At 42.6% G+C, this 70,356-nt stretch overlaps 6 protein-coding genes across 6 annotated transcripts; 3 read left to right on the forward strand and 3 right to left on the reverse strand.

Annotated features, from left to right (window-relative positions):
* Positions 1-322: 322 nt before the first annotated feature.
* On the forward strand, positions 323-13,817 carry LOC120065063 (host cell factor 1-like). Its single transcript, XM_039015745.1, has 28 exons — positions 323-444; positions 1,605-1,799; positions 2,559-2,707; positions 2,857-3,017; positions 3,159-3,367; positions 3,484-3,568; positions 3,706-3,812; positions 4,029-4,208; positions 4,346-4,582; positions 4,857-5,005; positions 5,110-5,289; positions 5,436-5,660; positions 6,072-6,179; positions 6,286-6,502; positions 6,590-6,720; positions 7,101-7,239; positions 7,378-7,589; positions 7,745-8,080; positions 8,228-8,555; positions 8,641-8,777; positions 9,009-9,270; positions 9,421-9,714; positions 9,818-9,906; positions 10,018-10,152; positions 10,235-10,420; positions 10,572-10,869; positions 10,994-11,057; positions 11,187-13,817. The coding sequence occupies exons 2-28, from the start codon at positions 1,610-1,612 to the stop codon at positions 11,224-11,226; spliced, it is 4,848 nt and encodes a 1,615-aa protein (XP_038871673.1). The 5' UTR covers positions 323-444; positions 1,605-1,609; the 3' UTR covers positions 11,227-13,817.
* Positions 13,818-20,126: 6,309 nt separating this feature from the next.
* Positions 20,127-24,908, forward strand: LOC120065690 (GATA-binding factor 2-like). Its single transcript, XM_039016767.1, has 6 exons — positions 20,127-20,288; positions 22,228-22,464; positions 22,614-23,111; positions 23,222-23,367; positions 23,723-23,848; positions 24,153-24,908. The coding sequence occupies exons 2-6, from the start codon at positions 22,251-22,253 to the stop codon at positions 24,438-24,440; spliced, it is 1,272 nt and encodes a 423-aa protein (XP_038872695.1). The 5' UTR covers positions 20,127-20,288; positions 22,228-22,250; the 3' UTR covers positions 24,441-24,908.
* An 8,801-nt stretch (positions 24,909-33,709) lies between these two features.
* On the reverse strand, positions 33,710-37,738 carry LOC120065691 (bcl-2-like protein 1). The gene is made up of 3 exons (XM_039016768.1): positions 37,602-37,738; positions 34,749-35,418; positions 33,710-34,500 (listed from the first exon to the last, which is right to left on the reverse strand). Exons 2-3 carry the CDS (start codon positions 35,262-35,264, stop codon positions 34,357-34,359), a joined length of 660 nt encoding a protein of 219 aa, XP_038872696.1. The 5' UTR covers positions 35,265-35,418; positions 37,602-37,738; the 3' UTR covers positions 33,710-34,356.
* Positions 37,739-38,077: 339 nt separating this feature from the next.
* Positions 38,078-44,946, reverse strand: LOC120065064 (activity-dependent neuroprotector homeobox protein-like). The gene is made up of 4 exons (XM_039015747.1): positions 44,598-44,946; positions 41,492-41,608; positions 41,185-41,277; positions 38,078-40,945 (listed from the first exon to the last, which is right to left on the reverse strand). The coding sequence occupies exons 2-4, from the start codon at positions 41,597-41,599 to the stop codon at positions 38,690-38,692; spliced, it is 2,457 nt and encodes an 818-aa protein (XP_038871675.1). The 5' UTR covers positions 41,600-41,608; positions 44,598-44,946; the 3' UTR covers positions 38,078-38,689.
* Positions 44,947-48,374: 3,428 nt separating this feature from the next.
* On the reverse strand, positions 48,375-51,840 carry si:dkeyp-97e7.9 (DEP domain-containing mTOR-interacting protein). Its single transcript, XM_039016769.1, has 9 exons — positions 51,676-51,840; positions 51,187-51,365; positions 50,807-50,930; positions 50,378-50,556; positions 50,016-50,228; positions 49,735-49,875; positions 49,383-49,453; positions 49,170-49,274; positions 48,375-49,074 (listed from the first exon to the last, which is right to left on the reverse strand). Exons 1-9 carry the CDS (start codon positions 51,759-51,761, stop codon positions 48,946-48,948), a joined length of 1,227 nt encoding a protein of 408 aa, XP_038872697.1. The 5' UTR covers positions 51,762-51,840; the 3' UTR covers positions 48,375-48,945.
* A 1,134-nt stretch (positions 51,841-52,974) lies between these two features.
* LOC120065065 (transcription factor MafB-like) lies at positions 52,975-55,062 on the forward strand. The gene has a single exon (XM_039015748.1). It carries the CDS (start codon positions 53,282-53,284, stop codon positions 54,272-54,274), a length of 993 nt encoding a protein of 330 aa, XP_038871676.1. The 5' UTR covers positions 52,975-53,281; the 3' UTR covers positions 54,275-55,062.
* The last annotated feature ends 15,294 nt before the right edge of the window (positions 55,063-70,356 follow it).

Here is a 70,356-nt window from a genome sequence, read left to right on the forward strand (position 1 = left end):
TAATTTAGATAACATAAATTGCACAACTCTTATATATGCTTAATCGTGTACTAAACTGAAATATGTGTGCATCGCCATCTTTATTAAGGGACAATGTAGCCCGTGCAATTATGATAACTTCCAACGAACTAAATTAAATATTTGATGTCCAAATGTAAATGCCCATTTCAAAGATATTACACTAAATTGTGTAGGTTGTTTTGAAGTCAAAACGCACGTTTAACTAAGTCCAATATGCATTAATTGATTGCGGTTCTATACCAGTCGCCATGTTTGTTTTGGGTGACGCCAAATCGCTGTTTTCCTCCCCTTTTGGTATCAAGAAGATGGCAGCTTCCAGGCAGGCATGAGAGGGAATACTTCTTCACAAATCGAATGAATTTGGGCTAGTGATTCATGAGTAGACACCCAAATCGTCTTATTGGAAATAGTACATCGAAAGAAGTAAGTAATATCTATTATGGACGTCAGATTTGGTAAATATATGTGTTTTGTTGTGGCGAACTGTACGGCCATTTTTCTTGAGGGAGCTTAAAAGTAGGCCGATTTTCGAAAAGATGGCTGATTCCAGAGACGGCATGATAAATAACAACACTTAATTTGAAATGTTACATATTGAATTACATTACACTGGCTATATAATGCATTTATATTTATCTAACTATTGTATGTACTTGGTAAATGACGCGGTGCTAATAAGCCTGCCATGCTAACGTTGAGTTTGCTGGCTACGATAGTCTATTAGCCATAACTCTGTAGTGCATGCGCTGGTTTCTAGTTGATGTGTTGTGAAAGTTTCAGATTTCACGTGGTATTGTGCATCTGAAAAATTACATTCGATCCCACTTGAAAGATGTATACAATTGTAATGGAAAGCAGAAGCGGCGATAGATTGAATGAATGTGACAAATATGGCGACTCCCAGAGAAGCGTGAAAATAGCAATCCACAAACGGGTCTAATTGCAAATGCTTTGCGTGTATTATTAGTGGTACACTTCATCCACATATTTAGTAATAGGACTGTAGTGGGATATGGCTAGTACACTTGAAGCAGTAGGTTAAAGCTTAATTTAACACACGTAAGTTATGTCTTTCATTTGTCTTCTCTTCCGCCATTTTTCAGACTGGCGGAGGTTTGTTTGGTTGTTATACAAGATGGCGGCTCCCATAGTGGCACTTTAGGGTTGCTTCAAAACTTTAACTGCAAGATGCAAACGTACAAAAAAATTCAAAGGACGCGCAATATAACTTTTATGCTTTGAGTTGTGATGTCGAATACATTTTATCTTTAGAGTGAGTAGCTATTAGGTGTATCATAATTCATTATTATAATTGCCGGCTTTTTTCCTTTTTGCGAAACGTCAGTAAAATGGCGACTTCCCTGGAGTTTACAAATACAATATTATTTTTTTCAAATGCACGCTCTCAATGCATCGGGTTTGGGCCCAACATTCGATTGCACCTGCAGTTTTCACTCTGCACAATTTGTCATAGTTTTATCCTCACTTCGCAAGTATCAATAGACTTGATCAGAACTTGTCATCAATCTTGCTTTGGAGCGCTCATTTTTTTGTTTAAACAACCCTTCTTTCTTTTTTTGAAGAGGACATGACTGGTTCCATGGTGTCTGGGACCACTGGTTCAACTTTACAGCCACGATGGAAGCGGGTACTGGGATGGTCTGGCCCTGTCCCTCGGCCCAGACATGGTCACAGAGCCGTTGCTATAAAGGAATTGATGGTTGTTTTTGGAGGAGGAAATGAAGGAATTGTGGATGAGTTGCATGTCTACAACACAGGTAAGATAACTTCACCATGCAGCCGAATCTGCATATTGCCAACTCTCCATACACGAATTTATTTGATATTAGCAATTACTGTAGGAGATGCGTCATTCTACTATACTTTTTGACTTCTAATCCGATGGCCCCTCTATATGGTGCATTCGCCCGCTGTTGTCACGATTAGCAGCCTGTTTTGTGTAGTGTGCTGGAGATCAGATTTAGAGAAATGTAGTCTGACATTACCTGACAAACTGTCGCCGCCTGGTGGCAAAGAACTGAAAGCGCACAAATGAAAATGGCGCGCTAAAATAAAATGGAAGACAGGAGCACTGTTTTGAACACTCAATTATTGGATGCACTCAATTTCTGTTCACTTTACTGTACTGATATTGTCCCGAGTTACAAATGTAGTTCTTTCAACATGTGGTCCTAAGAAAGACTTATGTAGTCAACATGCATAGTTATAAGTGTTAAATTATTATTATTTTATGTTACTTTTTTATGAGAGCGCAATGACGTTACAGTTGAAATTTCAGTTTATGTTTTTAAACTTTGGGTTATGCACATATAAGTACAATGCATAGAACATACACTTCTCATGTGACACTTTCAAACAAGAAGATGCAGGCTACATTTGTCAGATGCTTGGAACATGCTTGAGTAAATATTTACTCAAAAGAGCATTTGCTTCACATCATAGGCCTACCTAGCACTTGACCACCCAACAATGTCTACCTGTCTATACACAGACTAACCTCTATTTATTTAATCTAGCAACAAACCAATGGTTTATCCCTGCGGTTCGTGGTGATATTCCCCCTGGATGTGCTGCATATGGTTTTGTTTGTGATGGCACCCGGCTTCTGGTGTTTGGTGGAATGGTGGAATATGGAAAATACAGCAATGATCTCTATGAGCTACAGGTAATGGAATGCTCACACCACATTTTTGCTATAACATCGGTAGAGCTAAAGCCAGGGGTCAAATGGCAGTTTTTAAGTACTTATAAGTAGATTATGATTAATGGATTACAGCATGCTATCATCTTTTGCATATGCTTTTTTTTGTTCAGGCCAGTAGATGGGAATGGAAAAAGTTGAAAGCTAAGACTCCCAAAAACGGCCCACCTCCATGTCCTCGACTTGGTCACAGTTTCTCGCTGGTGGGTAACAAGTGCTACTTGTTTGGAGGACTGGCTAATGACAGCGAGGACCCCAAAAACAACATCCCCAGGTACAGATGCCTTAAGAAGGAGACGTGAAATGTGACCAGTGGGGTAACGGGATAAATGATGCTGTGGAATGGAAGCAAACAGATAGTTTGTCGTAAGCAATTAGAAATACTTTCTGACTGAAATCTCTATTTTGTAACTAGATACCTAAATGATCTGTACACCCTGGAGCTTCGTGCTGGCTCCAGTGTTGTGGGCTGGGATATACCAATTACTTATGGTGTTTTGCCGCCTCCTCGCGAGAGCCACACTGCCGTAGTGTACACAGAAAAGGACAGCAAGAAATCTCGCCTGATCATCTATGGAGGGATGAGTGGCTGTCGTCTGGGAGATCTATGGACCCTTGACATCGGTAGGCTCCTGAGTTAACAGTATTACCATATTATTGTATATAATCACTCTTTGTCTTTTATTCGCATAAATCAGTCTAGTCGGTCTATTATCTAAATTATCTTGCTTTGTCTGCAGACACCCTGACCTGGACTAAGCCATCAGTGAATGGCACAGCACCTCTGCCCAGGAGTCTTCACTCTGCCACCACCATCACAAACAAGTGAGATCTCCCTGAATACCTGTTAAAATTATATTATGATCATTTAGATCTCTGGAATAACAATCGGTTAAATCTCTTAGCAGTAGCCTATTTATGATGACTGCTTGATTCTCATCTCTTTGTCTACCTCATTGTAGGATGTTTGTGTTTGGGGGATGGGTTCCCCTGGTTATGGATGATGTGAAGGTGGCCACACATGAGAAGGAATGGAAGTGCACAAACACACTGGCCTGCCTAAATCTCGGTTCGTCTCTCCGTTTTCTGTTATTGGTGCTACTACTTGCATTAAACATTACACACTGATTGTTTCTCTAGATTTGATTTGTGTATTATGAATTGATCGACTCCAACAAACTCAGTCTGAGTGAACATTCATTGGTAAATGGCAGTGTCACCTGGTGGTCAAGTTATATTACTGTCAAAAAATAAAATGTAAACCTCATGTTTCTTTTTACCCCAGACTCCATGGCCTGGGAATCAGTGGTGATGGATACTCTGGAGGACAATATCCCAAGGGCCCGGGCAGGACATTGCTCTGTGGCCATCAACTCTAGATTGTATGTCTGGAGTGGCCGTGACGGTTACCGTAAAGCATGGAACAACCAAGTCTGCTGTAAAGACCTCTGGTACCTTGAAACAGGTGAGTCAACTCCTATTTGCTCATTTACTCTGGTAAAGCAAGCCCACCGTATTTGCTCAACTGTGCTCTTGGCGAGGCTTTCTCTGCTTCTGTTGATTGCTTATAAGAAATGTGACCATTTTATGTTTTGGTTACAGAGAGGCCACACGCTCCCTCGAGAGTGCAGCTAGTCCGTGCCAACACCAACTCCCTGGAGGTAAGCTGGGGCGCTGTGTCCACCGCAGACACCTATCTGCTGCAGCTACAAAAGTACGACATTCCAGCTGCCACTGCTGTGACCTCGCAGGCCCTCAATGCCGCCACCTCTCTGCAAGGGAACTTGCCTAAGAGCCCAGCCACAGCTGCTCCCTCTGCTCAGAACCTACCACACACAGGTATCACTATTGTGCCCCAGGCTTCCTCCCCTACTATCCTTCCCAACATGCCCAGAAGCCCGCTGGCTGCCTCCACAGCTTGTGGGCCAGGTAAAACCATGGATGTCCTACTTGTTCAGTGGAGGTTGTTTGTACCATTTTATGTACTATTGTCACAGTTTTCATTGTTCATTTTTACAGCCCTTTGTATTTCGATAACCGTATACCAAATGGTATGTAAAAAGCAGACCTCGAAGGCTCTATATACTGAGCAGGTTTTCTGTTGTTTTGACAGCTATCTTGAAGGTTGCAGCGCCTCCGTCTGGCACGGGTACCTCCCTTGTCACTGTGCGACCCAACCAGGCTGGGAAATCCCCTGTCACTGTGACATCACTTCTTCCAGGAGTTCGCATGGTTGTTCCTGCTCAGACCGCCCAAGGAACAGTATGGACAATTGTGAAATGGTTTTGTTATTTAAGGATAAAAAGTTGTCTCGAGAGTAATGCCAAGAGTATTGTCTCACTCAGGACTGTTTGTTTTCCTTTTAGCCAGTTGGCAGCAGCCCTCAGATGAGTGGCATGGCAGCTTTGGCTGCAGCTGCAGCAGCCACACAAAAGATCCCACCCTCTTCAAGCACTGTACTCAACATTCCAGCAGGTGCCACCCTTGTCAAAACCATGGCTGTCTCCCCTGGCTCCACCACAGTCAAAATGGCATCTCCTCTCATGGTAAGGCCCTCTCGTGGTACAATATCAGTCTGTAAAAAAAAAAAAATGAAACTCAATGGCAGAATGTATGGGTTTGTCAGGTAGTCGCTGTCATGGCCCAGTTTAGAATTTACACCCTTAACACATTTTGTATTTTCTACTTCCAGGTTAGTAACCCAGCCACTCGCATGCTGAAGACAGCTGCAGCTCAGTTGGGCATAGCGACCGTATCGTCACCCAACTCGCCCAACAGACCCATCATCACTGTGCACAAGTCGGGCACGGTTACCGTAGCCCAGCAACACCAGGTGGTTACCACCATGGTGGGAGGAGTCACCAAGACCATCACCCTGGTCAAGAGCCCCCTCACAATGGGAGGCAGCGGCACTTTGGTGAGAGAACTAGACAGTCTTACAGGACATGGAGGGGAGGGAATACAGGCAGAAGGTTGTGAGAAATGTCTCTCCTTATACAAGATCCCACTTAAGAATTTGATATGCATGCTGTGAACTGAGAAATAGTTTCCCACTTTGGGCAGTTTTTTTGTTTGTCCCCCACCCGTATCAGATGAATCTTATATGGCCTAGGCATGAACCCGTGATAGAAGATGTGGCTGTGGAAACCTCCAAGATAAGGAACAGCTTGAGTTCATAGATCTGCATGACTGTCAGGGTCAGTTAGATTGGCTGTACTCACAGTTCAGCCGTACTCAGTTCAGTTGTCCACATGACACTGATCTCCTGACGCCAAATACTGTGATGTTTTCTGATGACTCATAAACTTGAGTCTCTCTCCTATGTCAGCAGATCTCCAACCTTGGCAAGATGATGTCTGTGGTACAAACCAAGCCAGTGCAGACATCGGCTGTTACAGGCCAGGCTTCCACTAACCCTCTCACACAGCTCATACAGGTCAGCTATCTGCATGAGAGCAGGAAAAGGAGGTAGCTAAAACTCCACGGACAGGCTCAGCCTGCTTTCAGTTGATCATGTTCATAATCCACTTTGTCTCCCATAGACCAAGGGTTCTCTCCCTGCCGGCACCATACTGAAGCTGGTGACCTCAGCGGACGGCAAGCCCACCACCATCATCACCACATCCCAGGCGGGAGGAACAGGGAACAAACCGACCATCCTGAACATCAGCGGCATGTCGCCCACCACAACCAAACAGGGCACCACCATCATCAAGACCATCCCTATGTCTGCTATTATGACCCAGCCTGGAGCAACAGGTCAGAACCCACTGGCTTCATGTTTCAGGGACAATTCAGCACAATACAAGAGGACCATATGCTGACAGTTTGTTTTTTTGCTAACAGTGACCAGCAGCACAGGGAAGACGCCCTATACCATCATCACCACCAAGATGATGACCACTGGCACTCCAGGCAAAATCATCACTACCATGCCCAAGCTTGGCACTGCAACTGGCCAGCAAGGGCTGACACAGGTACCTAACAGAAATTATGACCCTTACAACCTCTTGTAGAAAATGCATATATGATATGTTTATGCATAATATTTATAGGCTATGTGAAACAATTTGTGATGTCTCAGTTTTGACATTGGTGCCTTTTTTAACTTTTAAATGTCACATGGCATTTTATATTTGGTTATATTTGATAAATATCATACGGCTAAGTACAGCAGTGTTTGGAGCAGTTGAAATGCATGCATACCTCTGGGGACTATATTTGAATCTTCTCTGTTGATTAGTGCTACTAATACTGTACATTTGGCTGTATCAAATGTCTTGCCCCAGTGGATGAGTGTAATAGTACCCCCTAGCTTCTCAATTATATTATTTTACCTCCCCCTTGGTTTTTGTAGGTGGTTTTGAAGGGAGCTCCGGGCCAACCTGGCACCATTCTGCGCACTGTACCCATGGGTGGAGTCCGACTCGTCACCCCGGTCACGATGTCTTCTGTCAAGCCCAATATAACTACACTGGTCGTCAAGGGAACAACTGGTATGGATAACATTTTCATAATTACAAGCAGGTGCCGTCTGTTCAATTCATAAGTATGCGGTTACATTTTTTTTTTTTTTTTTGCATAGTTCCAGCTGTCTGCCCCTTGTTGAGTTAGTGCTTTGTTCGTTCCCCTAGGTGTCACCACCCTGGGGACTGTCACAGGGACAGTCTCCTCCAGTCTGGCAGGGAGCATTGTAGCCAGTGCCAATGCTTCTCTGGCAACTCCAATCACCACCCTGGGAACCATCGCCACCCTGTCCAGTCAAGTTATCAACCCCACTGCCATCACTGTGTCAGCAGCCCAGACCAGTCTGACCACAGCTACTACCCTTTCCACTTCCACCATGGTAAGCCGACTGCTATTCTTAATACAGATATGTAGCTATAGCTCCGATTTATGTTCTTGAGAATTGGAACATGAAATGTCATGCTGCACAATGTGGAGAACTTTTTGATTGGGTTTTCTCCGTCATAATCAATACCGGATGTGCTCTCATTGCAGTCGGCAAACCAGCCAACCCAGGTGACTCTCATCACCACCCCCAGCGGGGTTGAGGCCCAGCCAGTGCAGGACCTGCCTGTGTCCTTCCTGGCCTCCCCCACCTCTGAGCAGCCCTCTTCCACTGAGGTTGGGGATGCCCCTGGCACTGTCACCATGGTCTGCTCCAACCCCCCCTGTGAGACCCACGAAACAGGAACCACCAACACCGCAACCACAGCCTCCTCCGATATAGGTGGGGTGCAGAGGGTCTGCTCCAACCCCCCTTGTGAGACCCACGAGACGGGCACCACCAACACTGCAACGACTGCCTCCACTGACATGGGCGGGGCAATGAGGGTGTGTACAAGCCCTCCATCAGAGACCCACGAGACGGGCACCACTAACACCTCAACCATCGCCCACTCCATCATGGGGTCTAACCAAGTGGGCACTGTCCAGAGTAGCTCATCCTCTCATCCCCCATCTCTGTCCTCTCCCCCTCAGACGTCCAACTCTTCTTCCTCCGGAACCGCCACAGGCAACCAGGGACCAGAGAACCTGAGCACCGGCACCACATTCACCCCCACCACGGCATGCTCCAACATGGGCTCAGCCCAGACCGGAACTGTGCAGAGTCCCAAGCCAGCCGTGGGCTCTACGGTGTGCTTAAACCCACCCTGCGAGACCCACGAAACTGGGACCACCAACACCCCGTCCCAGGCCAGCTCAAACATGGCCGGGAACCAGACAGGGACGGTGCAGAGGGTGTGTTCCAACCCCCCCTGTGAAACCCACGAGACTGGCACCACCAACACGGCAACAACTGCCACAGGTATAGCGTTAGAATACAAACTTTTTTTTTTAATGATTTTATTTTGATGTTTAGGGCTATATTTCATGCCATGTGTGTCCTACAGCAGATGGAGCAGACAGTGCCACCAGCAGTACAGAGACTCCTTCCACCACTGCATCAGAAACAACCCCAGCCACCATCCAGAGCAGAGCCATCACTACTGTGACCCAGTCCACACCAGCCCCGGGGCCCTCAGTACCTGTAAAGAAACCCCTAACTGAACTAACAATGCTTTGCCAGTCTATACTCTACTGATAGCATAACAATTGTGGAATTGCTAGTGTAAGAGTTTAGTTCAAAATGACTCACTGGCATGGTTAGGCAAATTATCAGCAACTAATGCCCAAAATCAATAGAATGTATATGGCAATAATTCATGCATCTTGTCCATTTTGAGAATTTGCACTCATTCATTTCTACCCTTATCTCCAGTCCATTTTGTCGATCACTGAGGGTGCAGCAGGTTCCACAGAAGAGCCCATGCAGACAGACGCGGCCACGGAGGGGGGAGAGACAGCTATGGAGACTGGGCTGTCCCCAGAGCTGGCAGAGGGACAGATGGGGACAGGTTTGTCTGCAGAGGAGCTAGCTGTGACCGCAGCGGTGGAGGCAGCGGCGCAGGCTGCAGCCACAGAGGAGGCCCAGGCCCTGGCCATTCAGGCAGTCCTCCAGGCAGCACAGCAGGCAGTCATGAGTAAGTTTGGCCCTCAGATTGGCAGTGTATTACCAGCCAATTGTTGGTAAATGATAATGGATTCATCTCAAGACTTTAAATGTGTGTGAAGACAACCGCTCCCCAACTGCAACAATCTCACAATCAAACTGCGTTTCCCTGCATGCATAGACGAGGGTGATTCTGGCTCGACCGGACAGCAGGCCATCACAATCCCCATCGTCCTGACCCAGCAGGAGTTGGCAGCCTTGGTCCAGCAGCAGCACCAACTCCAGGAAGCCCAGGCTCAGGCCCAGGCCCAGGCTCAGGCCCAGCAGCAAGGAAACGCCCAGGCCCTACCCACTGAGGGCCTTGCCCCCGCAGACAGCCTCAACGACCCTGCGTCTGAGAGCAACGGGCACCCCAAGATGGCTGCAGCTGTCTCCAGCGCTGTGGCATCACTGCTGCCGCGCACATCCACTGAGAGTAAGTATTTCTTTAAATTCTCTTTTAGGAGTATAATTCTTTGTTCTTACTAATAGTGTTTCACCAGGTCTTAAATTGACTTCTCCCTCTTGTCCCCTTGCAGCCCTGGCCCCCTCAAGCACATTGGCTGTTGCCAGTCCAGCCAAGCTGCAAGCTGCTGTAGCAGAGGTGGCCAATGGCATTGAGGGTGGGGTGAGTACCCATAATGTCCTGCTTGTATCCTGCCTGTTTGATCAGAATTTGAGAGGAATGTTAAAGCATGTTGTGCCATTCAACTCCCTTTTATGTCACGGTCATATACAGAAGCTAAACCCTCAACCAGCCCCTATCAAGACTCTTGTCAAAAAAGAGAACCAGTGGTTTGACGTTGGCATCGTCAAGGTGACAAACATGGTGGTTACGCACTTCTTCATCCCAGAGGACGATTCTCAAGTAGAGGTAAGCCTCAAAGCTGGATTCATGCCTTTTTATGGCTTCGAGATCAGAGTTCAGTGCAGCACTAACGCTGTGTGTGTTGTAGGATGACTCGGGCGCCATCCCAGACTATAACCAGATGAAGAAAATGGAGCTGCAGCCTGGCACAGCTTACAAGTTCCGTGTCGCTGGCATCAACGCTTGTGGTCGTGGTTCCTTCTCAGAGATATCTGCTTTTAAGACTTGTTTACCAGGCTTCCCTGGAGCACCTTGTGCCATCAAAATCAGCAAGGTAAAACTGCAAACTAGTCACAGAACAATTACTATTTTAGGGCACCCTTGACAAATAATCAGAGGTTGTAGTTTTTCTAGTCTTGATGGAATGTGGATTGTTTTTCTGCTGCTTTTGCGTTAAAACAACGGTTCTATCTTTTCCCTCTCAGAGCCCAGATGGTGCCCACCTCACCTGGGAGCCTCCCTCGGTGACATCAGGGAAGATCATTGAGTACTCTGTGTACCTGGCCATCCAGAGCACCCAGACAGCTGAGCCCAAGGCCTCCACCCCAGCCCAGCTGGCCTTCATGCGGGTGTACTGTGGGCCCAACCCCTCCTGCTTGGTGCAGTCCTCCAGCCTCTCCAATGCCCACATAGACTACACCACCAAGCCCGCCATCATTTTCCGCATAGCTGCGCGCAACGAGAAGGGCTACGGCCCTGCCACACAAGTCCGATGGCTGCAAGGTGGGTAAACTTTCATTTAAATTCTGCTGTTCAGCAAAATGCAGCAGCGTCTCTATAATTATGGTTGTACTTGTTTTTAAGTGTTTAAGTACGGTTTCTCTTTAATGGATTTTCCCCTTTTTAGAGTCCAGCAAAGATGGAGCCTCGGCAAAACCTGCCCCAAAAAGACCAGTTTCCTCGCCTGATGCGTAAGTACCTGGTTCCATCTAGCCTACATTCCACACACATTATCATCACTAACTGGTTGTGGATGAATATTTCCTCAACAATGGCAAGTTATCTTAAATAAATGTTTTGCTTTCTGTCTGCCCCTGCAGTAAGGTTGCTGGTCAAAAGAAAGCAAGAACGGACCAGTGAGATCACACAGATGACACCCCCCGCTGTCCTTTTTGACCAGGAAGACTGATCCCTCCATCCTCATCCTGACTTCACCCCATCCTCAAGTTAACCTACATCCAGCCAGCAACATAAACAAAATGGCAGCAGAAACCCTAGATGGAAGTCAATAAGAGATATGGTTCTGTAGGCAAGACCCCTTTTTCTATTTGTCCCACTATTTCTAGAGCAATACAAATTTAAAAAAGCACATTATAGCTTTTACTTCATAAATTTTTCCCCCCCTAGCTACTTTTATTCTACATCTTTTTGGCTACTTTCAGTAGTTGAGCAATTGTAGAGAAACATTAACAGCTTCGCAAGCTGTGAGCCTGCCTGAGCTTAATGTTATTTTTTTTGGTGGGGGAAGTGTATAGAGACTACATGATCTGATGTACAGTTTGAGGATGTGCTGAACAGGAGGCAGTGGTGGTGTTTGTTCCTCCCATCTAAACTATCAAAATGGGAAAACAAACAAAAGGGGTTATTTTTCCCTCAAGGAGAAATGTGCTTAATTTAAGAAACCAATCGATTCAGATATCATACTGGACTCCAGTCTCCTCGTAATCTCATCAGTGTGCTTTTCCCCTGAGATGAGAACTGAGGGCTGATGCTATGAAGAGGACAACGAATCGAATGACGAAGGAAAACATTTGTAGTGAGAGACCGACTTTTCTAGGACTGAAACTTGCAGCACACACACATCTTGCAAACATCTTCCCCAGAAATTAGCAAACACTGATGCAGAAGATATTTGTGTAGTTTATTTTTGTATTTTCTTAAGCTTTTCCTTGTCACTGTGCATTTTTAAAACGTCAACTACTTTTTTTGTTTTGTTTACTATTGTTCGTCTCCATTGTTTTCAAGTGTTGGTGGGAAGACGGGTGGCAGTGCTGAAGTAGCCACTATATTTTTAAATCCTGGTTCGATCAGTTGTATGCTGTATCAGAGGGTATGAAAAATAAAGACTTTTGTATTTGTTCTGACTAGGACCCCAGATGTAATAGGACTGAAGGGAATTTGAAACAGACCCAGGGAGAGGAGTGCTTTTACTTTGTTTACTACATCTTTCAATGCTTGTATCACTGTGTGTATGCCAAACATGGAAAAATAATGAAGAAAAATCTGAGCAGTTCTCATATTCCTTCCCTCTTTCCCCGCACATTTATTTTAGAACAGGTGTCCCTAACTGGCGGCCCACGTTTAGCCCCCCCCCCCCGCCAAAAAAAAGAGTATATTTTTGTTGTTGGACATAATGCTGTAAAAACATCAGGAAATCAGCTCTAAGTGACTTTTAATTTAGGGAATCTGTTCCAAAGTATTTCCATGCATAATAGAGACGTGATTGTATACACATGTAAGCAAGGTTTGAAATTATTGTTTTAGTCATATCTGGTTGGGCTTCTATCGGTCAATTTGCAGTCTACACATTTTTTTGTAATTATATTCCGGCCTCCCGACCATCCACTCAAGAAAAAGTCAGCCTGCGGCTTAATCGAGTTGGTGATCCCTGTGTTAGACAGAAAAATGATAGCGGTAGATTTTCTTTCCTTATACTGTTAAGGAACCACCAAATCCAATTAAAATTTCTTTTTTAGGCTCTTATTTTAACAACTATAGAGGTGAGGTGTGCAAGTTAATTGTGAAAAGTATACCTTTAAATTGGGATGTCTTGGTGGGAAGGAAGAAGCATAGCCAGAGTTTGGACTCGCTTGTTAATTAGTTCTTCCAGAGCAAGAATAAAATAACATCTGGGCATTTTTTTATAATTACCTGTACCAAAATGTTTTTACATGTTGGTCATCTCTCAATTGCCTTTTGTGTCTTGACTTGTAAAAAAAAAAAACTCCCTGATTCAATTGCTATGACTTGCATTTATTAAACAGATTTGCAAGTCTGAAACACAGCAAGGTTCATTACTGAAACATTTGTCTTCAGGATAAATCACAGAGTTTATAAAGAGGGAAATCTTGGAGTGGACATGACTGTATTCAGTAGTTGGTGAAATAAAGAGTTTTCAGAATGGAAATGACCAGAGAAGAAGTGAAGTCAAGGGAGAATGTGTTACCTCTTGAGATTGTAGTACTTGCACCTTGGTTTAATTTCTTCTCTGGGCATCACCTTAGTCTCCAGATAATCCTGATTTATTTCTATAGTGAAACCCCTGTTTCATATACATCCATGATTTTGTACGTGTCAGTGTCTGTTGAGCAAAACTAGAGATGCATGCAACCAGTGTATTTTAGTAGTAATGCCTTAAATTTGACCATAAGCTGAAGGATCTAAAAAAAACTAAAAAACATTTAATGAGTTTGTTCCTTTCCATGTGGTATACAAATGTGTCCTTTTCTTCCACCATACCTTCACCGGGTCACTATTTTTGCACAGTGCCGAGGTCTATCAGAACTTTACCTCCCACACTGGGGCAGGTGCTGGTCTTAGCACTGACACTTGTGTATTTCTTCCGGCTGTTTGCAGGTTATCTGGAATTGTCCTGTATTTTCCGATGTGTGTTTTTTGTACTGTAGGGAGTAATGTATCTTTTAACATCAAAATAAACATGTTAAACATCACATTATTTCCAGTCATTGTGGGATAGTTTGATACACTAGCACTATAATGCACAGTGATTCCAAGTTGGATACATTTTTTATGCCATAGTTTGGATAATAAACTACTGAATAAACATCAGTCTTTGTGGTTGCAGTCATCATCACTTTCACAACTACAAGCCCCAAAGAGACCTAACGCTGACTCGCTCACCTGTTGTAAAAGCTGTCCTGGCTGCATTTGAAAAGGGCTTTGCCACATCAATGTCCCCCTTGGCTCTTCCCTCACAGTACTGTGCACCTACAGTTGAAGTCGGAAGTTTACATACACCTTAGCCAAATACATTTAAACTCAGTTTTTCACAATTCCTGACATTTAATCCAAGTAAAAATTCCCTGTTTTAGGTCAGTTAGGATCACCACTTTATTTTAAGAATGTGAAATGTCAGAATAATAGTAGAGAGAATGATTTATTTCAGCTTTTATTTCTTTCATCACATTCCCAGTGGGTTAGAAGTTTACATACACTCAATTAGTATTTGGTAACATTGCCTTTAAATTGTTTAACTTGGGTCAAATGTTTTGGGTAGCCTTCCACAAGCTTCCCACAATAAGTTGGGTGAATTTTGGCCCATTCCTGCTGACAGAGCTGGTGTAACTGAGTCAGGTTTGTAGGCCTCCTTGCTCGCACACGCTTTTTCAGTTCTGCCCACAAATTTTCTATGGGATTGAGGTCAGGGCTTTGTGATGGCCACTCCAATACCTTGACTTTGTTGTCCTTAAGCCATTTTGCCACAACTTTGGAAGTATGCTTGGGGTCATTGTCCATTTGGAAGACCCATTTGCAACCAAGCTTTAACTTCCTGACTGATGTCTTGAGATGTTGCTTCAATATATCCACATAATTTTCACCCCCACAACATGATACTGCCACCTCCATGCTTCACGGTTGGGATGGTGTTCTTCAGCTTGCAAGCATCCCCCTTTTTCCTCCAAACATAACAATGGTTATTATGGCCAAACTGTTCTATTTTCGTTTCATCAGACCAGAGGACATTTCTCCAAAAAGTACGATCTTTGTCCCCATGTCCCAGTCTAGCTTTTTTATGGCGGTTTTGGAGCAGTGGCTTCTTCCTTGCTGAGCAGCCTTTCAGGTTATGTCGATATAGGACTCGTTTTAATGTGGATATAGCTTATTTTGTACCTGTTTCCTCCAGCATCTTTACAAGGTCCTTTGCTGTTGTTCTGGGATTGATTTGCACTTTTTGCACCAAAGTATGTTAATCTCTAGGAGACAGAAAGCGTTTCCTTCCTGAGCAGTATGACAGCTGCGTGGTCCCACGGTGTTTATACTTGTGTACTATTGTTTGTACAGATGAATGTGGTACCTTCAGGCATTTGGAAATTTCTCCCAAGGATGAACCAGACTTGTGGAGGTCTTGGCTGATTTCTTTTGATTTTCCCATGATGTCAAGCAAGGAGGCACAAAGTTCAAAGGTAGGCCTTGAAATACACCCACAGGTACACCTCCAATTTACTCAAATGATGTCAATTAGCCTATCAGAAGCTTCAAAAGCCATGACGTCATTTTCTGGAATTTTCCAAGCTGTTTAAAGGCACAGTCAACTTAGTGTATGTAAACTTCTGACCCACTGGAATTGTGATACAGTGAATTATAAATGAAATAATCTGTCTGTAAACAATTGTTGGAAAAATTACTTCTGTCATGCACAAAGTAGATGTCCTAACCGACTTGCGAAAACTATAGTTTGTTTACAAGAAATTTGTAGAGTAGTTGAAAAATTCGTTTTAATGACTCCAACCTAAGTGTATGTAAACTTCCGACTTCAACTGTATCTCTTCACAGCACAGCTTGCTTCCGGCACACCTGCAAGAAAGGAAAACCCAATTGGCTAGCTTGTTCTGGACAGATAGCTCTTTTTAATGGTTACAGAGATCAGGCTGAGGACATTTCCACTAACAATGCATTTCAGTAGCTTCCTCTCATCTTCCTTCATTTCCACTATTGTGAAATAACTCAAGTAATTTCTAGTGAAGTCAGACACGTTTCAGTGTCAACCTTCTTCAGTGTGTGTGTGTATAGTGAAGGCAAATATCTGGTAGGTTAGCCTTGGGTCAGGGCCTCCGCTACTATGTTTTCACCTATCTTGTGTTTTCAGATCAGTGTCGATACAGGAGTGGAGAAAATGAGGAAAAAACACTGAAAATCATTAAGATGTACCCTAATGTTTAGTGACTAACATCACGTTTGTTGCTCAGCTCAGTCTTGTTATGTATCACAATGAATGGAAAGTCAGTCAGGTCACTCTTTTCTCCAAACCTCCAGAGCAGAGAAAGAGGTCTCTGACGTGATGTTAAACATAGTTAGGCAACAGTGAAAGCCCCTATACAGGGGCATACCCAGAGACTGGAAACTCTCTGCCACAGCAGTGTCCCAGATCTGAATGAAGGGAGAGACTAATATGAGTCTGGTTATGAGCTGAGAAAAGACAGTAGCAGCCACTGTCGACAGTTGTTCAATTATTTAATGTGCTGGGACAGATTGGACATAATTAAGATAATAAGTCCCACAAAAAAGTACTCACCTGCAGAATGACTGCACTTCCCTCTAGGCTCACTTCTTTGGTGAGAAAGTCAAGCCCAATGGTTGCTAGGTACATGTCAGTGAAGCAATAATTTACATACTGTATCTGTTCATGAAGAAGGATTTCCCCACCCTGAGCACACACTGAGTTCCCCTTTCATCTCATTTTGGGACTGTGTCACACACAAAATTGTATGACAGTTCACTTTACACAACAGTGATATGGATGCAATTATCATTGATTAATTACATTTATGATATGAACGTTATTTGATACTTTGCTATCACAAACAATACCTTGTAGAATAACTATGAACTTTATAGTAATTTGACACCGTTTTTTTTACAGTAGCATAATTTGACCCAATGTTGCGTCTCAGAAAAAAGGAAGGGATTCCCAAAGAGAAAGTGATCTACCCTTTCCAAGCTCCTTTCCAGAGAAAAATAGCATTAAATTAAGGGGCACATATGACAACTATAAATAATGACAAACGTACATTGGCCAGCATTGTCTAATTTTATTTTTCGGCCTTATACAGAATTGCCGAGGTTTAGGTTTGCCCAATTCCGTCATGAGTTCAGACGTGTCGTAGCCGATCTGATATGAAAACAGACTGTCTGCGTGCACCCTTTCCCTGTCTTCAATTTACCTGCTATGTTATGTCCCATCAATTTCTGTAAACATATTCAACAATGGCAACAACTTTGGTTAAAGGACTTTAAAAAATCGAATATCTGAGGTAATTATAGATTTATGTTATAGATTTTATCTCACGTTTGTCTTTGGTTCTTATCAGAGGGCAACGCCGTTTGTCTTTGGTTCTTATCAGAGGGCAACGCGAAGTAAAACCTATTCCTGCCAGTGCGCACAACCCCAATTCGAAACAATTTTCCTCCTTTTTTGCCCACATTTATTCAGCTGGTTATTGACTTGAACAATTTGTACTGAAGTTTCTTTCAATGGACGTTACATTTTTGGGGGGAAATTCCAGAGATTTAAATCTTGCATTCACTGCGGTGCACACAATCCCATCCCAGTGCAGAAAGCTGCTAGAAGCCTGGCGCCTTGGCAAGTGCTTCAACGACGGCGCCAATTACATCAAGGTGAATGAAGCCAATTAACCATTGATTGAAGACGACTTGAAATGAAAGACCCGCAGCCACTGAAACAGTTCCTCCACCAGAGGGTGGTCAGTCATATGATGTTATATATGGGCCGACACAATGATTTCTGGAATCCTGCTAGAGTTCTATCAGTTCTCACTGTTCCAAGGTGTGGTGATTGTCACCATCACCATCGTCACCATGCTATGATTAATCAAGATTGTATATCATATCATAGATTTGATCTTACTTTGATAAATACATTCATCATTTGATATCATTATCACAATATCTATAAAAGAAGGGGCTATCAGAGTATCAAATAGGAAAGATCTTATCTTTTCCAATAGGAAAGATAAAATAAGACAGCAACGGTATGTTATGGTGTTTCAAGCACTTGCAACAGTAGAACAAATATTTGTTGTTCTGTTTCTTATATTTAGAATAACAATGACAAATTGGAGAACTACAACAAAAAATCAAAGATGGCAGTGAAACATTTTAATCACATATTTATGTTATTTTTTGTATCGCAATAAAATATCTTAAAAACAAAGCTCTGTGAATATGGCTGTTGCTAAAATGTGCCCTTCTCTTCCAGGGCCTGTGTAAGACGCATATCTTGTATTTATCAGATGAAGCGCTGACATTAGCCTTGCTTAAGAGTTCTTTACACACAAATGGCAGTTGGGGTGTGGTACCAGCCTATAATTTGTGATTGACCATTATTGAGTAAATATTTCATTAGTAATCATTTAAATGATTTGTGTAATAATCCCAGTTTTTACTGTTATAACAGTGTAGATGCCCTAGACAATTTTTCTCTGACAGCGCACACTTCATGTACACAGAGACACAGCATGTCTGAGAGTTAGCAAGAGAGAAGGGGGGGGGGGGGGGGGGGGGGGGCACAGTAGTCCCGGGTGTATACCAGTGTCTGAGAATGGCTCAGCAGCCTCTGTGTGGTAAAGATAAGACTACTGCATACAAAGAAGACTGTTTCTTAGGAATTGGAGGTTTGACCTCAATGGCCACCCGCTGTGTCCCCTGCACCCCCCATCATCATGGTATAACCAATTCTATTATGATAAAATTGCTGAACTGTATAATTTAGGTTATACTTTTTCAGTTTCAGATATATTTATGTGTGTGTGTGTGTGTGTGTGTGTGTGTGTGTGTGTGTGTGTGTGTGTGTGTGTGTGTGTGTGTGTGTGTGTGTGTGTTTTACTGCACATGCCAGTGCAAAGACAGAGATGTATATTTGTGTGTGTAAATGTTTTTTGTTGTTTTTTTGCTCATACACATGTGTATTAGGAGTGGCATGGCTTTGCAGGGTGCTTTTATTCCTCTGTGTTTGCTGGGTGACAGTGTAATTCCTGGCCTCCCCCTTTCATCTTGATAACCTCTTATCAGAGACAAGCAGCTCGCTGACAGATTGCCACCAGCCACATCCCTCGCCACCGCTCTCCACCACTCTCCTTTCCTCACACAAACCCAGCTGTACAGAGTCAGGAGGACCTCAGCCTCTCTCTCTCATCTTCATTGTTTCTCTCTTTCTTTGAGTGAGCCATAAGGCTGAAAATGATCTCTATGACTTTGGATGTAATGCTTCATTCATCAATCAATACTGTATATTTCCTCAGTATTGTTCGAATTTGAATATTGTGCATTTGAATGCTCTCTTTCACCATTATAGGAACAGGGACTATACAGCAGTTGTTCAGGTAAAGTCTGTTCTACTTCAAAAAAACAGTTACAGGCAGTGAGCTACAGTAGGACGTGTTTCTTGTGCAATTAAAAGGTTCACTTCTCTCTAACTCTCTCCTAATTTCCCTGAAAACTGTAAATGAACAAAGGAGGAGGAAAGTGGGGGATGCTTTGACTACCAAATGACTGTGACAGAGTGAGGCCTGTCTGAAGCCTACCTGTGTCCAGACCATATCTCTCTCCATGATTGCAGCACCTCTCCCGATTTGCATTACTGTCCTCCACTCTAAGCTGTGCAGAACCACAGAGAAATGTATTCTTTGCATTTTTCATTTGCTTTGTTTAAATGCCCGTCTCTCCTTTTTCCATGTGTGTCTGGTCTTATCAGCGTTGTATGCATATCCATCAACAGACAAAAACAGTCCCTGCTGTAAGCTGGCTGCATGACTCAATAAAGATTGTAATTCAGGAGCAAATACTGAGAAGAGATTCCAAAGCGCAAAAGTCTAATGGAGGCAGTGAAATTCTGACTTGGACATCTTAGTAGTCTAAGATATTGGTCTTGATATAACTGAAACAAGTCACATTAATACACACCTGTCATTTTAATACCCGTCAACTCCCCCATTTTTATACAACAGTTCCATCACATAAATCGTATACAAATAATGTTAAAAAGTTCATGTTTACCATTCCTGTCAATAACATAGAGGTAAATAATGATTGTAAGGAGTTTCTGGGTATATATTTACTGACAATTTGTAGTTGTGACTGACTATAGTGAGTCTACCCAAGCAGACAAATTAGATGTCTCTTGGTATAGCAGGACCAGGAGGTGTGTCATTCAAAAGAGTTCTTCCTAACCCCTCCCATCGCTCCCTTTCTAACGTTAACCTCAGTCATTTTTTCGAGGGGTACAAGACCTCAGTTATTCTTCTGGCGATTTGCCCACACAGACATAGATCCAGACACTGGAACCTCAGGGCAGTGTGTTCTCTCAATCTCTCACCTAGCTGGGTATCCTGTACTGCGGCCATACTCTACTCTCCTTTGACATCCACTCCTCACAAGGACCTCAGGTAGGTGCAGCGTTTCTGTCACATTACAGTGCCACTGTACACTCTTACAAAGAAGGGTTCTAAAAGGGTTCTTCGCCTGTCCCCATAGGTGAACCCCTTTTGATTCCATGTAGAACCCTTTTGGGTTCCATATATAACCCTTTTGGGTTCCATGTAGAACCACGTGTAGGAAGGGGTTATTCAAAGGGTTCTCCTCTGGGGACAGCTGAAGAACCCTTAAAGGTTCTAGATAGCACCTTTTTTTTCTAATAGTGTTCACAATATCAGCCTGAATGATAGTGGATGATCACAAGTGTAATGGTGTCTACCTGAAACCTGTGGAAGTTAGCCTTCTGTATTACTCCAGACCATTAGTTGTTTGATTGGCTGCAACCATATGTGAGATAGTAGTGGTGAATGACCTCTTTAGATAATTTTACATTTTGGTAACTACAACTGTAATCCTACAGTTATAGTCAATGACTAGATGGTTGAATTATTTCTACACAGAAAAGTGTATACTTATCAACATGTGTTGTGGAGTAATGGTGCATGGATGTTAATGGATGTGAATTTATCAAGCATTATCATTTAATGAATTGACTTTTTAATTAGAAAAATGTTACTTTACAACTTTGACGTTATTAAGGAAATAGTTATGTTGTTGTTGCAGTGATAGCATTGATTTATTCTGCACTGTTTGTTATTAAGAGAAGTTCCATGACGGTGGTTTTCTATGGTCCGCTGGGTAGTAGTCAGCAGTAATTGTGCGACAACATATTTCTATTAATCAGATGAGATTAGGGTTGGTGTTCCGTCGTATCACTGGTGCTGGGTATATTTAGTATGACAATAATGTGCTCTATCTGATTTTCTCAGACTCTATCAGACCCTATCAGGCCCCATCTTTCCTCTTATCACAAGTTAATAAAGATATGGGTCAACATTGTCTCTACTACTAACAACATGCACTGTGTGTTCCAGAGCAGACACTACTTCTGTTATTTCCAGAGATGTATCATTTGTTTTGGTTAGAAGCACTCTCTGTTACATTATATAATCAATTAGCCACGACAGTGAATGTGATAATGATGTAGAAATAGGTGGGCAAACAACTGTGCGGTCATGGTGAAAAAAGTAACGCTTCCAATACTTTAAATGTATTTTTCTGCAAAAAGTGTGGAAACTGTGTTTATTTGCGTTTACCCTCCACTACACAATAAACTCATTTATACTAGGCACTTTATATTATGCTAAATTGTCACTGAACTACATCAAATTATCTAGATGCTGAACATCTAGATTATTGCCATCTAATGAACTGTTTCCAATTTCATTATTACATTTGTATTTGCTTTCCTTAGAACTCACATTCTGTTTTGACATTTAACCTTTATTTAACTAGGAAAGTCAGTTAAGAACAAATTCTTATTTACAATGATGGCCTACACCGGCCAAACCCGGACGACGCTGGGCCAATTGTGCGCCGCCCTATGGGACTCCCAATCACGGCCGGTTGTGATACAGCCTGGATTCAAACAAGGGTGTCTGTAGTGACAACTCTAGCACAGAGATGCAGTGCCTTAGGCCGCTGCGCCACTTGTGAGCCCTAAATAGGAATTCCTATAAAGGTCATTGGTTGTAAGCAAACGTTTGTTCACTGTTTGTAGTTACAGATAGGCCTATTTATTTTTAGGGTCTACTTTCAGCCACAGTCAAATGAGGATCCTTGAAAGGGAAGTTTGAAAACCTGCTGCTGTTGAGTGACCTTCATGTCTTGAAGTTACATGTGTTTCTTGAAAATGGCAGCCTCACAAAAAACAGTATTTGTAAACACTTCACATCAGCCTACTGAGATGCTGGTACTGTCTGGTTGTTGCTATAGCTCCTAATCAGGTTCCAACTAGGATCTATTCACTGTGACTCCCTAGGTTTCTCCTAATCCTTTCTGTTGTTTCAGAGTTAGTGGTTATCTCTGTAAGCATGGAGGATTCCTCTGAACAGTCTCACTGGGTGTCTCCGGCTCTGCTCAGCTCTGATCCCCTGGCCAGCTTCTCCTCAGAGCCTGGCTTACTATCTCCAGGAGAGGAGGGAGAGCCCTTCTTCTCCAACCCTGAGACTGACTTCACCAGCCTTCCCTCCTACTTCTCCAACCCCAGCCACAGCAGGGCTCCATCAGTCTACAGACAGAGCTCAGGTCAGAAGCGAGGAACATAACATAACTTTAAAACATTTATGTTGACCTTTCATAGTGTAAATTAATATTGAATTTAAAATAATGCACAGTTTCTGTAATCAGGGACTCCCCTGACAACTGTTCCCTTCTACTGTTTCTCTCTCATACAGTTCGCCAGGTGTACTCCTCGCCCTCTCTCCTGAGCAACCTTCAATGGCTGGATGGCCCTGGCAGCCACTCTCTGACCTCTCCATACAACCCATCATCCTCTACCTGGACCAGCAACCCTTTCACTAAGACTCCTCTGCACCCATACACCCCAACCTCCCTTTATGCATCCAGCGCCACATCCTCGTTCACCTCCAGAGATGGGTACTCCTCTCCAGGTAGGGATGGCAAGGAGAGTCCCAGGCTTCAGGAGGCCCTGAAGGCCGAGCGCTTGAGTCCTTTGGGTGGAGGTGGTGGAAGCAGTTTTCTAAATCTGACTTCTGCTGCTGGGAGTGTGCCATCTCCCCACTCCCATTCACACATGCTGGGCCCCTACAGCTCGTACATGACCTCTCCACAGGACTACACAATGGCAGGCCTCTACTCCTCCCCAGGGGCATGGATGAGCCCCTCCTCCTACTCCCCCAAACTACGTAATAAGATGAGGCTGTCTCCACCAGGTGAGCATCATGCATCATATCCATGCTATCCCATCTAAGTAATTTTACTCTGTCCTCTGAACGTCCTGTGGGATTCCAGATAATTATTTGTGTGTCTGTGTTTGTGGCAGAGGCCAGAGAGTGTGTCAACTGTGGAGCCACTGCCACTCCTCTATGGCGTCGAGATGGAACAGGACACTACCTGTGTAACGCCTGTGGGCTTTACCACAAGATGAATGGCCAAAATCGTCCCCTGATCCGACCAAAGAAAAGACTGGTATGATATGGTCCCGTGTGGCTCAGTTGGTAGAGCATGGTGCTTGCAACGCCAGGGTTGTGGGTTCAATTCCCACGGGGGGACCAGGGTTCAATTCCCACGGGGGGACCAGGATGAATATGTATGAACTTTCCAATTTGTAAGTCGCTCTGGATAAGAGCGTCTGCTAAAATGACTTAAATGTAAAATGTAAAATATGGCATAAGGACCGGATAAGATATGATAATAATCAGTTGTAAATTCCATGGTGTTGACATGCCAATCAATTGATCGAAAAACACAATGAATCCAAATAAACATTGGAGCTCATCTTTAATCTACAGAATTTACTTATCTTTCTCTCTCTCTATTTCAGATTGTCAGCAAGCGGGCCGGGACTCAATGTGCCAACTGTCACACCAGCACCACCACGCTGTGGAGACGGAACGCCAGGGGCGAGCCTGTGTGCAACGCCTGTGGACTCTACTTCAAGCTGCACAACGTGAGTCAATGAACAAGATACATTGACTGTTCTCAATTAGCTAGAGAACTACTATTACCATTTGTAGCTAGCACTTCCTCGGTGATTGAAACAGTAAAACGCCACACAACCCCAAGCTACTGATTCTGAACCCAAGTCATTGAACATAAACTTGAACTGAAACTCTACATTTTAACCTCAATAGAGATGTTTTTTTTTTTTTTTAAATCTACCTCCTGTCGTATAGTAGTATCAGGTTAATACTGGAGAAAGAGAATGTACTAATTTATGTATGTGAAATTAAGGCACACTTCTCTTTTGACAGGTCAACAGACCCCTTACTATGAAGAAAGATGGTATCCAAACACGAAACCGTAAAGCGTCCAACAAGAACAAGAAGGGCAAGAAGAGCGCCATGTTGGAGCAATACCCTGACCTTTCACAGGGTCCCCCCCTCGATGACCACGGGGGCCCCTACTCCCTGGGTCCAGGGTCACAGCTCTCCTACAGCCACACCCCTCACTTCCTCTCCCCACCCTCCGGCCTGCACCCGTCTGCCAGCCTGTCTTACACCCATCACCCAAACACTGGCATGGTGCCCACACTGGTGTGAAACAGACCTAGGCATATGCAGACCCATAAAGGCAACATACAGCACATACAGCACATACAGTACAGACACAAACTCGCCTACTGAGGAATAGCTTCTTTGTAGCAATGGATGCCTTGTACATAAATGCATTTATACTTTTTTCCTTCCAATTTTATGTGTGAAGTTGATCTTGTCTTAACACTGGACATAATACTGCACATTTTACAAGATCAAAAAAGAAAAACTTTTATGGAAGGATTTGATTGTATTTTGTTAAAGGCATATTCTATTTTTATGAAAACTAAAACTTTAAAAGTAAAGTTTAAACTTCCCACTGTAATCATTGATACGGGTAACACTGGTATGAACTTGTATCTGTATTTCGTAAATACGTACCGAATTGTGTGGACTAAAGTTACCATATCCCTTTTCAAATGTTTATGATTTTAGTTGAAGGTGAATGGGCATTAAAATGTGAATTGTTTTGTATTTGCTACATTTCTATATTTGTAATTTCTTACAAGCTCCTCATAAACAATAAAACATGAATGGTAAAATTAAGAAAACTGTTTCTGATTATTTACTATACAAATACCTGGGTTTGAGACACACGTTTATCGTTTTCAATGTGTAAATGGTATTTAAATTTTCTGCACTCTTTCAGGTGCTGTGGTGAGTCACTATAGTGGCATTGTACTTTCACTCACTGAGGTATAATGGTGTCTTTGTCCAGGCTCTGTTGGAGGTAAGGACTGACAGTGGAATTGTATTGGGAGCACCGGACATGCAAATCCTCAGTTTTCCATTAAGCAGCGGTAAAGTGACAAAACATTCAACTCAAGTGAGAAAGGTGTGCCAGGTTCTACATTTAGATTGATGTGGCATTACCTACCGTTAGGTCAACAAAAATCGACACACAAGCTGGTACACACACACACACAACTAAAAAAAACTATATGAAGAAGTGTAATATTCTATATTTTACGGAGTCGTGGCTGAACAAGGACATGGATAATATACATATCGCTGGCTTTTCCATGCATCGTCAAGACTGGTCGGCAGCCTCGGGTAAGATGAGGGGGAGGGGTGTGTCTCTTTGTTAAGAAAAGCTGGTGCGTGATCTCTAATGTTAAGGAAGTCTCGAGTGGATGCTAAACTACAGGACTGTTTCGATACCACAGACTGGAATATGTTCCGGGATTCATCCAATAACATTGAGGAGTTTACCACATCAGTTACCGGCTTCATTGATAAGTGCTTCGACAACATTGTACGTACATATCCCACCCAGAAGCCATGGATTACAGGCAACATCCGCACTGAGCTAACGGCTAGAGCTGCCGCTTTCATGCAAGACACTAATCCAGAAGATTATAAGAAATCCTGCAACGACCTCCGACGAGCCATCAAACAGGCAAAGCATAAATACAGGACTAAGATCGAATCCTACTATGCCGGCTCTAATGCTCATCGGATGTTGCAGGGCTTGCAAACTATCTCGGATTACAAAGGGAAACCCAGTCGCGAACTGCCCACTGACGAGCTTAATGCCTTCTATGCTCGCTCTGAGGCAAGCAACACTGAACCATGCATGAGAAAGCACCAGCTGTTCCAGACGACTTTGTGATCTTGCTCTCCGTTGCCAATGTGAGTAAGACCTTAAACAGGTTAACATTCACAAAGCCGCAGGGACAGATTACCAGGACGCATACTCAGAACACGCGCTGACCAGCTGGCAAGTGTCTTCACTAACATTTTGTAAAACCTACATGTTTCAAGCAGACCACCATAGTCCCTGTGCCCCAGAACGCCAAGGTAACCTGTCTAAATGACTATCGCCCCGTAGCACTTACATCTGTTGCCATGAAATGCTTTGAAAGGCTGGTCATGGCTCACATCAACACCATCATCCCAGACACCCTAGACCCACACCAATTTGCATATCGCCCCACAAATCCACAGGCGACGCAATCTTTATTGCACTCCACACTGCCCTCTCCCACATGGACAAGAGGAACACATATGTGAGAATGCTGTTCATCGACTACAGCTTAGCGTTCAACACTATAGTGCCCTCAAAGATCATCACTAATCTCAGGACCCTGGGACTGAACACCTCCCTTTGTAACTCGATACCGGACCCCCTCACGGGCCGCCTCTAGGTTATGAGAGTAGGCATCAACACATCTGCCATGCTGACCCTCAACATGGGGGCCCCTCAGGGTTAATGTGCTTAGTCCCCTAATGTTCTCCATCTTCAACACCATCATTAAGTTTTCTGACGACTTGACGGTGGTAGGCCTGATCACCGATGACGAAGAGACAGTCAGTGACCTGGCAATGTGGTACCAGGGGCTGTAGTGGAGCAGGTTGAGAGCTTCAAGTTCCTCAGTGTCCACATCACTAAGGAATTAACATGGTCCACAAACACCAACACAGTCGTGAAGAAGGCATAACAACGCCTCTTCCCCCACAGGAGGCTGGAAAGATTTGCCACGGGCCTCAGATTCTCAAAACGTTATACAGCTGCACCACTGAGAGCATCTTGACTGGCTGCATCACCGCTTGATATGGAAACTGCTTGGCATTTGACTGCAAGACGCTACAGAGGGTAGTGCATAATGCCAAGTACATCACTGGGGCCGAGCTCCCTGCCATCCAGGACCTCTATACCAGGTGGTGTCATAGGAAGGCCTTAAAAATGGTTAACCACTCCAGCCACCCAAGTCATAGACTATTCTCTCTGCTACCGCACAGCAAGCCGTACCGATGCACCAACATTGGAACCAACAGCACCCTGAACAGCTTCTATCCCTATGCCATGAGACTGCTAAATAGTTAACCAAATAGCTACCCGGACTATCTGCATTGACACTTTTTGCACTCTTTTGACTCATCACATAAGTTGCTGATACTGTTTATTATCTATCCTATTGCCTAGTCATTTTACCCCTACCTATATGTACAGTGCATACAGACCCCTTGACTTTTTCCACTTTGTTATGTTATTATTATTTTAATTTTTTTACCTCATCAATCTACACACAATACCCCATAATGACAAAGCAAAAACAGGTTTTAAGAAATGTTTGCTAATTTATATATTTTTGAAAATATGATATTTCAGTTACATAAGTACTCAGACCCTTTACTCAGTACTTTGTTGAAGCACTTTTGGCAGCGATTACAGCCTTGAGTATTCTTGGGTATGAAGCTACAAGTTTGGCACACCTGTATTTGGGGAGTTTCTCCCATTCTTCTCTGCAGATCCGCTCAAGCTCTGTCAGGTTGGATGGGGAGTGCCGCTGCACAGCTATTTTCAGGTCTCTCCAGAGATGTTCGATCGGGTTCAAGTCCAGGCTCTGGCTGGGCCACTCAAGGACATTCAGAGACTTTTCCTGATCCACTCCTGTGTTTTCTTGGCTGTGTGCTTAGGGTCGTTGTCCTGTTGGAAGGTGAACCTTCGCCCCAGCCTGAGGTGAACATTTCGCCCCAGTCTGGAGTAGGTTTTCATCAAGGATCTCTCTGTACATTGCTCCGTTCATCTTTGCCTCAATCCTGATTAGTCTCCCAGTCCCTGCCGCTGAAAAACATCCCAAAGCATGATGCTGCCACCACCATGCTTCACCGTAGGGATGATGCCAGGTTTCCTCCAGACGAGACGCTAGGGCATTCAGGCCAAAGACATCAATCTTGGTTTCATCAGACCAGAGAATCTTGTTTCTCATGGTCAGAGTCCTTTAGGTGCCTTTTGGCAAACTCCAAGTAGGCTGTCGTGCCTTTTACTGAGGAGTGTCTTGGTGGAGTGCTGCAGAGATGGTTCTCCTTCTTGAAGGTTCTCCCATCTCCACAGAGGAATTCTGGAGCTCTGTCAGAGTGACCATCGGGTTCTTGGTCACCTCCCTGACCAAGGCCCTTCTCCCCTGATTGCTCAGTTTGGCTTGATTGATGGAGTGCTGACCGGGCGGTCAGGTCTAGGAAGAGTCTTGGTGATTCCAAACTTCTTCCATTTAAGAATGATGTACACTTCCTAAGATCTGTGCCTCGACACAATCCTGTCTCGGAGCTCTACGGAAAATTCCTTTGACCTCATGGCTTGGTTTTTGCTCTGATATGCACTGTCAACTGTGGGACCTTAAATAGACAGGTGTGTGCCTTTCCAAATCATGTCCAATCAATTGAATTTACCACAGGGGGACTCCAGTCAAGTTGTAGAAACATCTCAAGGATGATCAATGGAAACAGGATGCACCTGAGCTCAATTTTGAGTCTCATAGAAAAGGGTCTGAATACTTGTGAAAATAAGGTATTTTTGTTTTTTATTTTTAATACATTTTCAAAAAATTGAATGCAAAAAGGTAATGTATAAACAACAATCATAATGTGCTTTGTAATGAATCAGGGACAAATATGATATTAAAGTTGTATATACTGATTAAAATTTGCTTACAGATGTAGCCAAAGGCAAAATCAATATCATGTGCTAATATCTAACTCTAAGTTGCTCTGGATAAAAGTGTCTGCTAAATGACTCAAATGTAAAACCTTTTTTTTTGTAATATAGCTGAACTAGACTAAATTATACATATTGGTATGGACAAGTATAGCCCAATATAATGTAGAAGTTGTGACCTCGAAAGTGTATTTTTCAGTCCGTGGTGGGGAGTAGGGTTGGGGTTGTTCAGTACAGTGGCTGTCTGACTACTGATACCTTATCATTGAAGCCACACACTGTAAACCACCCACCTGCTGCCAAAAGCCACTCATACACCCCCCCCCCCGCAGTTACTCACTCAGAGGCTCTGCAGAGCACACAGGTACTAAGCCCAATGCCCATCCATGCTGAGGACTGATCTAACAATAAACAGACTAATCAATCTAAACAGACCAATCAATTGAGCAATAATGATTATTACAGTAATAATGATCTAATGATAATATAAAGCTAATAAATGGTAGTATGATAGCAGTCACTTTTAAATCAAAAACTAAATCAAGCTATTCATGAGGCATGACCATAAAGAAGGCTACAGTTGTGAGCACCTCTCTGCATAGAAGTTTTCTTACTTCACTATTGCTGTATATTTCTTGCACTTCACACTACATGTCATGCTTTCAACCTACACAAGCTGTGGACACAAATCCACACAAATAGATTCAATGGACCAGATCTAGATGTAAACATTAATTTGCATAGTTGTGTCTTTATTTATGCAACATCCTGTTTCAGCCTTGTCAGCACACCACCCTGTTGCAAGAAGAACCAGTGAACATCTGGACATGCCACCTAGGCTCAAGCTTACATCCACTTTCATTATGAGAGGGGTCATAATCATCTTTAGCCTGCTTTTACATATCCAAAAAACGAACTTCATACATTATGACTTCCAGGACTCTGATGTCCTGGGCTCTCTGACCATAGTGTCAAGATCATGTATAGCAGCGTTGGGCTCAATTCAGAATTGAATTGAGAATGCCTCATAAATTCTAATTAAATGATTGAATTTGAATTGAAGTAGTCAACAGGATACAGAATTGCAATTTTAATTTGAATAAAAGGAAATTGAATTTAATTCAGTGAAATTCAATTCAATTCAAATGCCTCTTCTAGGTGTAGTCTATACAAATATACATATTGTACATAAAACATCAAACATGTCGTTATATACAGCACCAGTCAAAGGTTTGGACACACCTACACATTCAAGAGTTTTTCTTAATTCTCACTATTTTCTAGAATAATGTAGAATAATACTGAAGACATCAAAACTATTAAATAACATATATGGAATCATGTAGTATGCAAAAAAGTGTTAAACAAATCAAAATAGAATTTATATTTGAGATTCTTCAAAGTAGTCACCCTTTGCATGTAACGTCTGCTTCCAACTCACACTCTCAAACACTTAGATCCCCTGAACGCAGCTCACTTTCCAGCTCACACTCTCAAACACATAGATCCCCTGAACGCAGCTCACTCTCCAGATCCCAATCACCTGAATTCTGATCACCTGTTCACACACCTGTATGTCATTTTCACACACTATTTAGTTCAGTCTTTTTGCACCCCATCATTGTGAGGTATTGTTTGTTTTGTGACACACTTCTATTTGGAGCGCTGGACTTCCTGTAAGTTATCCTCCCGTGTATGATCGTTTTTGCCTGCCTCACTAACGACGCCTGTACCTTAGCCTATCGGATTTCCTGTTATCAACCTATTGCCTCATCTCCCCAACGATGTTACTTGCATTTTCTCTGCCTATACTGTTGCCTTTTTGGACCCCCTGTGTATGACCTTCTGCCTGCCCCTGGACCCAGCTACCTGCCTCCTCCAGTGGTCCTTTACAATAAACACCTGCTGCACCCTGTGCTTGAAAACAGCTCCCTGTCTTCCATCGTGTTCATTACATTGCCTTGATGACAGCTTTGCACACTCTTGGCATTCTCTCAACCAGCTTCATGAAGTAGTCACCTGGAATGCATTTAAATTAACAGGTGTGCCTTGAATTTCTTTCCTTAATGCATTTGAACCAATAAGTTGTGTTGTGACAAGGTAGGGGTGGTATACAGAAGATAGCCCTATTAGGTAAAATACTAAGTCCATATTATGGCAAGAACAGCTCAAATAAGCAAAGAGAAATGACAGTCCATCATTACTTTAAGACATGAAGGTCAGTCAATCTGGAAAATTTCAAGAACTTTGAAAGTTTCTTCAAGTGCAGCTGCAAAAACCATCAAGCACTATGATAAAACTGGCTTTCATGAGGACTGCCACAGGAAAGGAAGACCCAGGGTTACCTCTGCTGCAGAGGATAAGTTCATTAGAGTTAACTGCTTCAAATTGCAGCCCAAATAAACGCTTCAGAGTTCAAGTAACAGACACATCTCAACATCAACTGTTCAGAGGAGAATGCGTGAATCAGGCCTTCATGGTCGAATTGCTGCAAAGAAACCACCCCTAAAGGACACCAATAAGAAGAGACTTGCCTGGGCCAAGAAACACGAGCAATGAACATCAGACCGATGGAAATCTGTCCTTTGGTCTGATGAGTCCGAACTTGAGATTTTGGTTCCAACCGCCATGTCTTGTGAGACGCAGAGTAGATGAACGGATGATCTCTGCATGTGTGGTTCCCAATGTGAAGCATGGAGGAGGAGGTGTGATGGTGCTTTGCTAGTGACTCTGTGATTTATTTAGAAATTAAGGCACACTTAACTAGCATGGCTACCACTGCATTCTGCAGCGATATGCCATCCCATCTGGTTTGCACTTAGTGGGACTATCGTTTGTTTTTCAACAGGACAATGACCCAACCCACCTCCAGGCTGTGTAAGAGCTATTTGACCAAGAAGGAGGAGAGTGATAGAGTGCTACATCAGATGACCTGGCCTCCACAATCCCCCAACCTCAACCCAAATGAGATGGTTTGGGATGAGTTTGACCGCAGAGAGAAGGAAAAGAAGCCAACAAGTACTCAGCATATGTGGGAATTCCTTCAAGACTTTTGGAAAAGCATTCCAGGTGAAGCCGGTTGAGAGAATACTAAGCGTGTGCAAGGTGTCATCAAGGCAAAGGGGGTCTACTTTGAATTATCTCAAATATAAAATATATTTTGATTTAACACTTTTTTGGTTACTGATTCCATGTTATTTCATAGTTTTGATGTTTTCACTGTTATTCCACAATGTAGAAAAGAGTAAAAATAAAGAAAAACCCTTAATGAGTAGGTGTGTCTAAACTTTTGACTGGTACTGTATATGCATATAAATATTGCTGAAACAATTGATTTTCAGGACAAACTCTTAATGAATGATCAAGGAAATAAAAACCTGTATGTGACTATTCTTAGTTATATTTCATTAATCACATTTTTTTCAACATGGGAAAAATACTAAATTTACCAGAATGCATTAGTTTCACCCTCAGGTTGACCCTGAGGACTTAAACAATAAGCCAAACAAATGAAAGGGTTGGTGGAAATATAATGGTCCATTCTAAGCACTAAGGTTAAAAGAGTATATCAACATTGTTTCCAGAGAAAAGTGATATATTCTTTGGTGTATGGAAGTGTGACCTGTCAGATTCAATGAAACTCATGTGCTATGACTGAATTTCTTTGAACTTCACCGAATTAAATGATTCTTCCTGTTACTAAAACTCAAATTGTACATCCTGTGGGGTGTGACTAATTAAATTCAAATTTCAACTCATGAGTTGAATGGGAGTCAATTCCAAAATTCTGAATTGAGGCCAAGCCTGATGTATAGAGAAGAGGCCTTTATTTCCCATAAATATCACTCATTATATACAGTATATTCCCGACACATATTCTCTATAATAATATAGTTTTGAATACAAAACTCTGCTTCGGGCTAATTCCGTTCACAGTTTTGTGAGCTTTCAAAAAGAAGCAAGATGCAGAGGATGAGAATATGACAAGTAAGAGTTAGATTCTCTGAGAAGCTGGTGAGTTTCCATAATTTATTTCCTTAACTGGCTTTATCCGCTGGTGTGCCTAGCTATGGTTTGCGGAAAAGGCAACAAATGACAGGGAGAGATTAGCAACCACAGGCTCGGTCCAGCCTGCTCGATATAGTCCTTCCATATCTGCCATGTCTATTCCATTCAGACTTTCAGCCTTCTTCTATGAGAAGTCATCTCTTCGTGTATTTTGAATATCGTAGGCGCCAATGAATAGATCCAGTAGTATGTTATTATCTGGAAATACCTACAAGTTTATCAACCTATGTGATTCTTCTTCAGATTAATACATCAAACTATTCTGTATGTGCTCTTGAATAAAAATGTTGAAATTTAAAAAAAAAAGTCAACTACATTGTGTAGGATGAGAACATGAAATATACATTATTTACAACTACATACTATATATTCAAAATGAAATTCAAAGGGATTACAATGGCTTCTTTTAATTGTGCAAAGGTAGCAGAAATTTGATTCCAAGCCAAGTTGGATGTTTCACTGCCATCAGTGTTGTAAGCCATTTCCAAACTCTCCTAGCGAAGAGCTTCGAGAGACAATGTGACATTAGCAGTATATTAGAGATACACTCTTCAGATCAACACTCTCTGGGAAACAGGACAAGGTATTCCTGATATGTTGCACAGAGTTGAGGCTGAAAAATAGTCACTCCAGAAACTGTATTTGTTGAGCACATGCACCCCCTAATGGCATATGAGAATGCAGAGTGGCCAATCTGAATTGATTACTTACTCAGTGTTCTCACTCTCTGTGTTGTACTATTGTCAGTAAATCACATAAAACAAAAACACTTAAAACATGAATATGTTTTATTATTTAGTGCATGCCTGAAACTTCAGCACAGCAAGGAAGGAACGGAACACTTAAAGAAAATGTCAAATGAAAACAGGTTTGGTTTAACTTCTTGGAGCAAACTAAATAAAAACAATATTTTAGAATCTTCAATGGTATCGGTCAAATGTTCATTTGGAAAGAATGTCTGTAGTTGGTCCTAAGGTATACAGGGTAACACACAAACCTAAAAACACGAAAACAATCTATCACACAAGCTGTATTTTTCCCATTCACTCTTAGCTTATCAGGTCCATTTAAAGCATCTCTAGTCTTGAATGCAACACCCTTAAAAACTTAAAATAAAATAAAAATAAAACCAATAATATGAAAAATATCATAAAATGATATGATACGTATCACTTTTAAAATGTAAAAAGAAGGGCGCAGGACAGGAGACGTGAGTAGTAAAACAGCTCACCAAGCTACATATTGATTGCCCAAAAACTGCAATATCCAGGGCTACTAATCAGGTTTCTGTCAGTGCACAAGCAGACTGGGCTTATGTAAACAAACTATTAAGTTCTATTTTCATTGATTTTGCGTTTATATGTGCTGGGTTTATATGTGCTGGGGGTAAAGTAGATGTAGCTTCTATTCCACCACTCACTGGCATTTCTTCATGATGAGAGTGCCGACCAGTACTCCTGAAAGCAGCATCACCCCAACTAGCAGCCATTTTCTTAAGCTCTCCTGGGACCGTCGGACATCTGCAGCTGCATCTCTGCCGAAGATCTCCGCAAAACGGTCCTTTCAGGGAACAGAGAGAGGAAGATAAATACAGTGAACTATGTGTTAGCAACCCATCAGTGTACCTCAATACCCCTCTGTAGCTTCTCCTTTTAGGGTAGTCGATCATAGTATCCTCAATTTCTCAGAGAGAGTGGGTGCAGCAAACGAGGCACACACACACCATAGTGTTGACAATGAGAATGTATTTCTAAATTCCATAACAAGGATATAGAATGTGTGGATGTATAGTATCAGCTCTAACCTACCCATCCTCCTTGGCTCTGGATCCAGGGCTGGATATGGTTGTCCAGGTAGGTGGCCATCCAGTCTGCGATGCGCGTCACCAGGTGGCTCATATCCTTCTCAACACACTCAACGCACAGGGCCCCGCCGAAAGCAAACAGGCCCACCACACGACCCCAGTTGACCCCGTCCCTGAACACTTCGTCCATCACGCTCTCAAAGCTGTGGTAGGCTGTGGCAGGTGTGATGTGGAGCTGGGAGGAGAGGTCACTGAAGGCGCGGGTGTAACGCAGCTCAAACTCATCCACTGAGTCCCGTAGTGCTGCTTTCACTGCCTCAATTCCCCCCTGTGGAGAGGAAGGCTTACCCAAATTGCTTCTGCCGTTCCTGTTGTTCCCCAAAGACCCATTTGCAATGGCTTCATCCCCCTCGGTCCGCCCACTTGCACCCTCCAGCACCAACTGACAACATGGATAATTTCTCTGGGACAGTTTATAGCTTATAAAAAACACCACCAGTTCCCTGTTACTGTAAGACATATTTTCCACCTTCTATGCACCCTCTTTATCCATTGACTCTACACTATTTGGATTCGCAGGGCTCTCCTGCCATACCTAACACTGTAACTGGGATGTCTAGAATGAAGGCTTGCCGTCTGGCAGTTTCCTCTGGGCTGCAACAAGTAATCACACCCTGGAAGAAAAAAACACACACAGACACACACACAAATTCTCAGATGCAGAACACATGAAAACACTGTGGATTCTATTGGTCATTGTCATTAAGAATGAAACTCTGCCCCAGCAGCATCACGATCACCTAGAAATAATGTAATTCAATGTTATGATCTACTAGTCCTTACATAAACCAATATAGAAAGTCTTGCTAAATCCAGATCTGTTGGGTAAGGTAGAAAAAAAAATCATGCATCGCCAAATAAGCCGCTGACACATGTATGAAACTAATTACGCAATTAATACCATTGACGTCAGGTAGCAAGCTAGCTGTCTTTGCTAACTAAATGCAGTGGAGGCTCCTTAGAGGAAGAAGGGGAGAATCAGCCTCCTCAGTGTTTAAAATCAAAATCTACATTTTTTTGACAAAACTATACTAAATATATTTACATGTCACCAAATAATTGAATAAAACACACTGTTTCACTATGATGGACTACAGTAGCCTCAAAAGCACTCTGTAGGGTAGCACCATGGTGTACACAGAGGACAGCTAGTTTCCATCATCCTCTGGCTCCACTGACTTCAATACAAACCCTAGGAGGCTCATGGTTCTCACCCTCTTCCATAATTACTTTGTAAGTTTATGAGACCTTACGGAGGACGTCCTCCAACCTATCAGAGCTCTTGCAGCATGACCTGACATCTTGTCCAACCAATCAAAGAATAAGATAATGAATCTAATACTGAAAGCATAAGCTACAGCTAGCTAGCACTGCAGTGCATGAAATGTGGTGAGTAGTTGACTGAAATAGCGAGAAAGACAATAGTTTAAAAGTTAAATTAATTTCTTCAAAACTGAATGAGAAGTAAGAGAGAGAGCGCGCTATACATTTTGTTATATTTTTTTCACTTTAACTTACTTAGCTAGCAAATGCAGCTAGATAGCATCCCTCTGTTTGGGTAGGCTAAACTATGTTTGCTAGCTGTGTCTATCCAACACTGGAACTCTTTCAAGTCATGGTAAACTTTGGGTTTTGTTTATTTATTGCTACCGGTGCCCACTGGTGTAACTGCTAGCTAAACTGCTTCCTGACTTTACACTCACTGTACTGCATGATTGTAGTGGGTTTACTAACATGTTAGTTCTATTAGCTATGTTGACTATGACATTCGCTAATATGGTGACAACAATGTAGGCTGTGTGTAGCGGTTTGCAGTTATGATATGAAGTTTTTTTCGAGTGGTCACAGGCAGCTGATGTGCACTGAAGTCCACACATTAAGAGAAAATGTGAGAGGAGGGTGTGGCTGCTATTAAAGTGAACTGTGTTTGATCAGAGGTGTATTAATTTAGCCGATTCTGTTGAAAAACGTTTCTTAAACGGAAGCAAACGGAACAAAACGGTAATAAACATCACTGCATTTGTCGAATAGAAACTCTCGTTTGCAACTGGACTAATGATTACACCCTAGATCAGCTAAATGCAGGCACGTGTGCAAGACGGTATTGAACATGTCACTGTCACCTTGATTACTCACATTTTTCTCTCAACCTGTTGTTGCGTTGTAAACTTTCGTTAATAGGCTAGGTTGTAGCAACCTCATGATGGGTATAGGGAAAATTCGAGTATCATGTAGTAGCCGAAACCTATCGATGTTACATTGAGCTGGGTGAATGGAATACGAATGGCAGTCGTCCAATATGCTGTAATAGTAATAAGGCCATACTCATTTTAAAACGGCACCGACCGCCACAGATCTAAAGCGTTTAATTTCCACCAAACAATGCGCTTTCTTCGCTAGATAAAATGAAACGGCTAATATAGCTATTGTTTACATTATGGCACGTTTGACAAGAGTGCATAACCTAGCTCCTAGTAACAAATTGTCAAAATGTGTTTGCTTTCCTGCTGCGCAATAGCCATATAAATGGATTTCACAGCTCAAAAACAAACGTATTGAGATAAAGTTAATATCACCTGGAGTAAAAGTGACAACCAAGCAATAATTTCTCAATACGGTATGCATAAAATAAGTGGATGTATGTAGCTGAGTTATACGTATCAAATTAGCATCGTTGCTAGCAAGCTAGAAATGACAGCTTCATATATTGCTTAGCTACACACTGTACAAGCTTCCGATCTCCATAGTAATATTTTATAACCCAATCATTAAAAATACCATGGTCTGTCATACTTACAATTGCAACTAAGACTGAAGTACCTTTCAAGGGAGAGGTATCGATTTTTTCAAAGGTGGATTCCTTTTTGTGCATAAAAGCATATAGAATATCGACATATTTGCAGCAGCGAAAAGGCCATTAATGCACGTTGGCCATTGGCCAGTTCTCTCAAGTAGATCGGATGTTCCGCCTTTTCACTAAATTAACAACCAATCAGACTAGGCACAACGGAAGTTGAGACCTGTGTTGAAAATGTCACAGGGCAGATATTCCGTGTTCTGATATATCAATGTATTCCCTCAGATTTTGGACAAATATTTATCTTTATAAATAATTTACTTACCCTTTCATTGAGGGTATATTACTCTGAGTTGACCTTTTCAATTTACCAAACATTTAAAGAAAATGTAACAAACATTTTTATTTTAATAAATGAATTGTGCAATGGAATATATTTGCATAAGAGGGGCACAATGACATGATACTAGTGTTGGTCAAATGAGAAGGTTAATTGCAAACAGCTTTATTAAACAAAAGTGAACATAGGCATACATATTACCCTGCTATCTCTAAAATGTAAATGACAATAATACATCATATGGGTGGACAATCCATATGCCTATATGAAGAGTGAATGTTTTTTTATTACACTTAAAATTGTGACATTAGTCTGGATGTATGCATAATCTAATGTAGGCCTACTAAATATGTACAATGTTACAGCCAATATTAGTTACAGACGCCATACATTTTATTTTGCACCATTGTTTAGCTCACTTCAGCAAACCTTTATCTGGAGCCAGAAGTTAAGTTTGTTTCTATACTTGTGTAGTTCCTAATTCATAAGTCATTGTTCTTTACTTAAACTGCACATCCCACTGACTTTATGAAGTCTTCATTTGTCCTGTCAGTCTCTCATACTTTCCTATAACCGAATAATTGTAGTGTGCAATGATTACCTGCACAAAACCCTCGTTATACTTTGTGTACCGCAGGTCTTTTAAACTGCTCTCATTTTGATGTCTCATGTTATCAAACCAAGGCACCTTCTCTCTTGAAGGCCCATCAATGCTTGGAGTTCTCTCTTCTGGCAGGTTTGATTTCTCTTAAGATGTGACATCCACAGATTTGTGTGTGTCAACTTCCCCATTCTTAACAGAACAGTCCTCTTGTTCTGACTCACTATCAGACGAGTCAATTGATATGGGTTCTGTCACTTCTGTGTAAGTACTTAGCTTGAGGGTACAGTTAATTGTTTCGCATCGTTTGCTTTGGTCTGTGTTAAGTGTCGGCCTAGACTTAAAGGCTTTCTCCACTGAGGTGACAGGGAGCTTGGTTTTCTCCTCAAAGTCCATGTCATGCTTCAGTCCCTTGAGTGCCTGCATGTCAAAGCCAAGTAGCACTTTCAATTTCCTGGTCTCACAGTCCCTCTCACATGACCTCCTTCGGTGAGCGAAGTGACTGGCAATGTCAGACTTCCAGAGCCACAGGCTTGCAGACAGCTTCTCTTCTTCCTGTGAGGTTAGATAGGGGCGACGATTGAAATAGGCTGAGAGGAAGGCTTTTCGTGCCTCATAGGTCTTGTGCTCATAGCTTCTGGGGTCCAACACTAGATCCACAGCCTCCCCTGGCTTGTCCATGGGGTAATACCCAACATCATTGTTAATCTTCATCCTCTTGGAGTCAGACATGGTTTGGGTGGGTAGCTGACGCTTTAAGAACCCTGCACCAGAAGAGTTGAGTGTTAAGGCAGACTTTGGTCCCGGGCCCTTCTGGGCCCTGCCCACAGCTCGGCACTGCACAAGATGCAGAGTGATCGTGGAGGCCACCATGTTGCTGGTGTAGACACCCAAACAGTGGATGCACTTGTACGTCAACTTCTTCTCCACAGGGTGCATCGTCTGAAGCACTTGGTGTCGTTCCCTCAGATGCTGTGCCAATGCATCAGAGATGGGACCCTTGAGGATGGTGAAACACAGTGGGCATAGGGTCTTGCCAACCTCATTGCTGCCAGATACAGTGGCTTGACTTCTGGCAAGCATGTCATTCTTTCTTTCTGGCATCTTTGAATGCAGACTCTTCACTGGAGCATGGAAGCTGTTCTGAGCATGGGAAGCCATAGACTGCTCCTGGGCAGCTACAGGTTCCTTCATGTTATAGGTTATAACAATAAGCTGTATGATCTTGTTCTTAGCCTGCCCAATTGTGAGGTCAAAGGTAAGCGGGGAGGCAGCTGGAGGACCAACAAAGTCATCTGGGTGAGCCTGACCCACATGATCCAGCATTTTCTCCACATTATTGAAGCTGGCATGACACTGTGGGCAGGTGAGCCCATGGATCAGCATGTGGTTAAGCAACGTGTCACTTGGCAGATAACGGTTGCAAAGCAAACACTTACTGGTAAAGTTGTGGATCTTCATGATGAACTTCGCAATTGCCCATACCTTCTTAGCCTTGTGTGCCTTCTCAAAATGAGCACTGTAGAGGTTTTCAGGGAAGAGCTCATTGCAGACAGTGCATATCTTCCACTTCTGTGTTTGGGATGTAAGACTAGCGTTAGCACCAGAAACCTGCTTTCCTGAGGGTGACGTTAAGTTATTGGATAAGGAGGCTCTGCCTTCTCCCAACCCACTATGGCCAGGAATGGTCAAACGCTGGCCAGCAATAGAGGACTGACTGGTCATATTCTTCAGTCCAGAAGGCCCCTGCTTTTGATGGGCCCCCACCATATGGCTAACCTGTTCAGACGTCAGAGTACGACCCCCAGTCACAACAGAACCCTTCTGGGTCATCCCATAGCTTTGGGGTCTAGACACCACAACATTAGCATGTCCAATCATGGTTGTCACCTGAGAGCCAATGCGCTCATGATATTCAATGACATGCTGCACTAACGCCTCATAGCTACGGGTGGAGAACTGACAGCGCTTACAGAGGATGTTGTTACCATTGACAGCATTGGCTCCATTTTTGACTGATGTTTCTGAGACCATGGCAACATAGGGTGAGACCACATGCTGGAAGTGCTCCCTGTAGATGTGCCTTCGCACAACATTGTACAGAGGGTCCCGGTAGGTACACTTCTTGCAATAGTACATTGCCCTCTCCACCTTGTTATTTGCACCCACAGCAGCCCCCTGGTAGGCGCCCAGACCCTGACGCACCGCACTGGATATGTGGAAGACCTTGACATGCGTTTCCATAGTCTTCTTGCTTGCAGTGAATGTGCAGTAAGGGCAGTTGAGCAGGATGCGGCTCTCAAAGTTGTTCCTGTGAACATTTCGAAAGTGGTTCTTGTAGCCTGAGTAGTACTTGGAAGAGAAATGGCACTCTGTGCAGCAGAAAGGCTTTGACCGGTACTCCTGTAAGACACAAATACCCAGGAGAGTTTAAGAATGGGACACTGCACTAACATTTTTTTATTGTTTTTATTGTTTTACTTTATCACAACATTTTGAAAATGTTAATGATTGCTCCTTCATCCAAAACTAGTTTTAGTTATGATTGTGACAAACAAAGAAGCACTATAATCATTACAAACCCCAAAATAAGTGGTAATTGAATAACCAATCTTTTAAATTGACTAATGCGAGTGATTTACCTGTGTTTTGGAGAATGACGGATCCCATGAACAAAGTTCCAGGCAGACAGTATTCTTCACATAGTTCTCATCTGGGCAAAATTCTTTGAGGTCCTATGTGAGAGGGAAGAGCATTTTGATCAGAAATCACAGAACTGTATGCTGGATCTTGTCAAATTGGAATATATGCCTATTCATTTCTACCACCACAATGTTTGAGAGCACAAGTGACTACAACATTATGAATGAAACTCACAGAAGTCAGACACACTTCAACCAAAACCCTAGTGATAGGTAAAAGCTATGAAAAATAAACATTTAAGCTCACCTCCGCTTGCTCCTTGCAGTACTCCAGTCCAATGTCACTAAGTGCCTTCTTCACCTGTTTCCTTGCTCTCCGTATGCTAGTGAGGTTGTTCACAGGGAGTTGATACATCTTTCCAGTCTGCAAGAAGAATAAATCAGGGAGAATTCTATTAGTACTCATGTCAAACCTATATGGCCTACATCGTTACAGTTGATGTTAGCTAGCTAGCGAATTTTAGCCATTTTCGCATAGACATGACATCAGTCAAAACAAGACATGGTATCAAGAATAAGATAAAAATAGCTGAAATGAGCTACCTACGATTCCCCGCATGGCAGCTTCTTGTCATTGTTGCTAGCTATCTGGCCACCCAGAATCACAACACACAGACTTTTGCCACATTGAATAGCACGCATCGTTTGTGACGTTGTCAGATAACCAATCTATAACAGTTTTCTTACATTAATTTATTAATATTTTGTTTGTTGATTTGGCACATTTTTCTATAAATTGTTGAACATAATAGACTCAAGTCTACGGGCATATCAAAGTTGCAGAGTGGGATCTCAGCTAGTTAAATTTTATAACTTATGGCACACATAGTAGGCAATCCAAGTTTTAGATTGGTTAGTCTAGCGAGTTATCTAAACTTGTAGTAATCATGGGCGAATACCAACCAGGCACGTGTCCATGGGCTCTGACCTCCTGGGGGCACCCATTGATTTTGATAGTCACCCTCTCTTAGATATCATTAACATAGCATAAGTCATGGCAAAATGTGTAGTCCCGTGACACTTGACTTGCTAGGTGGGAAGGGGGGGGGGGGGGGGGGGGTTGTAGAGCAAAACAGATAACACCATTGTGATTGTCAGCGTCTCCCCTTTCCATAGAGTGGTCAAAAAAGTTTGTCGGCCAAACCGTTCGGACGCTACAGACATTTTTGTGAGAAGAAGCTTGGCCACCTTCGACTGGGTACCTGCTTCTATAAACCAACGAGGAGATGGGAGAGGCAGGACTTGCAGTGCGATCTGCGTCAGAAATAAAACTGACTTCTATTTTAGTCCTTGGCAACGCAGGCGCTCGTTGGGACGCGCGAGCAGTGTGGATGCAATAATTGAATAATATAGATTTCTAAATGTACTTTGCAACGCTCGCGGTGTAGTCAGCTTGTTAAGGATTAAAGTTGAGTAGAATTGCTTGAAATTTGTTATAACATGTAAAAATGATCCACCCCATTACGAAATGTGTTAAATTGCAGGAAATGAACGTTAAAATGTACATTTCTGTCTCCGCTGTCAAGAGGGGGGCCACTGTTTTAAAAAAAATTAAGGGCCCACTTAGGGCACCCAAAAAGCTAGAACCGGCCCTGCCTACAGATTAAACATGGAGTTTTTAAAACCTCTTAGATGTAAGGTCCCCTTTTTAGCCTGTGAAACCTGAAACCACTTGAAGCTGGGATGTCCCTCCTACCATTTCATTTTCTTTTCAACTCCTGGCTGAATCCTACATCACCAACAAAGCATATGCCTGCAAATCCTTACATCGTAGCGCAGCAGGAGAGTGTGATTTCATCGCAGTAGCACATTCAGAAATTAATTTATAGCCATTACTCTAAAATAATTCATACATGTTAAACAAAAAAACATTGTCATAGACGGACAAGATTAATATGAGATGAAAGTCGAGTTCCTAAAGAGTTCAGGAAGACAAGTTAGAGCTCTTTGAATCGTTCACAACTATCGGGGGAAGACATTTTGATTAAGAGACCTTTAGAAAATATGCACATTTTGTTTAACACTAAACATACAAATATGCATTTTACGGTGAAATCTTTTTAGTCATTTTAGAATTTGAATATACATTATTTAGAAAGCATACAGGTCATTTCAAGCCTTACTCCTACAGTTTTGTTGAATAGGAATTAAATATATCATACTTGTACTGGATACTTGAGCTTTTGTCCTCAAAAGTGACTACACCTCAGTAAATGTATACCGTAACTATTTTTTACCAGAAAGGTGAGATTTTAACCTTTGAGTATGCAGCATTACTAGTTATTGTTTCTGGCACTCTCATGATAAAGAATTGGTTTTGGGGATATTGTAGTGGACATTTCGATTACATTTAGTTACCTTTAACTGGTTTAAAGGAGGCCTGGGTAAGGCCAAAATGTCAAACATACCAACTAATTAATTCGCAATTAAGCTTTTAGATCCAATGTCAAATATATGTCAACAATCGTTCCTCCAAAAAGGACCATTCTATGGATTACATTTCGTGAAAATCCTCAAAAAAAATGTATGCCCATGTTTCGTATAAAATCACTCTGATGCCTTAGCTAGGAAGTTAGTTATGATTCTTTGCGGTTGAAAATCATAGCTAAATCACAGGCCGCATGAATGGCACAGAAGTGATGGGACTTCAGTTCTGGCACAACCTGATTTATTTTCAACAGATCTTTTGGCCTAGTTAGCTAGGTTGTGATGTCGTGACTACAGCAAGCTAAACGTGGTAATAATGGTAGCGTTCAGTCAACGATTTTGAGACGAATATCTAGCTAACTTTAAATTAGCTAGCTAACTTGGCTTAGTTGTGCCTGCAAGTTAGGCTTTTGAACTTACGGTACCTAAACTAGCTACTTAGATACATTGTTAACAGTAAAGCTATAGACTATTTCCAAATGTCAGTGCCCTGAAAAGCCTGGGTAGTATATAGCTAACGTTAGCTATTGTTACCGTGAAAGGGCATCGTTTTTAGCAAGCATAGAAGCCAGCTAACTATCGCGCGTTAAAGAACTCAGCTAACGTTAGATCTGATGTTGGTAAGCTTGATAACCACAACGTTGGTTATTTAGAAAACGTTGTTAAATACAAGAAAATAAGAAATACACATAATGGATGCTAGTTACTATTTAACTTAATTGCTAGCTGACGTCTGGGGTTAAGCTTAGTATAACGCGAGCTGGCTAGCATGCAGTAGTTAGCCAACGTCCAGCCGACCAGTTAGCTAGCGTAGCCATGCATGTTTGTCAGCTAGTTAACGACAGTTGCCTCACATAACGTAGCTAGCTAATGTTAGCTAGCTAATTATAAAACAAATGGTGCGTCTTTCCTCCAACCAATCTTACCTGGTATGTCTCCGAACCCGACCACAAAAAAACTGGGAGCCCAAATCTGGTTTACTGAGATAGTATGCTAGTTTACAAGTAACGTTAGCTCGCTAGCTGGCCAACGATTGAATCCAACTCAATGATGCAGTTGTTGTTCGTCTTCGCCGAGCCGGTGTTGCTGCTTAGCTAGCTAGCCGAATCTCTGTGCCATCTGCAATATGTTAGATTAATTTCTAACAGGCAAAATATTTGTGATACATGCTAGTGCATATTAGATAAGATACATTGGACTGTTACAATAGACTCTGATAATCATCAATCAATCCTTCTCTCCTGAATGTTCCCAACTAACCCCCAACCAAATCAACAATACAATCCAAAATGGCGAGGAGAAAAAGACGGAAGTGAATGTTTGGGGATGAGAAGTTTTAAATTACGATTTTTTTCTGAGATACGTGCTTTCTTTAGCACTGAGTATGTAATTGTTTCAAAAGTCACAACAATGATTCTTGCGTGTATAATTAAGGAAAGTTTCATTACAAGTATGTTTTACTTGATCTGGACCCACCCACATAATTCAGGATATGTGGGCCCATGGAATACTACTGCCTTTTTTATATATACTGAACAAAAATATAAACTCAACATGCAACAATTTCAAAGATTTTACTGAGTTACAGTTCATATAAGGAAATCAGTCAATTGAAATAAATCCATTAGGCCCCAATCTAAGGATTTCACATGACTGGGAATACAGATATGCATCTGTTGGTCACAGATGTATAAAAAAAAAAGTAGGGGCGACGCGTGGATCAGAAAACCAGTCAGTATCTGGTGTGACCACCATTTGCCTCATGCAGTGCCACACATCTCCTTTGCATAGAGTTGATCTGGCTGTTGATTGTGACCTGTGGAACGTTGTCCCACTCCTCTTCAATGGCTGTGCGAAGTTGCTGGATATTGTCATGAACTGGAACACGCTGTCATACACGTTGATCCAGAGCATCCACATCAAATCAAAATGTATTGGTCACATACACATGGTTAGCAGATGTTAATGCAAGTGTAGCGAAATGCTTGTGCTTCTAGTTCCGACAGTACGGTAATATCTAACAAGTAATCTAACAATTCCCCAACAACTACCTAATACACACAAATCTAAAGAGGTGAATGAGACTATGTACATATAAATATATGGATGAGCGATGGCCGAGCTGTCCTTGATGATCTTTTTGGCCTTCCTGTGACATCTGGTGCTGTAGGTGTCATGGAGGGCAGGTAGTTTGCCCCCGGTGATGTGTTGTGCAGACTCTCTGGAGAGCCTTGCGGTTGAGGGCGGTGCAGTTGCCGTACCAGGCAGTGATACAGCCGACAGGATGCTCTCGATTGTGCATCCGTAAAAGTTTGTCAGGATTTTGGGTGACAAGCCACATTTCTTCAGCCTCTTGAGGGTAAAGAGGTGCTGTTGCGCCTTCTTCACCACACTCTCTGTGTGGGTGGACCATTTCAGTTTGTCCGTGATGTGTACACCGAAGAACTTAAAACTTTCCACGTTCTCCACTGCTGTCCCTTCGATGTAAATAGGGGGGTGCTCCCTCTACTGTTTCCTTTGTTTTGTTGACGTTGAGTGAGTGGTTGTTTTCCTGACACCACACTCCGAGTGCCCTCACCTCCTCCCTGTAGGCTGTCTCGTCGTTGTTGGTAATCATGCCCACTACTGTTGTGTCACCTGCAAACTTGATGATTGAGTTGGAGGCGTGCATAGCCACGCAGTCGTGGGTGAACAGGGAGTACATTAGGGGGCTGAGCACGCACCCTTGTGGGGCCCTAGTGTTGAGGGTCAGCGAAGTGAAGATGTTGTTTCCTACCTTCACCACCTGGGGGCGGCCCGTCAGAAAGTCCAGGACCCAATTGCACAGGGCGGGGATGAGACCCAGGACCTCCAGCCTGATGATGAGCTTGGAGGGTACTATGGTGTTGAATGCTGAGCTGTTGTCAATGAACAGCATTCTTACATAGGTATTCCTCTTGTCCAGATGGGATAGGGCAGTGTGCAGTGTGATGGCGATTGCATCGTCTGTTGACCTGTTGGGGGCGGTATGCAAACTGAAGTGGGTCTAGGGTGACCGGTAAGGTGGAGGTGATATGATCCTAGACTCTCAAAGCACTTCATGATGACAGAAGTGATTGCTACGGGGCGGTAGTCATTTAGTTCAGTTATCTTTGCCTTCTTGGGTACAGGAACAATGGTGGCCATCTTGAAGCATGTGGGGACAGCAGACTGGGAATTGAATATGTCCGTAAACACACCAACCAGCTAACATCCCAAACATGTCTGGCCATGTCAGCTTCCAGGAATTGTGTACAGATCCTTACGACATGGTGCCGTGCATTATCATGCTGAGACAGCCTATAGGGATGAGGTCAGAGACCTGGTAGTGTGGTGCCAGGACAACAACCTCTCCCTCAATGTGAGCAAGACAAAGGAGCTGATCATGGACGACAGGAAAAGGCGGGCCGAACAGGCCCCCATTAACATTGACAGGGCTGTAGTGGAGCGGGTCGAGAGCTTCAAGTTCCTTGGTGTACACATCACCAACAAACTATCATGGTCCAAACACACCAAGACAGTTGTGAAGAGGGCATGACAACACCTTTTCCCCCTCAAGAGACTGAAAAGATTTGGCATGTGTCCCCTGATCCTCAAAAAGTTCTACAGCTGCACCATCGAGAGCATCCTGACCAGTTGCATCACCGCTTAGTATGGCAACTGCTCGGAATTTGACCTTAAGGCGCTACAGAGGGTAGTGTGTACGGCCTAGTACATCACTGGGGCCAAGCTTCCTGCCATCCAGGACCTATATACTAGGCGGTGTCAGAGGAAAGCCAAAAAAATTGTCAGAGACTCCAGTCACCCAAGTCATAGACTGTTTTAAGTCTAGGACCAAAAGGCTCCTTAACAGCTTCTACCCCCAAGCCATAACACTGCTGAACAATTAATCAAATGGCCACGGACTATTTACACTCCCCCCTCCATTTGTTTTGTACACTGCTGCTACTTGCTGTTTATTATCTATGCATTGTCACTTCACCCCTACCGCCATGTACAAATTACCTCGACTAACCTGTACCCCCTCACATTGACTCGGTACCGGTACCCCCTGTATATAGCCTCGTTATTGTTATTTTATTGCGTTACTTTTTATAATTTTTTTACTTTAGTTTATTTGCTAAATATTTTCTTAACTCTTTATTGAACTGCACTGTTGGTTAAGGGCTTGTAAGTAAGTATTTTACGGTAAGGTCTACACTTGTTGTATTCGGCGCTTGTGACAAATAAAGTTTGATTTGATTTGAAACATGAGGTGATGGAGGTGGATGAATGGCACGACAATGGGCCTCAGGATCTTGTCATGGTTCTCTGTGCATTCAAATTGCTATTGATAAAATGCAATTGTATTTGTTGTCCGTAGCATATGCCTGCCCATACCATAACCCCACCGCACCATGGGGAACTCTGTTTCCAGCAGACGGCTTGCTCACAAGACGCCATACACATGGTCTGTGGATGTGAGGCCAGTTGGACGTCCTGCCAAATTCTCTAAAACAACGTTGTTGGTGGCTTATGGTAGAGAAATGAACATTCAATTGCACATTTTAGTTTGACCTTTTATTGTCACCAGCACAAGGTGCACCTGTGTAATGATCATGCTGTTGAATCAGTTTATTGATATGCTACACCTGTCAGGTGGATGGATTATATTGGCAAAGGAGAAATGCTCACTAACAGGGATGTACATTTTTTTTGAGAGACAGAAGCTTTTTGTGCATATGGAACATTTCTGGGATCTTTTGTTTCAGCTCATATAGCCTCGTTTATATTTTTCTTCAGTATAGTTTTGGCAGGCACTGCCAATTTCTCTCTAGGCTAGCTACTGTAGCTACATCATGAATAGACGTAATAATATTTAACAGGCTGAATCTACAACTCAGCTATCTACAGCCATGGATGCTCAACAGCAAAGCCATGCACTGGGATAATTTTTATTTCAAGACTCCTAAGAAATTGGAAGTAGTTTACAGATCTTTTTGTAGGCTACAAGGGCGGGGTTTAGACAGGCATCCCACTTCTAATCTTTTTAAGTAATTGATCATTTGATGAATCAGATCTGCGCTGAAAAAGCTCTGGTGTGAAAAGATCTGATTTTACTGGTCAAAAGACCAATTAGTGGATACGATCATCATTGGGCTGCCTGTCTAAATGCAGCCAAAGATACCACAACTTTCCCATTTGGCACACAGCACACAATAGTGGAGTTAGTTCAGGAGATTTTGGAGGCTGATTTTGGAAGATTTTGAAGGGACTTCAAGACCCCAGTGGTTCCATGACCTCCAACACAACAGTGCGAGGTCCGGTCATCACCAACCTGGTGACCTGGAGGTAATCCAGGTGGAGAACGCTCCGCCCATTCACCTGGCACACAAACTGACACACCTAGGCATAGAAGTAGAAGTACAGGAGAATGTCATGATAAACACATATTCATATATTACTGTGTGTGTAACTATTTTAGTATGTGTTTGTGTTACCTTAACCCCTGCAGCAGCAGCAGGGCTTCCAGGATCGACTGCCTGGACGTAAACTGGAGCCACACCTCTGATCACAAAGCCCCAGCCCACTGCATCTCCCATCACCTGAGATGCAAAACACTGGTATGAGGGGGCTAAATACATATTTACTTCCCCAATAGAGACAAGACTAGAAAGAGGAAGGACATACAGTATATTGGCCTATTAGCTCACCGTCAACACTCTCTTGATGAAGGGTGCACCAGGGGACAGTAGCTCCTCACATGTTACATTCCTCTTAAGTACTGTCAAAACCAATGTAGAGTTTTCATTTCGGTGTTTAAATACATGATTTTATCAATAGCATTGCTAAACCATGTTGCCCTCTGGGCGACTTGGCAGGTCAGAAAAAGTAGGCGCTCTTGCTCAATATGAACTATTTTTAAATGTTGTTATACTTTTCGGTAAAAACATTATGTTTTGCCCTTAATGGCCTTCATCAGAAACTAACTGCTTAGGGAGACTACATCTGTGTAAGCCTGAACAGAACTAATTATGTCAAAAAAGAACAGAGGGACGATCTGACCTGATTTTGGATTGCATCTCACCACTGGGGCAGAGGAGAGTGTGGCAGGGGGTAAATATCCACTATCATGTAGCTGCAGAGAGTTCAAAATGGCCTGATGCACATTGGGTATCATCTTCAATGGTTTATTGGGCTGCACTGCTATGAAAGGTCAGACATAAACGCATGCATGTGTGCATAAACAGCTCATCCACTGTGTCACAACACTATAGGCAACCTTGGAAGAAATGTGCATATGAAGTATTTTAGAGTTCTTGCTTTGTTTTTATGTTTGCATTTACCAGATTGAAACCCACTGCGTTCCTCTTGTGGGGGGATCTTGGGCAGGACAAAGGGGCTGTCGGCATGGTTGTCCTCCAGTGCATGCACTGATGCACCTTCCTTTTTGTCTCGCTCAGTTTCATTCAAGAGCTCAGACAGGTGGCGCCGGCGGCGAAAATTGATGCAGAACTGATACAGTAATCTACTGTCAAAGAAGTCGTACTTCTTTGACACTAATGGGAATTGGGAAGAGGAGAGAGGAAAAGTATCATACTAATTTTCTGATAGAAGTAATTTGAGTAGGCGATCAACTGTGAGAGGCTATGGAAACAGTATTACCTCCAATGTTATCAGCCAAAGGTTAAAAGGTAACATAACTCACCATGCTGAATGATGCCATGCTCTAGCAAAGCACGGCAGAACTCCAAACCCTGGCGCCTACTCTCTGTCTCTCCATTCTGTAACAACCAGTCCATCAACTGGCAGCCAGGGATGGAGCGCTGGTATGCAACACCCTGCTCCTCCCTTAGTTGCAGAATGGAGTCTCTGCCAGTTATTAGACTACAAAACACAGACACACAAATCAGGTCACATCCATTTTGCACTCCAGAGACAGAATGAATGGAACAATTACACACAAACTTGTGTATACAGTTGGTCAAGTTTCAAGTTTCAGTCCATAATCACTATAACTAGCACATACTGAGAACATAATACAGATGATGTGGTTACCCTAAGATAGGTTTGACCTCAGCAAGGACACTTGTTCCTACCAGATAGAGACCCCCAGGGTGAACAAAGTAGTTCTTACTGCTCATACAATCGTTGTCCTCGGATGAAGACCTTCACCTCGGTGTTAAATGGAAATGTGCCATCATCCTTACGGAAACGGTACAGCAATTTTGCATTCTTGAATATAGGGTGCTTGTCACAAACTAAAGAGATCAGAGTGGAAGAGAGACAAAGGAAACGTCCTGAGAGTGTCTTCACATTGCCCTACTTTATGGTTCAGCATTTTGGATCTCCCATATCAATGATCAATGTTAGTATCTTGGCAAAGCTCTTATGCTCTTGTGAGAAACTGCATTATAGGAGTTGGATATGCACTTTGTCCTGTGTCAGGGCTATAAGCTCTTGGAAAAGCTACTATGCATTTTATATCCCCTGAGGAATGTTATTGTGGTGCCCTACCATGGTGCACAATGTCATGGTCCATCAGGTGTTGCATGAGGCAGACTGCTGTGGCCCGATCGGGAGCTTCCTTGTTGCTGATCAACCAGTCTGTAAGCTCTTGGGCTACAAAGCAGTTGGGGTAAGTGCGCAGATGGTACCGTCGATCCTTGATCAGTTTGCCATCATGCAGCCTCAACCTTGCAGTGAGGTAAAATGTTGAATAAAGCAGCTATAACTACTATAAGTAGACAAGGGCACCTTAAGAAATATATTCAAACATGAATTGAATCAATTTCAGTTGACATTTCTTATATGATATATTGTATCTCTTATAATTAAATGTTTACATTAAATTGGAAGGTCAGCTGAAGGAAATATGCAAACTACTATATCTGGAAGGAGCTTGTCGGATTTCCACACAGTACGTTTCAACAGGTAGCATAACCATAAAGAAAGCCAATCTCTCTCTTCTCTCTCTCTCTCTCTCTCTCACTTTCTCTCTCATACCTCAGTTGTTCTCCAGCAATCATAACTTTAGCCTTGTGCAGTCTGGCCATTGATTTTCTGTTTATGCTGCTTCCCATTTTCTCCATGTTCCTTTACTGTCACTGGTCTGAAAAACAACTACTCATTTCATTAGAAGCCTGTATGTTTACCAAATAACCAGTGCCCAGCAGCACCCTCTGACCATGTTGGATAGATGTTATGTATAAACACACACACACAAACAGAGGGAGAGAAGGCTACAAGAAAGTACAATATGTGATGTGCTGAGAAAATCACAAGCCACCATTATCATACTTACCTGGTATAGGCTAATGTGCATGCTCTTTACATTCTTTTGGCAAGGTCATTATAAAAAAGCCAACATTCACATTTTGTTTTAATTTAAAAAGAACGGGGTAGCTATAAGACAACTAGTTTTCATTCACAGTTCAGTATACACTGAGGGGCAAGAATGAAGTTTTACCTCATATCACCTCAAGGGGTCAGCATAGATCCATAAATATAACATTTGGCTGCCCACTCTCAGGAGAAACCCCATAGAAATACAGTTATTTAGAATTAGCCTATTTCTAGCTCTATGATCAACCCTTTGTGGTTTTCATATAATGTAAGGAGAAATCAAATAGAACACATGCAAGTGGAATATAAACATTTATTTTCAATGAGCTACTCATGGATTAGAGATAGGATAGGCTATTTGTTTATTATGGGTGGTGGTGGATTATTCAAAAAAGCACAACAGCTCTATTAGAATTCTTAATTGTCTTTTTGCAGAATGAACTTCCCCTTAAATATAAGCACCGTAGTCCAAATATAACCGTGATGCTTTTATGTTATTCATATGGAAAGTCATATGGTCATTTAGGGCGACTAAATGTTTATTTACTAGCCCTATTGACTACAATATATATATCCCTGGACATATAGCCTACAGAATTAACATAGCCTATTTAGTCCTCAGATGTTTTGCATTCCAGCATCAGTTCCTAAACGGTCTTTCAAAATAAACACTTTTAATACATCAATTGGCGAGGAGAAGTGTGAAAGAAAGAAAAACGAATGCACAAATTAAATAAAGAAGTAGGCCACAGTAGCCTAGAAAACGTGTACAATATGTCTGTCTGCAGGTCTATGTAAAAAAAAAAATGTGGGCTACATTCTACATTCAACCTCTGCTGGATTGTCAAAACACATACATCAGCTATTATGCAAATTGCCCTTCTCGCCGTCTTTTTATTGGAGAGGAGCATGGAGGTGTAGTCTATATCGTGTGACATCATGCAACGGTTCTTTATGAAGAAAGTGCGCTCGCAAGCATAAACCAGTAGCGCTACACACATGCAGAGAGCTCTTGGCCCCGCCGTGGACTCTGAGCACTTTTCTTCTGTCCGATTAATAGGCTACTGTATGTGTTTCTAAACTTTTGAGTGAAGAGGACGGGTTTCTTTCCATTTTTGCGCACGCGTATTTTCACTGTAGATTTAATTTGACGGACTTATGATTGTATAAAACGTCTTCCAATAGTGAAATTGTTGCAAAAGACTGCATGAAAGAATTGAGTTTTGTGACCCTTGGATGTGGCCAAGATAAATAGATCCAGAAAATAATGACCGCCGAATCGCATACAAACCTGGGTCTGCCGAAAAACCCTTTGGGTTATGTCAGTGCGTTCGACTTGATGAAGTTCGATGTGAAGAAGGAGACAATGCAGGGGATCGACCGCTCATTCTTTGGGCCGTGCAGCGATCTCCAGAGACCGGACTCAGTCTCCTCCACCCCGGTCAGCACCCCTTGCAGTTCGGTGCCCTCATCACCGAGTTATAATCCGGGTGAGCAGAGGAACCCTGATGATGATCTTTACTGGACGCCCAGCAGTGGAGGTTATTCTCAGCAAATGTATCCCAACACTTTTGGCCTGACACCTGAGGACGCAGTGGAGGCCCTCATCGGTACCACAGTCCACGGGCACCAACCCTCTCCACACGGTCACCAACAGGCTCTCCAATCGGATTTCGAAGGGTACGGGGCGGCACATAACCTCAACGGTCATGCTCAGCAGTACCCTGGACTTAACCGTCAACCCGACGCCCTCTCGGGTCCCCCTGATATGCAAGATATGCACTGCCAAAATCAATATAACCCCAACAAGCACGACCTCGACTACTCGGCTCCGCACTCACCCGACTCGCAGCTAAGTGCGCACCACCTCCATCAGCAGAATCGCCACGACAGACGACTCAACGTGGAGAGCGGCTTCTCCGACGACCAGCTGGTGTCTATGTCAGTGAGGGAGCTCAATCGGCACATGAGGGGTCTGACCAAGGACGACGTGATGCGTCTGAAGCAGAAGCGCCGAACCCTGAAAAACCGCGGTTATGCACAATCCTGCCGCTACAAACGTGTTCAGCTGAAGCACGTTCTGGAGCATGAGAAGACCAGCCTTGTCACACAGGTGGAGCAGTTAAAGAACGAGCTCAACCGGCTGGCACGCGAGAGGGACGCATATAAACTCAAATGCGAGAAATTGACTGGTTCTAATGGTTACCATGAAACTGGGTCAACCAGTGACAATCCTTCCTCGCCCGAGTATTTTATGTGAGTTTATTCTTTGTAACAGCCACAAAATCTATTTTACTGATTTTTTTTTTATTGATATGCTTATTTGTTTGAACAATAATAATGATTTCATACTAGTTCTTGATGCAAACCTATCATCTAATTCAGCTTTTAAAATTATTACGATAATAAGTCAGATTTGTAATATTAATCTATAATCAATCATGCATGCTGGACATGTATGGAACTGTCTATTTAGTAGGCCTAAACTTGGCTGTTGTAGGCTACTTTGCCACACACACATCTTCACGAACATACTTGAAATAGTTCCTCTTACTTTTGCTAAATTGAATAACCAGTCTGATTTATGAAAGTACATTACATACGAGAATTACAATATTAATTTTTGGCTTCATGTAGGCCACTAGGCCGACTCTCAATTTTGTCTTACATTGATTCATCCATCAAAACACTTGGAAATGGTTTTACTTATTTGTGTTCAGATCTTCACTCAAGTGCTTTTCTGTGATAATTCTATTCTAACAAATATAATGCATACATGGTTGATGATGATGTCTCCTTGTGCTGGACATCCTTTGACTCACATTGCATTTTGAGGACCTGGTTCTGCTGGTCAGATGTGGCTTAAAATTGTGTTGTTTTTCTTTCACAGACATGTTTGTTAATTGTTCAAGAAAAAGAGCTAGATTTTTTTTTTTTTATTATGATGCGTTATTGCCTGCAAATGACCATAATTTTTTTGTTACCTATCCAGCTGTGTTGAAATCATTTGTCATCTGCTTTAGATCAATAAAGCCATTAATACTTCTTTGTGTTAGTCTGTTGAGTAATTGTTGGATCCACTTATAAACATTTTCCTGGCTCACTTATGTATTCTTTCATTGATTCCATGACTAGATCATGGAAGCTAGTGGCTTTAGATTTCGTAATATTTCCTTTCTCCAGAATATATTTTTTTTTTATAGAGACAAAGGTTTGCTTTATGTGGCCATATTGTTTTAACACTTAGCAGTATGATTATTATTTTACTCATGTCTGTATAAAGGAGAAGTGTAGTGCGACAGGCAGACAAAATGTAAAGGAACGCAAGTCATCTTGCTCACTTTTAATTAGGCTTATTGATGTGGAAAGAAGGACAGTCATTACAACAAGAAGGAGCTCCATAAAACACCAAATTCAAAGCTGTGACAAATGTGTTTTTATAAAAAAGGTTATTGAGTGATTGATTGATTAAAACAAATGTCTCTCCATTTACACTCCTTTCTTTCACCATACCATAACGTCTAGGATTCATTCCATCTGAGAAAACAAGTGTGAACTTCGCACTTGGAGTATACGCATTGTACATCAGGCTCCAAGAAAGCTGTGGAAGCCTTTTTAAAAGTTTGGTCTGTGCATATACTAAATCACGCAAACAGCTCATGATGCCTAATACAGCATTTATGATAACTAAGACATATTCCTTCAACATTTTACTCATTCACCTGTGTGCAATAAAGAGCAGTGAAAGTCCCCAATGTACATTATAACATTCCAGGTTATTGGGACTGTGATTTAACAGGATCAAGTTTATTGGCTATATAATGAAAATATAACATTTTATTTATTTATGTTTTACACACAGTCAACTAACTTGATAGAAAAAAAATTATACAAAACTTAGGCCTAATAATAAACACTTTTGCATACAAATGCACTAATTTGGCTTGTGACAAATGAAAGTGGAGTGTCTCTTTTTTCTGTATGCTGACATTTGACCATTGATGGTTGCTTCCTGAGGGACCACTGGATGTGAAGACACTGAAGACTCACTGGCTGGGGCTGTGTGGTGGAGATAATGCCCATTTCAGACAGAATATGTGGTATATTACCTGTAACATGTGTATATGACCCACTTTCAAACAGCCTCTTATTTACCACTTTCTTGCAGGTATACATAGCCCTTTTATACATATCAGTGGGTAACTGGCAAAATTGGAGGGGTGGGGGAGTAGTTAAACCATGGCGGCTGTTTGCAGTTCAAAGTAGGGAGGTGTTAAACAATGGAAGTGTTAATGAAATTACAGTGGTTTCGGAAAGTATTCAGACCCTTTGACTTTTTCCACATTTTTTTTTACATTACAGCCTTATTTAAATGATCAGCACTCTATACACAATACCCCATAATGACAAAGCGAAAACAGGTTTTTAGAATTTTTTGCAAATGTATAAAATATTAAAAACAGAAAACATATTCACATAAATATTCAGACCCTTTGCTAGGAGACTGGAAATTGAGCTCAGGTGCATCCTGTTTGCATTGATCATCTTTGATATGTTTCTACAACTTGATTGGAGTCCACCTGTGGTAAATTCAATTGATTGGACATGATTTGGAAAGACACACACCTGTCTATATAAGGTCCCACAGTTGACAGTTCATGTCAGAGCAAAAACCAAGCCATGAGGTTTTCGAAAGAATTGCCCGCAGAGCGTTGAGACCGGATTGTGTCGAAGCACAGATCAGGGGAAGGGTACCAAAAGAATTCTGCAGCATTTTTATTTCTTTATTATTTCTTTATTTCACCTGTATTTAACCAGGTAGGCCAGTTCAGAACAAGTTCTCATTTACAGCTGCGACCTGGCCAAGATAAAGCAAAGCAGTGCGACAAAAAACAACACAGAGTTAACACATAGGATAAACAAAAGTACAGTCAATAACACAATAGAAAAATCTATATACAGTGTGTGCAAATGGAGTAAGGAGGTAAGGCAATAAATAGGCCATAGTAGCGAAGTAATTACAATTTAGCAAATTAACACTGAAGTGATAGATGTGCAGATGATGATGTGCAAGTAGAAATATTGGTGTGCAAAAGAGCAAAAAAGTAAATAAAAACAATATGGGGATGAGGTAGGTAGTTGGGTGGGCTATTTACAGATGGGCTATGTACAGCTGCAGCGATCGGTAAGCTGCTCAGATAGCTGATGCTTAAAGTTAGTGAGGGAGATATAAGTCTCCAACTTCAGCGATTTTTGTAATTCGTTCCAGTCATTGGCAGCAGAGAACTGGAAGGAAAGGCGTCCAAAGTAAGTGTTGGTTTTGGGGATGACCAGTGAGATATACCTGCTGGACCGCGTGCTACGGGTGGGTGTTGTTATGGTGACCAATGAGCTGAGATAAGGCGGAGCTTTACCTAGCAAAGACTTATAGATGACCTGGAGCTAGTGGGTCTGGCGACAAATATGTAGCGAGGGCCAGCCTATGAGTGTCATGTTCGTTGTATGGAGGAAGAGAGGAGGACCAAGGCGCAGCGTGATACGAATACATTCTTCTATTTATTAATAACGAAACGAAGAACACTAAACAAACTAATCAAAACCACAAAACGAACGTGAAGCTATATATATAAAGTGCAGACACAAGCAACAAATACATAGACAATAACCCACGAAATACCCAACGGAATATGGCTGCCTAAATATGGTTCCCAATCAGAGACAACGATAAACAGCTGCCTCTAATTGAGAACCAATCTAGGCAACCATAGACATACAAACACCTAGACAAGACAAAACACATACATCCCCCATGTCACACCCTGACCTAACCAAAATAATAAAGAAAACAAAGACAACTAAGGCCAGGGCGTGACAACGAGAGCATACAGGTCGCAGTGGTGGGTGGTATATGGGGCTTTGGTGACAAAACGGATGGCACTGTGATAGACTGAATCCAGTTTGCTAAGTAGAGTGTTGGAGGCTATTTTGTAAATGACATCGCCGAAGTCGAGGATCGGTAGGATAGTCAGTTTTACGAGGGTATGTTTGGCAGCGTGAGTGAAGGAGGCTTTGTTGCAAAATAGGAAGCCGATTCTAGATTTCATTTTGGATTGGAGATGCTTAATGAGTCTGGAAGGAGAGTTTATAGTCTAGCCAGACACCTACAGTGCTGTGAAAAAGTATTTGCCACCTTCCTGATTTCTTATTTTTTTGCACATTTGTCACACTTAAATGTTTCAGATCATCAAACAAATTTTAATATTACACAAAGATAACCCAAGTAAACACAAAATGCATTTTTTAAGTGATCATTTTATTTATTAAGGATAAAAAGATATCCGAACCTTCATGGCCCTATGTGACAAAGTAATTGCCCCCCCTTGTTAAATCATGAATTCACTGTGGTTAATCACATTTTTTGGAAAGCTGAGTTCAATTTCACTAGCCACACCCAGGCCTGATTACTGCCAGACCTGCTGAATCAAGAAATCACTTAAATAGAACCTGTCTGACAAAGTGAAGTAGGCCCAAAAAATCTCAAAAAGCAAGACATCATGCCGCGATCCAAAGAAATTCAGGAACAGATGAGAAACAAAGTAATTGACATCTATCAGTCTGGAAAGGGTTACAAAGCCATTTCTAAAGCTTTGGGATTCCAGCGAACCACGGTGAGAGCCATTATCCACAAATGGAGAAAATTTGGAACAGTGGTAAACCTTCCCAGGAGTGGCCGGCCTACCAAAATTACCCCAAGAGCGCAGCGACGACTCATTCAATAGCTCACAAAAGAACCCACAACAACATCTAAGGAACGTTAGGTGTACGTGTACGTCACGTTACATCTGGCGTAAAAGTAACACAGCATTTCAGAAAAAGAACATCATACCAACAGTCAAATATGGTGGTGGTAGTGTGATGGTCTGGAGCTGCTTTGCTGCTTCAGGACCTGGACGACTTGCTGTGATTGATGGAACCATGAATTCTGTTCTCTACCAAAAAATCCTGAAGGAGAATGTCCGGCCATCATTTCGTGACCTCAAGCTGAAGCGCACTTGGGTTCTGCAGCAGGATAATGATCCAAAACACACCAGCAAGTCCACCTCTGAATAGCTTAAAAAAAAAGAAGAAGGTTTTGGAGTGGCCCAGTCAATGTCCGGACTTGAATCCGATTGAGATGCTGTGGTGTGACCTTAAAAAGGCAGTTCATGCTCGAAAACCCTCCAATGTGGTTGAATTAAAACAATTCTGCAAAGAAGAGTGGGCCAAAATTCCTCCACAGTGATGTGAAAGACTCATTGCCAGTTATCGCAAACGCTTGATTGCAGTTGTTGCTGCTGAGGGTGGCACAACCAGTTATTAGGTTTAGGGCGCAATTACTTTTTCACATAGGGCCATGCAGGGTCGGATAGCTTTTTCCCCTTAATAAATAAAATCATCACTTAACTGCATTTTGTGTTTACTTGGGTTATCTTTGTGTAATATTTAAATTTGTTTGATGATCTGAAACATTTAAGTGTGACAAATGTGCAAAAAAAAAGAAATCAGGAAGAGGGCAAATACTTTTTCACATCCCTGTAAATATTTGTAGTTGTCCACATATTCTAAGTCAGAACCGTCCAGAGTAGTGATGCTAGTCGGCCAGGCGGGTGCGGGCAGCGATCGGTTGAAGAGCATGCGTTTAGTTTTACTAGCGTTTAAGAGCAGTTGGAGGCCACGGAAGGAGTGTGTATGGCATTGAAGCTCGTTTGGAGGTTTGTTAACCTCTCTAGGGTATGTGGGATGGTAGTGTCTCACCTCGTCAACAGCCAGTGAAACTGCAGGGCGCCAAATTCAAAACAACAGAAATCCCATAATTAAAATTCCTCAAACATACAAGTATTTTACACCATTTTAAAGATACACTTGTAAATCCAGCCACAATGTCCGATTTCAAAAAGGCTTTACGACGAAAGCACACCAAACGATTATGTTAAGTCAGAGCCAAGTCACAGAAAAACACAGCCATTTTTCCAGCCAAAGAGAGGAGTCACAAAAAGCAGAAATAGAGATAAAATTAATCACTAACCTTTGATGATCTTCATCAGATGACACTCATAGGACTTCATGTTACCCAATACATGTATGTTTTGTTCGGTAAAGTTCATATTTATATCCAAAAATCTGAGTTTACATTGGCGCGTTATGTTCAGTAGTTCCAAAACATCCAGTGATTTTGCAGAGCCACATCAATTTACAGAAATAAACATTGCTAAAAGATACAACTGTTATGCATGGAATTTTAGATCCACTTCTCCTTAATGCAACCGCTGTGTCAGATTTTAAAAAAACTTTACGGAAAAAGCACACCATACAATAATCTGAGTACAGCGCTCAGAGACCAACACAACCCAAAGAGATATCCGCCATGTTGTGTAGTCAACAGATGTCAGAATAGCATTATAAATATTCACTTACCTTTGATGATCTTCATCAGAATGCACTCCCAGGAATCCCAGTTCCACAATAAATGTTTGTTTTGTTTGATGTCCAAATACCTCCTTTTTGTTAGCGCGTTTAGACCAGTAATCAAAATTCATGACGCGCGATCACTAGGTGCAGACGAAAAGTCAAAAAGTTCTGTTACAGTCCGTGGAAACATGTCAAACGATGTATAGAATCAATCTTTAGGATGTTTTTAACATAAATCTTCAAAAATGTTCCAACCGGAGAATTCCTTTGTCTTCAGAAATGCAATGGAACGCAAGCTAACTCTCTCACGTGAACGCGCCTGGTCAGCTCGTGGCTCTCTGGCAGACCTCTGACTCATTCCCCTCTCATTTGCACCCACTTCACAGTAGAAGCCTCAAACAAGGTTCTAAAGACTGTTGACATCTAGTGGAAGCCTTAGGAAGTGCAATATGACCCCATTTCCACTGTATCTTGGATAAGCAAAGAGTTGAATAACTACAAACCTCAGATTTCCCACTTCCTGGTTGGATTGTTTCTCAGGTTTTAGCCTGCCATATGAGTTCTGTTATACTCACAGACATCATTCAAACTAATAATAATAAACTAATAAACTAATAATGTGCATATCCTAGGAGCTGGGCCTGAGTAGCAGGCAGTTTACTCTGGGCACGCTTTTCATCCGGACATGAAAATACTGCCACCTACCCAAGAGAGGTTAACACAGTGTCCAAAGAAGGGTCAGATGTGTACAGAATGGTGTCGTCTGCGTAGAGGTGGATCAAGGAAACACCCGCAGCATGAGCGACATCATTTATATTAACAGAGAAAAGAGTCGGCCTGAGAATTGAACCCTGTGGTACCCCCATAGAGACTGCCAGAGGTCCAGACAACAAGCCCTCCGATTTGACACACTGAACTCTATCCGAGAAGTAGTTGGTGAACCAGGCGAGACAGTCATTTGAGAAACCAAGGCTGTTGAGTCTGCCAATAAGAATGTGGTGATTGACAGAGTCGAAAGCCTTGGCCAGGTCGATGAAGACGGCTGCACAGTACTGTCTTTTATCGATGGCGGTTATGATATCGTTTAGTACCTTGAGCGTGGCTGAGGTGCACCCGTGACCAGCTCGGAAACCAGATTGCACAGCAGAGAAGGTACGGTGGGATTCGAAATGGTCAGTGATCTGTTTTTTAACTTGGCTTTCGAAGACTTTAGAAAGGCAGGGCAAGATGGATATAGGTCTGTAACAGTTTGGGTCTAGAGTGTCTCCCCCTTTGAAGAGGGGGATGACCGCGGCAGCTTTCCAGTCTTTGGGAATCTCAGACGATGCGAAAGAGAGGTTGAACAGACTAGTAATAGGGGTTGCAACAATGGCGGTGGATCATTTTAGAAAGAGAGGGTCCAGTTTGTCTAGCCCAGCTGATTTGTACGGGTCAAGGTTTTGCAGCTCTTTCAGAACATCTGCTATCTGGATTTGGGTGAAGGAGAAGCTGGGGATGCTTGGGCAAGTAGCTGTGGGGGGTGCAGAGCTGTTGCCCGGGGTTGGGGTAGCCAGGAGGAAAGCATGGCCAGACGTAGAGAAATGCTTGTTGAAATTCTCGATTATCATGGATTCATTGGTGGTGACAGTGTTTCCTAGCGTCAGTGCAGTGGGCAGCTGGGAGGAGGTGCTCTTATTCTCCATGGACTTTACAGTGTCCCATAACTTTTTGGAGTTAGAGCTACAGGATGCAAATGTCTGTTTGAAAAAGCTAGCCTTTGCTTTCCTAACTGACTGTGTGTATTGGTTCCTGACTTCCCTGAAAAGGTGCATATCGCAGGGACTATTTGATGCTAGTGCAGTACGCCACAGAATGTTTTTGTGCTGGTCAAGGGCAGTCATGTCTGGAGTGAAGCAAGGGCTATATCTGTTATTAGTTCTACATTTTTTGAAAGGGGCATGCTTATTTAAGAGGGTGAGGAAATTAATTTTAAAGACCAACCAGGCATCCTCAACTGACGGGATGCGGTCAATATCCTTCCAGGATACCCGGGTCAGGTCGATTAGAAAGGCCTGCTCGCAGAAGTGTTTTAGGGAGCGTTTTTGACAGTGATGAGGGGTGGTTGTTTGAAGGTCGTTTGAAGGTCCCCAAGAACACAGTGGCCTCCATCATTCTTAAATGGAAGAAGTTTGAAACCACCAAGACTCTTCCTAAAGCTGGCCGCCCGGCCAAACTGAGAAATCGGGGGAGAAGGGCCTTGGTCAGGGAGGTGACCAAGAACCCGATGGCCACTCTGACAGTGCTCTAGAGTTCCTCTGTGGAGATAGGAGAACTTTCCAGAAGGACAACCATCTCTGCAGCACTCCACCAATCAGGCCTTTATGGTAGAGTTTTCAGACGAAAGCCACACCTCAGTAAAAGGCACATGAATTCCGCTTGGAGTTTGCCAAAAGACACTTAAGACTCTCAGACCATGAGAAAAAGATTGAACTCTTTGGCCTGAATGCCAAGCGTCACGTCTGGAGGAAACCTGACACCATCCCTACGGTGAAGCATGGTGGTGGCAGAATCATGCTGTGGGGATGTTTTTCAGCGGCAGGAACTGGGAGACTAGTCTGAAACAAGGCAAAGATGAATGGGGCAAAGTGCAGAGAGATCCTTGATGAAAACCTGCTCCAGAGCTCTCAGGACCTCAGACTGGGGGCGAAGGTTCGCCTTCCAACAGGACAATGACCCTAAGCACACAGCCAAGACAATGCAGGAGTGGCTTCGGTACTAGTCTCTGAATGTCCTTGAGTGGCCCAGCCAGAGCCCGGACTTAAACCGGATCGAACATCTCTGGAGAGACCTGAAAACAGCTGTGCAGCAACGCTCCCATCCATCCTGACAGAGCTTGAGAGGATCTGCAGAGAAGAATGGGAGAAACTCCCCAAATACAGGTGTGCCAAGGTTGTAGCGTCATACCCAAGAAGACTCGAGGCTGTAGTCGCTGCCAAAGGTGCTTCACCGTAGGGATGGCGCCAGTTTTATTCCAGACGTGACGCTTGGCATTTAGGCCATAGAGTTCAATCTTGGTTTCATCAGATCAGAGAATCTTGTTTCTCATGGTCTGAGAGTCCTTTAGGTGCCTTTTGGCAAACTCAAATTGGGCTGTCATGTGCCATTTACTGAGGAGTGGCTTCCATCTGGTCATTCTAACATAAAGGCCTAATTGGTGGAGTGCTGCAGAGATGGTTGGCCTTCTGGAAGAAGAGAAACTCTGGAGCTCTGTCAGAGTGACCATCGCGTTCTTCGTCACCTCCCTGACCAAGGCCATTCTCCCCCTGATTGCTCAGTTAAGAATGATGGAGGCCACTGTTTTCTTGGGGACCTTCAATGCTGCAGAAATGCTTTGGTACCCTTCCCCTGATCTGTGCATCGACACAATCCTGTCTCGGAGCTCTACAGACAATTCTTTCGACCTCATGGCTTGTTTTTTGCTCTGACATGTGCTGTCAACTGTGGGACCTTATATAGACAGCTGTGTGCCTTTCCAAATCATGTCCAATCAATTGAATTTCCCACAGGTGGGCTCCCATCAAGTTGTATAAACTTCGCAAGGAGGATCAATGGAAACCTGATGTTCCATGAAATCAATTTCGAGTCTCAAATTAAAACATTTCTTAAACCTGTTTTCGCTTTGTCATTATGGGCTATTGTGTATAGATTGATGAGGGGAAAACATTATTTAATCAATTTTAGAATAAGGCTGTAACGTAACAAAATGTGGAACAAGTCAAGGGGTCTGAATACTTTATGTATGTTAATGGCTTTACATTTCATTTAAATTGTGGACTATTGTCTTACTTTATATCAAGTGTTGTTAAAACATGTATTTATGTTGTAGTTACAAACTGTAAGCAAGTGTACTGTTATATGACTGCTTAATTACACATTATATACACATTTGTACAACATGGTTGGTGTTGTTGTTTTTTACATCCATTAGATTTGTAAACAAACTTAAATTGATTGTATTAAACCTTCCCTCAATGTTGATCACACTAGTTTTATTGTAAATCTCTGAAATTGGGCAAGTTGCAAAGATATTTAACATTTGTAAGTACTACGTAACAATGTGTACCCATACTGTACCAGCCAATGTATTTAACATTTATCCTAAATAGGCTTGTATCATTTTTGCTCAACTTTGTAATAAAAAATGTGTAGTTGTTTTTGGTAAGATATTTACATTTACTCACTGAGGGCTGTTTAGTAGACACAATAAAATAGCATCCAAGAGAGAGATTTTCAATAGATTGAACATTGAAAAAAAGTGTTGCCTCAGTGTTGTGTTCTTTTTTCCTTTAACTTTTTTCCTCAAGAGTTCAGATGAGCAGGTGTTATACTAATGGCTTTAACCTGGCTGACTGTTTCTCCTCCACTCATACAGTATATGACCTCACAGTGTTGACCTTACCCTCTGTGCAGTGTGTGAACTGCCTCAGAAACAGAGCACAGGTGCAAAAGCACTTTCCCACTGAAAACAGTAGGCAGATTCCCGGAAGGTCATTCCACTGCCCAGGGTGAGGATCAAGTGGTCTGTTTGTAGTGTCTTCTGCTTGCCGTCACCAATGTGACACACTGGAGCAAGAAGATGTGAATCAGGAATGGACCCACTCCCAAGATCTGAATACGTAACAATCCTTTGATTTCCATCTATTTACTGTAATAATCAGTGCAATTACAATGGATTTGTGTGTGTGTGTGTATGCATGCGCGCTTGCATATCTGCCTGCATGTGACAGTCACTGTGTTTAGTATGAAGTAGATTGTTGAAAGAGAGGAGACAGCGGTTTGTGCTCATGTAACACAGCTTGCAGGACACCATTCTAAAAGCCATTAGCCAGCTCTTTTTCATTGCATGTGATAGGCTAGTGTGCCTGATGTGGGAGCCAAGCACTTCCCCCTCCTCGCTCGCTGGCTGCCACCAACACCCCCACCCCACACCCACCGCCTCAGGCTGATTACTGAGTCAGCAGGATGAAAGGTGTCTGCTTCTCTGTGGCGTCAGCGAGAGAGAGTTGAAGAGAGACGGAGAGAATGGTGGAGAGAGAAAATAGACGAGAGATGGAGAGAAGGAGATAAATGGTTTACAAACACAATATATGGATGGAAAGAACTAGAGAAGCAGAGCTATATTGAGAGAAAGAGTGGTTGAGGGAGGAAAATATAAAGAGAGGAGGGCAAGCATCATCAGCCACCTTTACTCCTTTCAAATTCACAAACAGTTGACCTTCAATGATACCAGCAGGTCATCACAGTAGAGTAGACCATTTTAAAGTGTCATCGTCAGTTATTGCTGCTGGTTTAGTTATAGTTGTAATGTAATACATATAAAGGGACTGATTAACTTTCAATTCTATAGCTCAATAAAAATGTGTAAACACAGGTGACAACATGATTTTAGGGTACTGTTCTTGTTTGTAGTGACGGTGATTGTGTGATGGGGGATGGGGCAGGCAAATGGAGTCCTGCTCTTGGGGCTTTGTGCTGATTTGCCGAGGCCTGGCTGCTCCACAGACAGTGGGCACAGACATAGGAATGTCAGGGATGTGCGCCATTGTGTGGGGAGAGGCAGTGTCACCAATGAACACAGCCAGGGCATCAGTAAGGGAGGGGTGCGGGGCAAAAGGGGCCTTTTCTACTCAAACTTCAAGCCAATCCACCATCCTCACAGTCATACCCATCCTTAACAGAAGTAGGATCTTAATTTGTAGTGTATTTGGGGTTTAAAAAGGCTTCTGAAGTTTGTAATTTCTACGTTGAAATTTCAGACTTGATTTCTCCTTACAAAAAATGTATTAACCCCTACAAAAATGTCCATTAAATATAATCCACATAAAATAATTCACATTTCCTGATGCTGCAGGATTATTTTCTTGCTGTAGCAAACTGGATCAAATTAAGATCCTACATCAGTAGCTAACCCCATACAACAGCAAGGCCAGGGGTATAATATTTGTCACAGCAAATGCCTCTCCTGCCAACAGTTACAGTAAAAGTATGATTTTTCATAATTCACTTGCTTGCTGAGGATATTTCCATGATAATACCATCCACTGACCAGACATTTGACATCTACAGCAGCAGGACATTACCAGTCAGAGCCAGTTATTTCCAACTTAACTATTGTTATTGTGCAATGGATGACCTGTCTATCTGTGGCTTCACGTGAACAGCACAGCAAAGAGTGGAATAGAGGATGGGATGGGGGGGCTTCCTCTTTCACTTCCTATATGAGGGTCCAGTCAAGTGACTCTTTGAGAGAGTGGGTTGTGTGGTGCAGGAAAATGCAGCTCGGGCAGCGGTGGTTTCCGCTCAGGATGTCCAGTCCCAGCTATGCAGAGTTGTGCCAATCTGAATCATGCACAGATTACACATGCACACACACAAACATGTTCACAAACATGCACATTCGGATCATTATTGAAAGTACTGTATGAAACCTAAATGTATTAGTCAAGTCTCTCAAGTCATAAGTGACACTGTTTTGTCTTGTGTTTTTATCTAATCCCTTGGGCCTACAATAAAATGCACGTCTTCAAGCCAAGATGGCCACATCTTGAAGGGTTGTATTGTAATTATGATGGCACTACCGTAAATTACCCAGTTTATCACATGACAGCTTCAGCAGGCTTCAGCAGAGGAGACTCGTGATCCAGATTAATGTGTAGCTCCAGTGCTATAATAAAGGTGGCAAGCTATCTGGTTTGATGTAATAGAGCACCAGGAGACAGTCCTGTCTTCTGCGTGTTTACAGGCGTGAGTCACTGAGGATCTGATAAGGATCCCCCCTGATAAAGCAGCAGTTACGTTTCTCTGACTACTTCTGAGAGGGATGAGACAATTACTGACCCTGGACTTTGGAGACAGAGCAAAGGTAACGCTCTGCATATAGTAATTCACAGTTAAAGGCCCTTAACAACTGTAACAAGAATTCAATGGAGTTTATGTATAGTATTTGAATATTAGCTCAAAATCTAGACATGAGCACAATGTAACGGTTAAATCAATTGTACGATTCAGAGACCTAAAATCACCTAGGGTCCAATTCCCACCCTTGTTCTTCTGAAGCTCCTGACAGTTCTTACAGTAAACAGTTCTTTCTCTTTTTTTTCTTCTTTCTTTTCATAGTGGTGACATAGCAGTTTATTGGCCGAGAGGGGAACATGGAAGTTAATTCATGTAGTGCTTAATAAACAGAGTGCAGCAGCAGTAAGCTGGAGGTCAAAGATTGAAACTAGTCATGTGAGAGAGACAACAGGGAAAAGAGAGAGAGTAGAGTTGAAGGAGAGAAGAGAAACGAGCAGGAGTTCCTCTCTCCTTCACTCTCATTTCCCTGCTAGGATTTCCTGCTCTGTTTTATGGGGGTCACGCAGCTGGCAGGCGCCCTCCTGTTTCAGTCCGTAACGATGACAGGCGTCCATTAGTGCCCCGTAGAAACATGAGCCACGGAGGTTAACTCAGGCTCTTCCCCCCTGACTGCCTCTTCCCTTTTCACAGCCTCTGGCCCTTGGCACTGGTTCAGTATCTGGATGGCAAGGGCAGAGTTGGAGCTCTCAGTAATGTTAGCAAAGAAGTGACGATTAAGGGTCATTCCCCATTCAGACGCCAGTCTGCACCCTGTTGAGTTCAACACAAACTGCAAAGCTAGTCTCAAACTGTGTGGCTGTATGCACTGCTGTTTAGTATTTGAAGTAATGAGACTTGCATCCTGAAGTCACTGAGGAGTTTGGTTTATTGGTAAATAGGATGTTGTTGTAAAGCTAAAGAGCTGTTTCCTCATGGTTCAATAATAAAGCAGGACTCTGATTAAGATTAGGATGATGTGAGAGTGAGAATGAATAAGAAGGTAGAGTGTCACAACAAATGTTTGTATGTGTGCCTTGTGTATGTACATGTGTGACTGCCTGGCATATGTAAGTGTTTTTCTGCCTGGCATATGCATGTGTGTGCATGCTCGCGCCGGTGCATGTCTGTTAGTGTGTTTGGAACAGGGATACATCCTTCTCTGCTGCTGGGGTTGGCTATCCTGGACGCTGGGTTACATTTCTTGTGTGTGAGTTGTTTATCCTAAATGTTACATTCACATATACGGTACATGAACACTAAGAAGCCTAGTCACAGGCCTCATTTGATTTGTATGACCAACCCCAGATTTAGGGAGGACTTCCTTTAAAGAGAAGATCGTACAATTTACTTAATCACCATCTGCTATTGCTTGGAAGAAACAAAGGTGATATACATTTACCGTAAAATTACTCCTCTTACAATAAAGAGTGAATAAGAGTGAAAATAGAAGACAGTTAGCCCTTCTGAAAACACAATTAGCTCTCTGCCCCATAAGGTAATTTAGTGAGTTACTATGCGTATCATTAACATAAGTATGGTCTTGCTATACGTCAGATAAAGATATTTTGGCAGTCGGGTTCTAAGATATACTAACTGGGAGTCGGGTGTGTCCTTCCAAGACATATGTGTCATACATCTCCCTCCATTTTTTTATCAGAAGTTTGTGTTTCTCAGAAAAGCTAAAAAGACCTCAAGGCCACTCCTCCCTCTGGTTTCTTCTCCACATCTTTCTGCTTCCTCTTTTTCTTCTTCCTACAGTCATAACAGCTGAGAGGGTTGCTTTTCCCTTCACACACCCATTCTTTGATTCCAGACCCAGTTTTCTCACCATTGTTAAAGCCTGGCTAAAACAACTAAAGCAACCAAAGACACAAACCAACTCTGTGCTGTATTCTAGCTGCATGGAGGAGGGCTTTCATTGACACAGCATAGAGCATATGAGAGTTTTACTTAACTAAGCCATCCTTTATACAGTACACTCATGTACAGTGCATTCAGAAAGTATTCAGACCCCTTGGACTTTTTCCACATTTTGGTACGTTACATCCTTGTCCCCCCTCCCGCCTCTCATTCATCGACACATGATGACAAAGCAAAAACAGATAGAGAAATTTTTGCAAATTCATTAAAAATAAAAAACTTAAATATTGCATTTACATAAGTATTCAGACACTTTACTCAGTACTTTGTTGAAACACCTTTTGGCAGAGATTACAGCCTCAAGTCTTCTTTGGTATGAGGCTACAAGCTTGGCGCGTCTGTATTTAGGGAGTTTCCAAATTCTTCTTTGCAGATCCTCTAAAGCTCTGTCAGGCTGGATGTGGAGCATAGCTACACAGCTATTTTCAGGTCTCTCCAGAGATGTTCGATCGGGTTCAAGTCCAGGCTCTGGCTGGGCCACTCAAGGACATTCAGAGACTAGTCCCGAAGCCACTCCTGCGTTGTCTTGGTTGCGTGCTTAGGGTCGTTGTCCTGTTGGAAGGTGAACCTTTGCCCCAGTCTGAGGTCCTGAGCGTTCTGGAGCAGGTTATCATCAATGATCTCTCTGTACTTTGCTCTGTTCATCTTTCCCTCAATCCTGACTACTCTCCCAGACCTTACCATTGAGAAACATCTCCACAGCATGATGCAGATAGCCTGGTTAGCCAATGTGCGGGAACACTGGTTGGTCGGCCCAATTGAGGTAGTATGTACATGAATGTATAGTTAAAGTGACTATGCATATATGATAAACAGAGAGTAGCAGCAGCGTACAAAAGAGGGGTTGGGGGGGCACACAATGCAAATAGTCCTGGTAGCCATTTGATTACCTGTTCAGGAGTCTTATGGCTTGGGGGTAAAAACTATTGAAAAGCCTTTTTGTCCTAGACTTGGCACTCCGGTACCGCTTGCAATGCGGTAATAGAGAGAACAGTCTATGACTGGGGTGGCTGGGGTCTTTGACAATTTTTAGGGCCTTCCTCTGACACCGCCTGGTGTAGAGGTCCTGGATGGCAGGCAGCTTAGCCCCAGTGATGTACT

Source organism: Salvelinus namaycush, chromosome 20 (assembly GCF_016432855.1).
Source record: "Salvelinus namaycush isolate Seneca chromosome 20, SaNama_1.0, whole genome shotgun sequence".
Taxonomy (NCBI): domain Eukaryota; kingdom Metazoa; phylum Chordata; class Actinopteri; order Salmoniformes; family Salmonidae; genus Salvelinus; species Salvelinus namaycush.

What these genes read in the sequence shown, in the direction of transcription:
- LOC120065063 (XM_039015745.1), top strand. Translation starts at nt 1,610, where the DNA reads ATGACTGGTTCCATGGTGTCTGGGACCACTGGTTCAACTTTACAGCCA. An exon ending in GCCACCACCATCACAAACAA is followed by an intron (nt 3,569 to 3,705) that starts GTGAGATCTCCC and finishes ACCTCATTGTAG; the next exon opens with GATGTTTGTGTTTGGGGGAT. An exon ending in GTGCCATCAAAATCAGCAAG is followed by an intron (nt 10,421 to 10,571) that starts GTAAAACTGCAA and finishes TTTCCCTCTCAG; the next exon opens with AGCCCAGATGGTGCCCACCT.
- LOC120065690 (XM_039016767.1), top strand. Translation starts at nt 22,251, where the DNA reads ATGGAGGATTCCTCTGAACAGTCTCACTGGGTGTCTCCGGCTCTGCTC. An exon ending in GATGAGGCTGTCTCCACCAG is followed by an intron (nt 23,112 to 23,221) that starts GTGAGCATCATG and finishes TGTTTGTGGCAG; the next exon opens with AGGCCAGAGAGTGTGTCAAC. An exon ending in TCTACTTCAAGCTGCACAAC is followed by an intron (nt 23,849 to 24,152) that starts GTGAGTCAATGA and finishes CTCTTTTGACAG; the next exon opens with GTCAACAGACCCCTTACTAT.
- LOC120065691 (XM_039016768.1), bottom strand. Translation starts at nt 35,264, where the DNA reads ATGTCTTACAGTAACAGGGAACTGGTGGTGTTTTTTATAAGCTATAAA. An exon ending in TCCAGAGCCAAGGAGGATGG is followed by an intron (nt 34,501 to 34,748) that starts GTAGGTTAGAGC and finishes GTTCCCTGAAAG; the next exon opens with GACCGTTTTGCGGAGATCTT.
- LOC120065064 (XM_039015747.1), bottom strand. Translation starts at nt 41,599, where the DNA reads ATGTATCAACTCCCTGTGAACAACCTCACTAGCATACGGAGAGCAAGG. An exon ending in ACTGCAAGGAGCAAGCGGAG is followed by an intron (nt 41,278 to 41,491) that starts GTGAGCTTAAAT and finishes CCTCTCACATAG; the next exon opens with GACCTCAAAGAATTTTGCCC. An exon ending in CGTCATTCTCCAAAACACAG is followed by an intron (nt 40,946 to 41,184) that starts GTAAATCACTCG and finishes TGTGTCTTACAG; the next exon opens with GAGTACCGGTCAAAGCCTTT.
- si:dkeyp-97e7.9 (XM_039016769.1), bottom strand. Translation starts at nt 51,761, where the DNA reads ATGGAGAAAATGGGAAGCAGCATAAACAGAAAATCAATGGCCAGACTG. An exon ending in CCATGACATTGTGCACCATG is followed by an intron (nt 50,931 to 51,186) that starts GTAGGGCACCAC and finishes TGATCTCTTTAG; the next exon opens with TTTGTGACAAGCACCCTATA. An exon ending in TCATCAAGAGAGTGTTGACG is followed by an intron (nt 49,275 to 49,382) that starts GTGAGCTAATAG and finishes TTTGCATCTCAG; the next exon opens with GTGATGGGAGATGCAGTGGG.
- LOC120065065 (XM_039015748.1), top strand. Translation starts at nt 53,282, where the DNA reads ATGACCGCCGAATCGCATACAAACCTGGGTCTGCCGAAAAACCCTTTG.